The 72,089-nt window shown below is 39.6% G+C and overlaps 1 protein-coding gene and 2 long non-coding RNA genes across 6 annotated transcripts; 2 read left to right on the top strand and 1 right to left on the bottom strand.

Moving 5' to 3' along the window:
* Window positions 1–24,588: 24,588 nt before the first annotated feature.
* On the bottom strand, window positions 24,589–26,590 carry LOC131252947 (pentatricopeptide repeat-containing protein At1g05600-like). Its single transcript, XM_058253742.1, has one exon. It carries the CDS (start codon window positions 26,588–26,590, stop codon window positions 25,076–25,078), a length of 1,515 nt encoding a protein of 504 aa, XP_058109725.1. The 3' UTR covers window positions 24,589–25,075.
* Window positions 26,591–48,175: 21,585 nt separating this feature from the next.
* On the top strand, window positions 48,176–50,701 carry LOC131253876 (uncharacterized). Of its 4 annotated transcripts, XR_009175325.1 has the most exons (4): window positions 48,178–48,508; window positions 49,468–49,523; window positions 49,639–50,393; window positions 50,516–50,701. It is a non-coding gene; the product is annotated as an uncharacterized LOC131253876 (long non-coding RNA). The 4 variants fall into 4 exon arrangements; XR_009175324.1 differs by having other exon boundaries at window positions 48,176–48,275; window positions 49,468–50,393; XR_009175322.1 differs by having other exon boundaries at window positions 49,468–50,393.
* An 18,850-nt stretch (window positions 50,702–69,551) lies between these two features.
* On the top strand, window positions 69,552–70,452 carry LOC131252946 (uncharacterized). Its single transcript, XR_009174770.1, has 2 exons — window positions 69,552–69,634; window positions 70,156–70,452. It is a non-coding gene; the product is annotated as an uncharacterized LOC131252946 (long non-coding RNA).
* The last annotated feature ends 1,637 nt before the right edge of the window (window positions 70,453–72,089 follow it).

Genomic DNA, 72,089 nt, shown 5'->3' with positions numbered 1-72,089 from the left:
CAATGGTAGGAGTTCAATCCCCGCGGCTTCTTAGTAGTGTGGTCCACTTGACCCTTTGATCTACCTTCTTTTTTATACATCATGATGGCCCCACAACGCCCATGCAACGGGCACCTTCACTCATCCAGATAGCTAATTGAGTAAACTATGTAGGGCCCATTTTGATGTATGCGTCTTATTTAGGCTATTCAACCTCCTTACCAAAACATTTTAGGGCATAAGGCGGAACTAAACCATATCCGAAGCTCAAGTAGACCACATCAGACAAAACAGTGGAAATTGAATGCCTACCATTGAAACCTTATCAGGGTCTACATAAGTTTTAGATCTAGATAATACTTGTGTTTTACCTTCATTCATAAAGCTGGGAAGAATTCGACCCGATCCGAACCGAACCGAAGGCCTAGATCGGTGTGATTCGAGTAATACCACTTAGATTCGATCGTACATCGGATCGAGTTCTGATCGTGGTCAATCTAAACTGATCCAATCCAAAATCCAATACGATTCGGTTGGGTACTATATAAGTAATACTTTTTATTTTCATTTTTTTACTACCCGTCTCACCCTGATCCCTCCCTTCTCTTTCTCTACCCGAACCGCGCCGCACCCACCCATCTCTCCTCCTTTCTCTCCCTCTTTCTCTCCCTTCCTTCTTTCTCTCCTCCTTTCTCTTCTCCTTCTTTCTCTCCTTCTTTCTCTCCTCCTTTCTCTCCCTCTTTCTCTCCCTTCCTTCTTTCTCTCCTCCTTTCTCTTCTCCTTCTTTCTCTCCTTCTTTCTCTCCTCCTTTCTCTCCATCTCTCGCCCGAACTTGATTCAGCCCAGTCCAAATTGACCAGACAGAATTAACTCGATCCGACTTAGTTCGGTTTTTCTAACCGAATCGGATTCGGTTGGGGTCAGGCCAGCAAGGATTTGAATCGAATCGAGTCAACCCTGCTGGACTCGGTCCCGGATCAAATTGAGTTCACGTCATGCTCTTGAAAAAATCGGATCGAGTCGAGTTGGACCCAATGCAGTCCGACTCAACTTGATGCCCACCTCTACTAATTCATATCTATGTGACCTTATGAACAGGTTGGATGACAAATAAGCATTACTGTAATCTCTAGGGAGGTTTCAACCATGGATATATTTATCCCAACTGTTTCCTATGATGTGGTCCATTTTAGAGTTGGATAAACTTCAATTTTAGTCTTTTGCCATAAAATTATCTGGAAAAATAAATGGACAGCTAGGATAAGACACATACATCTACAGTGGACCCCACAAAGTTTACTCAGTACACTACTGAGTAGGCAATCCGTCCCGTTGAGCCTATTAAATTTTATGTGGGATCACCTAAGAAAAGTGCGACCGTAGATGTTGGGTGGGTCCCAACATGGATAGGCAACTGTCCATGTCATATTTTTTAGCGAGTGGTGATCTAGCGGGGCTGAATATACCGGAACATTTCCATGAATATAATTGCATTTTGAATTATCGCATCCTCGCCGCCTATCTGTACTTTCCATTAGGTCTGGTATGCTCTCGATGGCCAGCAGGAAAAAATTATACTGATGGGATGATCCAAACTATCCAGTTAACCGCTTGGAGATATTGATGGACAATATTGTGTTAGTCATGCATGATGATTTAAAACATAAAAGGGATAAACCCTTGAAGATATTTTTGGGATATTTTCGGGAGCGGATTGCTTGTGACCCGGGGACAGAGACATACCTGTGCCTCGGTCCGTGTGGGGGCCACAGATTTCTCACTGACCAGTCCACTGTCCATCTATTCTGAAAGACTACGACCGGACAGGAAAAGGAAAAAAAAACATGAAATCCAAAACTCAGGGAGAAATTTACCACTGTACGAACCATTTGCGGCCCATTTACCAGTTTACGACCACCTCATCTTACCCGACCAGAATAAGCCCCAGCTGTACGGACGACTTGCCAAAGGTCGAACATGTCCCTGCTTTTTCAGAAACATGATTTGTGAAAGTTACAGACAGACCTAAAGCTACAGCTTATACCCGTAGCTAAAGATTTCGAAATCCGTAGCTATTAGAACTGTCCGGGTGCACTCACCAAACTTGCGGCCGTTTACAACGTCTATAGCTACGGAGAATTTTTATTTTATTTTTACATGAAGAACTTTATTCTGCCTACAACTTTCTCTCATACATATTTATATAAATATGTATATATAAGCATATAATTTTTTTTTCTCTCCTTTTTTCATTTCTTTCTTTATTCATTTAACAAGAATATCTTCTAAACCAAAATTAGTTACTTGATGTACCCTATATGATTTTGGGGTAGGAGAAGCTACTTTAGCCAACCAACCTGGTTATTTTCCAAGATTCCATCAGGTCGATGGTCGAAAATCCATTTCATTCACTTCGTAATCAATTTTAATTAGTTCGCAGTCAATTTCATTCATTTTATTTACTTCACGATCAATGCCGTGCATTTCACGGTCAATTCCGTGCATTTCACGGTTAATTCCTTGCATTTCACGGTCAATTTCATGCATTTCACGATCAATTTTGACGATTCTCCTCACTTCACGGTCAATTCCATGCATTTCACGGTCAATTCCCTTTACTTCGCGGTCAATTCAATGCATTTCACGATCAATTCCCTTCATTTCACAGTCAATTCCATGCATTTAACGGTCAATTCCAGCGATTCTCCTTCATTTCACAGTTAATTCCCTTTACTTCACAGTCATTTTAATGCATTTCACGGTCAATTCCCTTCATTTTACGGTCAATTCCATGCATTTCACGGTCAATTCCCTTTACTTCATGGTCATTTCAATGCATTTCACGGTCAATTCCATTCATTTCACAGTCAATTCCATTCACTTCACGGTCAATTTTGTGCATTTCACGGTCAATTCCCTTCATTTCATGGTTAATTCCATGCATTTCACGATCAATTCCAGTGATTCCCCTTCACTTTACAGTCAATTCCATGCATTTCACGGTCAATTCCCATTACTTCACGGTCAATTCAATGCATTTCACGATCAATTTCCTTTACTTCACGGTCATTTGAATGCATTTCACGGTCAATTCCCTTCATTTTACGGTCAGTTCCATGCATTTCACGGTCAATTTCAGCGATTCCTCTTCACTTCATGGTCAATTCCCTTCATTTCACGGTCAATTCCAGGCATTTCACGCTCAATTCCTGCGTTTCCCCTTCACTTCATAGTCAATTCCATGCAATTCACGGTCAATTCCCTTTACTTCACGGTGACTTCAATGCATTTCACGGTCAATTCCCTTCACTTCACGGTCATTTACATGCATTTCACGGTCAATTCTGGTGATCCCCCTTCACGTCACGGTCAATTCAATGCATTTCAAACTCAATTCCCTTTACTGCACGGTCAATTCATTGAATTGACCGTGAAATGCATGGAATTGACCGTGAGGTGAAGGAAAATCTTCGGAATTGACCTTCACATGAAGGGCCTGTTTGGGCGGTGGGATTAGAAGGGATTAGGTGGGATGGGATTCATTTGATTCTGTGCCAATTCCACTCCATGTTTGGGAAGAGTGGAAAAGCTTGGAATTACATTAAATGGAATTGCATTGGGTCCTGTGCCAATTTCACTCGATGTTAGCAAGTTGTGTAGGTCCCACCATGATGTGTGTGCTATATCCACACCGTCCACCCATTTATCAAGATTATTTTAGAGCATGCGCCAAAAATCAAGTAAATTTAAAGCTCAAGTGGACCCCATCATAGAAAGCAACGGGGATTGAATACTTACCGTTGAAAACTTCTTTGGGGCCACATAAGTTTTGGATCTACCTCATTTTTATGCTCATGGCATAAAATGAGGTTACAAAACAAATGAACAGTTTAGACATAACACATGTGTGTTATTCTCAGTAATTTCAAATGATGGTGGGTATATCCAATTAATGCACCACCGTATTATCAACAAAGCATGGCATTAATCTTATCCCATGGCAACAGGGGACAATCCCTGCCATGGGTAATAATTATGTTTTTTAAATCCCATCCCACCTAATCCCTTCTAATCCCACCGCCCAAACAGGCCCGAAGGGAATTGACCGTGAAAGGCATTGAATTGACCGTGAAGTAAAGGGAATTGACCATGCAATGCATTGAATTTACCGTGAAGTGAAGGGGAATCGCCAGAATTGACTGTGAAACGCCTGGAAATGACCATGAAGTGAAGGAAATTGACCATTAAATGCATTGAATCGAGCGTGAAGTGAAGGGGAATTGCCGGAATTGACCATGAAATGCATGGAAATGACCGTGAAGTGAAGGGAATTGACCATGAAATGCATTGAATTGGCCATGAAGTAAAGGGAATTGACCGTGAAATGCATGGAATTGACCGTAAAGTGAAGGGGAATCACCGAAATTGACCGTGAAATGCATGGAGTAGACCGTGAAATGAAAGTAATTGACCGTGAAATGCATTGAATTGATCGTGAAGTGAAGGGAATTGACCGTGAAATGCATGGAATTGACCATGAACTGAAGGGGAATCACTGGAATTTACTGTGAAATGCATGGAATTGACCGTGAAATGAAGGGGAATCGCCGGAATTGACCATGAAATGCATGAATATGACCGTGAAGTGAAGGGAATTGACTGTGAAATGCATTGAATTGACAGTGAAGTAAAGGGAATTGGTCGTGAAATGCATTGAATTGACCATGAAGTGAAGGGGAATCGTCGGAAATGACCGTGAAATGCATGGAAATGACCGTGAAGTGAGGGGAATTGACCGTGAAATGCATTGAATTGACCGTGAAGTAAAGGGAATTGACCGTGAAATGCATGGAATTGACAGTGAAGTGAAGGGGAATCGCTGGAATTGGCTGTGAAATGCATGGAATTGACTGTGAAATGAAGGGAATTGACCGTGAAATGCATTGAATTGACTGTTTCGTGTGGTATGGCCCACGTGAGCTTTGGATCTTCCTGATTTTTAGATTCCTGATTTACTATGTCATCAGCAAAAATAGATAGACGGAGTGGATTTGTCACGACATCTCTCTGGCCCACGCAGCGCTTGCCATATGCACAAGAATATTTCTGTGCCGGCGTAACAGAAAATACGCTCCTCTCGGTATTTTCGTAAAGAGAAATTTACCACTGTACGACCCATTTACCGGCTTAAGCCCACCCATTTTTACCTGACCAGAATAAGCCCTAGCTGTATGGACGACTTGCCAAAGGTAAAAAATTCCCCTGCTTTTTTCCTTCGAGTGGATCGGCTGGTGCTTGAAGACGAGCCCTTACACTCCTCGAACTCCGAGTTGTACGAACAGTTCAAAAGAGATCAAAGTTACATGGCCCCACAGTTATATATTTATTATATCCACAACGTTCATCCATACTTCGAGATCATTTCGGAGCATTATCAAAAAAAAAAAAAATCATATCCAAAGATCAACTGGACCACACCACAAAGAGCAGTGGAAAATTGATTTTCACCGTTGAAACTTTTGTAGGGCCCACCATAACATTTATTTTCCATCCAATCTATTCATAAGGTCACAAAGATCTGGATGAAGAGGAAAAACAAATTTCATAATGATCCAAAACTTCTGTGACCCCTAAAAGGGTTTCAACGGTAGACATTCAAAGCAGAATGGTAATGACATATGCTACGGTCAGATCTATAGCTAAGGATCATAACCTTAGCCATAGATAACATAATCCCTAGCCATAAAGGACTATCCGGGGTGGGCTCACCGAACTAGGCCCCCCCCCCCAGTTGTTGGCCTGTCCGGCAAGGCCACGCCGATCTGACGGCTCCTATGGCTATGGATAATAACCGTAGCCATAAACGGACTACTACGGCAACAGTCTGTGCATTTTTTTTTTCTTTTTTCTTTTTACATGGACAACTTTATTCTACCTATAATTTTCTCTAACACATATTTATATAAATATGTATATATAAGCATATAAAAAAAAATTCTCTCTTTTTTTCATTTCTTTATTTATTCATCTAACAAGAATATCTTATAAACCAAAATTTGTTACTTGATGTACCCTATATGATTTTGGGGTATGAGAAGCTACTTTAGCGAACCAACCTGGTTATCTTCCAAGATTCCATCAGGTCGATGGTCGAAAATTCATTTCATTCACTTCGTGATCAATTTCATTCATTTCATTTACTTCGCAATCAATTCCATGCATTTCATGGTCAATCCCGGCGATTCCCCTTTACTTCACGGTTAATTCCATGCATTTCACGGTCAATTCACTCCACTTCACGGTCAATTCCGTGCATTTCATGGTCTATTCCCTTCATTTCACGGTCAATTCCATGCATTTCACGGTCAATTCCGGTGATTCCCCTTCACTTCACAGTCAATTCCCTTTACTTCATGGTCAAGTCAATGCATTTCACGGTCAATTCCCTTCATTTCACAGTCAATTACATGCATTTCACGGTAAATTCCGGCGATTCCCCTTCACTTCACGGTCAATTCCATGCATTTCACGGTCAATTCCCTTCACTTCACGGTCAATTCAATGCATTTCATGGTCAATTCCCTTCACTTCACGGTCATTTCAATGCATTTCACGATCAATTCTGGCAATTCCCCTTCACTTCACGGTCAATTCCATGCATTTCATGGTCAATTCCCTTTACTTCACGGTCAATTCAATGTATTTCACGGTCAATTCCCTTCATTTCACGGTCAATTCCATGCATTTCACGGTCAATTCCCTTCACTTCACGGTCATTTCCATGCATTTCACGGTCAATTCGCTTCACTTCACGGTCATTTCCATGCATTTCACGGTCAATTCCCTTCACTTCACGGTCATTTCCATGCATTTCATGGTCATTTCCGGCAATTTCGTTTCATTTCACGGTCATTTCCATGCATTTCACGGTCAATTCCCTTCACTTCATGGTCATTTCCATGCATTTCACGGTCAATTTGCTTCACTTCACGGTCATTTTCATGCATTTCACAGTCATTTCTCGCAATTCTGTTTCATTTCACGGTCATTTCCATGCATTTCACGGTCAATTCGCTTCACTTCATGGTCATTTCCATGCATTTCGTGGTCAATTTCCGCCAATTTCGTTTCATTTTATAGTCATTTCCATGCATTTCACGATCAATTCCCTTCACTTCACGGTCATTTCCATGCATTTCATGGTCAATTCGCTTCACTTCACGGTCATTTCCATGCATTTCACGGTCAATTCCGACGATTCGGTTTCAATTCACTGTCATTTCCATGCATTTCACGATCAATTCCCTTCACTTCATGGTCATTTCCATGCACGGTCAATTCGCTTCACTTCACGGTCATTTCGAAATATGGATGAACGTTGTGGATATAATAAATACATAACTGTGGGGCCATGTAACTTTGATCTCTTTTAAACCATTCGTACAACTCGAAGTTCGAGGAGCGTTAGCGCTTGTCTTCAAGCACCAGCCGATCCGCTTGAAGAAAAAAGCAAGGGCATTTTTGACCTTTGGCAAGTCGTCCGTACAGCTGGGGCTTATTCGACCTTTATAATTAGCAGCAACGGCGATTCGGTCTTAATATCCCTAAACCGTTGATTTTTTGGCTAAAGGAGCAACTGAATTGATTTGGTTTATTAATCAAGATCCGACCCATAGTCGTCTCGGCTTTAGGTATGTTTTTATTTGGTTATAGTTATCTTGATTAGTTAGTGATAGGTTGGCTAGATTTGGGCCCTATATGAATAAATCATGGGGCTAAAATCGATATTTAAGTAATCGTTCGGATTTGTCAATTTTTTATAGTTGATCAATCTTATTTGTATAGTTCTTTATCGGTACCAGCCGTGTATAGGCTCACTTCGAGCGTCAAGGGTCAGTAGGTGATGACATGGGCTAGTATATAAAAAAAAAAAATTTAAGGATTTTTAGAAATTTCAAAATAGCGAAAATTCGGGGTGTTATAATCTACCCCCCTTAAAAACAATTTCGTCCCCGAAATTGCCTAAGGGTAATAAGTAAATATTTTATTATTTCATTTGCTAAGTTTTATTGATTTCAAGTTTATATACGCGGTAGGGTGTATACTATCTATGCTAGACTGGCTCATTTTAGTCTACCCCCCTTGCTCTCATAAATCACGTAGAAGCCTTAGGGACTTCACCTAGGGCCATTTCTACTTCATTTATGCCCCATTTCTAGTCCTTTATACCCTTTTCACCCTCAAGTCATCATCTCATTCTCTTCCCAAGCTCTCAAAACTCAATCCCTAAGTCTCAAGTCCCCTTCCAACCTATCTCCTTCAAACAAATTTCACCTTCCACCACCTTATTATTCCAATCTAAGTACTTTCATATTAGACACAAATCGTAAAGCTTAAAGGATAAAGAACTATAATTAAACTAAAATTTACTATAAATAGTAAAAATGTAAATAAAATATATTTTTAACCATTAATATTATGGAATCTCACAAAATAACATAATTTTTTGGATAAAGTGTCTCCTCCTACCCCAAATTCATATATGGCATGTCAAATAACTCATTCCAGTTTGTAGGATACATCATTTTCCAACAAAGAGGGCAGGAAGTCCACCCAAAATCGCCCAGACGGCGATCCGCCGCCACCCCCTGGACAGTGGGCTGCAATCCACCTCCCAGGCCGCGATTAATCATGCCAGGGACCAGATGCATATGGTGGAATCGCGGGATCCGCGATCCATCGCCGCTGGAGGGCAGCAGGCGATGGCGATCCACCTTGGAATTGGCGATCCATCGCAGAAATTTTCTGTGTTTTTGAGTCAACTTAAAAAATTCATATCTCCTTCGTTACAACTCCGATTTAGGTGATTAAAAAGCCAAATTAAAGATATATAAGTATATTTTTATATAAAAATAAAAATAAAATAAAATAAAAATTATAATATAGTTTATTTTAGGATGTTTTGACAACTGTCTAAATTTTTTTAATGTCAGACAGCTTTTACTTCTAGAATTTTAATAATTTATTTACAACTCCAAATGATATAAAATTTTATGGGATGACTTTAAACTTAATGATGAAACATTATAAAATTTTTTAAAATAATTAAATAACTAAATATATAAGAAACATTACAAGAAATAGAGATATTTTGAAATCATACAAAAATTCATTGGTTTTAAATCTTTCATCTCCTTCTCCCTTACATCATTCCCACTCTTCCTTCCATCCTCTCTTCTTCTTTCACCCTCTTTTCATTTCGAAATCCTCGAATCCCCACATCCTACAAATTTCGAAATCCTCAAATCCTACTACAATTTTGAATCTTACTACAGTTTCAGCATTTTTTGCTAAGTTTATTTAGCCTGATGAGTGATACAATCAAGTATAATATTTATAAACATATAGCATTCCAGATAAGTACAGACCATCAGTCCGTTGCGTCCCACTATATCCATTATACATTATATAGATGCCTATATATGCTCAATACTACAATTAATTTATAAAATTACTGCTAATTTGTAATTGTAATCAGTACTCTTTTAATTAACAAAACTATATAGTAAAAGACATGTTGCCTTGATATTGCCTATCCATGAAAATGGAATTCCCATATTACAATCCAACTATTATATATGGCCGCCTCGCTGCAGGGACATATCTTCAATCTTCAATGTGTAAATTTAGATGAAATTCGATGGTCGAAATACCCCAATTCACTGTCCCAATCGTGCAGGGTCATTTGTTTAAAAAGCATAAGATTCTATTTCAAGGTTAGGGCGATTTGCACTTTATAAGTGTCATCCGCAATGTACCACAAGCCCAATGAGCCCCATGACCTCCCATTCAGTCAGATTTTTTTGCCCTTCATTGGGCGATGTACAGTTTGAAAAGACAGTTGCCAAGTACAATTTGCACAGACTGGCTCTACGATCAATTCCTTTCACTTCCGTGCCAATCATATTAGAATGTCATAATGCCAATCAAAGAAAAAAAGTATCTGGATGGATGAATTTACTTTCTAGTGTTTTGGCCTCTCACCGTATTGGAAGATTAATCTATTGGATCACTGAAAAGGTTGACCCATGTGTAGAAACTGAAAACACAAGCACACTGTAGAAATTGTCAAGCTGCGCATTGTGTGATGAAGAACTCTTGTGCCAAGCTTTGTAATAGGGGATTGCATGGAATGCACTTACTCATATGTTATGATTCATGCAAATATGATGAGATTGCATAGGAGTTAGTTAATAATCTATTGAAAAAAAAAAAGGTAATGAGAGCTCAAATTAAGTCTTGCAAACTCTATCTAACTCATGTATGAACAAATCGATCGAGGTTTGGCTATTAAATATGCTAAGGTTGCATGGAAGTTGGGATAATGTTAATGTAACTTATAAGTACATGAACACTAGTATAGTATTGTTTATGTACTAGGAAGGGAATTGACCGTGAAATGCATGGAAATGACTGTGAAGGGAAGTGAATTGACTGTGAAATGCATGGAAATGACCGTGAAGTGAAGGGAATTGACCGTGAAATGCATGGAATGGAATGGAATGGAATGGAATGAAATGGAATGGAATGGAATGGAATGGAATGGAATGGAATGGAATGGAACGAATGGTTGTGAAATGACCGTGAAATGGAATGGAATTGCCGGAAATGACCGTGAAATGCATGGAAATGACCGTGAAGTGAAGCGAATTGGCCGTGAAATGCATGGAAATGATCGTGAAGTGAAGGTAATTAACCGTGAAATGCATGGAAATGACCGTGAATTGAAACGGAATCGCCGAAATTGACCGTGAAATACATGGAAATGACTGTGAAGTGAAGGGAATTGACCGTGAAATGCATGGAAATGACCGTGAAATGAAACGGAATCGCCGGAAATGACCGTGAAGTGAAGCGAATTGACCGTGAAATGCATGGAAATAACCCTGAAGTGAAGGGAATTGACCATGAAATGCATAGAAATGACCATGAAATGAAACGGAATCGCCAGAATTGATCATGAAATGCATAGAAATGACCGTAAAGTAAAGCGAACGAATTGACCGTGAAATGAAGGGAATCGACCATGAAATGCATTGAATTGACCGTGAAGTGAAGGGAATTGATCGTGAAATGCATGGAATTAACAATGAAGTGAAGGGGAATCGCCGGAATTGACTGTGAAATGCATGGAATTGACCGTGAAATGCATTGAATTGACCGTGAAGTAAAGGGAATTGACCGTGAAATGCATGGAATTGACCGTGAAGTGAAGGGGAATTGTCGGAATTGGCCGTGAAATGCATGGAAATGATCGTGAAGTGAAGGGAATTGACCGTGAAATGCATCGAATTGGCCGTGAAGTGAAGGGAATTGACTGTGAAATGCATGGAATTGACCGTGAAGTGAAGGGGAATCGCCGAAATTGACCGTGAAATGCATGGAATTGACCGTGAAATGAAGGGAATTAACCGTGAAATGCATTGAATTGACCATGAAGTAAAGGGAATTGACCGTGAAATGCATAGAAGTGACCGTGAAGTGAAGGGGAATCGCCGTAATTGACCGTGAAATGCATGGAATTGACCGTGAAATGCACAGAATTGACTGTGAAGTGAAGGGAATTAACTGTGAAGGGAAGCGAATTGACCGTGAAATGCATGGAAATGACTGTGAAATGAAATGGAATCGCCGAAAATGACCGTGAAATGCATGGAAATGACCATGAAGGGAAGTAAATTGGCCATGAAATGCATGGAAATGACCGTGAAGTGAAAGGAATTGACCGTGAAATGCATGGAAATGACCGTGAATTGAAACGGAATCGCCAGAAATGACTGTGAAATGCATGGAAATGACCGTGAAGGGAAGAGAATTAACCATGAAATGCATGAAAATGACCGTGAAGTGAAGGGAATTAACCGTGAAATGCATGGAAATGACTGTGAAATGAAACAGAATCGCCAAAAATGACCACGAAATGCATGGAAATGTCCGTGAATTGAAACGGAATCGCCGGAATTAACCGTGAAATGCATGGAAATGACCGTGAAGGGAAGCGAATTGACCATGAAATGCATGGAAATGACCGTGAAGTGAAGGGAATTGACCGTGAAATGCATTGAATTGACCGTGAAGGGAATTGACTGTAAAATGCATGGAATTGACCATGAAGTGAAGGGGAATCGCCGGAATTGACCGTGAAATGCATGGAATTAACCGTGAAATGAAGGGAATTGACCATGAAATGCATTGAATTGACCGTGAAGTGAAGGGAATTGACCGTGAAATGCATGGTTAACAGTGAAGTGAAGGGGAATCATCGGAATTGACTGTGAAATGCATGGAATTGACCGTGAAGTGAAGGGATTGACCATGAAATGCATTGAATTGACCGTGAAGTGAAGGGAATTGACCGTGAAATGCATGAAATTGACCGTGAAGTGAAGGGGAATCGTCGGAATTGACTGTGAAATGCATGGAATTGACCGTGAAATGAAGGGAATTGACCGTGAAATGCATTGAATTGACCGTGAAGTAAAGGGAATTGACCGTGAAGTGAAGGGGAATCGCCGGAATTGACCGTGAAATGAAGGGAATTGACCATGAAATGCACGGAATTGACCGTGAAGTGATGGGAATTGACCGTGAAATGCATGGAATTGACCGTGAAGTGAAGGAGAATCATCGCGATTGACTGTGAAATGAATGGAATTGATCATGAAGTAAATGAAATGAATGAAATTGACCGTGAACTGATTGAAATTGACCACCAAGTGAATGAAATGGATTTTCGACCATTAACCTGATGGAATCTTGGAAAACAACTAGGTTGGTTGGCTAAAGTAGCTCCTTCTACCCTAAAATCATATAAGGTACATTAAGTAACTAATTTTGGTTTAGAAGATATCCTTGTTAGATGAATAAAGAAAGAAATGAAAAAAATAGAGAATTTTTTTTTTCTATGCTTATGTATACATATTTATATAAATATGTGTTAGAGAAAATTGTAGGTAGAATATAGTTCTCCATGTAAAAATAAAAAATTAAAAATGCATAGATTATGGCTGCGGCATTCCGTTTATGGCTACGGTTATAATCCGTAGCTATAGGGGCCGCAAACAGACTATCAATTTGGGGGGGGGGGGGAGGGGCTGGTTCAGCGAGCTCACCCCGAACAGTCCTCTATGACTACGGATTATGTTATCTATAGCCACGTAGCAATAAGCTTGCTTTAGCATATGCCTTTACCATTATGCTTTCAACGTCTATAGTTGAAACCCTTTTAGGAGTCATAAAAGTTTTGGATCATTATGAAATTTGTTTTTCCTTTTCATCTAGGTCTTTGTGACCTTATGAATAGATTGGATGGAAAATAAATGTCACGGTGGGCCCTACAAAAGTTTCAACGGTGAAAATCAATTTTCTGCTGCTCTTTATGGTGTGGTCCAGTTGATCTTTGGATATGATTTTTTTATATATATAATGCTTTGAAATGATCTCGAAACATAGATGAACTTTGTGGATATAATAAATACATAACGGTGGGGCCCTGTAACTTTGATCTCTTTTGAACTGTTCGTACAACCCGGAGTTCAAGGAGCGTCAGCGCTCGTCTTCGAGCACCAGCCAATCTGCTTGAAGGAAAAAAGCAGGCGCATTTTTTTTACTTTTGGCAGGTCGTCCGTACAGCTGGGGCTTGTTCTGGACGGGTAAAAAATGGGTGGGCTTAAGCGGGTAAATGGGCCGTAATGAGTCGAACAGTGGTAAATTTCTCCTCAAGGCACGTGTGCTCTTTTAAAAGTACGCGGATTTCCTAAAAAGCCTTTCGCTTGAAGTTCACAACCGGATCGATCTGCTTGGTTCATAACCTAAAATAAACTAAAAAATGGATAGATGGTGTGGACATAGGATGCATACATCAAGGTGGGGCCCCCAGCAAGGGCTACTTCCCACCTTGGATAAACTAAAAAAATGGATGGATGGCGTAGATACGGTCTGTTAATGGATAATCACCACTATTTCTTGTGATATAGTCCACCGAATAACTGGATTGATCTGCCTTATTTTTGGGGTCATGACTTAAAATAAACTGAAAAATGGATGGATGGTGTGGATATGGTCCATTAATGAACAATCACCACTGTTTCCTGTGATATGGTCCACCTAAGAACTGGATCAATATGCTTCATTTTTGGGGTCATGACCTAAAATAAACTGAAGAATAGATGGATGGTGTGGATATAGAATACATACGTCAAGGTGGTTCCCGCGGCAAAGGCCACTTCCCACCTTCGATAAACTGTAAAATGGATGGATGGCGTGGATATGGTCCGTTAATGGACAATCACCACTGTTTCCAGTGATATGGTCCACCTAAGAATGAGATCAATCTACTTCATTTTTGGGGTCATGGCCTAAAATAAATTAAAAAATGGATGGATGGCATGGATATAAAATACATACAACAAGGTGGGTCCCACGGCAAGGGCCACTTCCCACCTTGGATAAACTGAAAAATGGATATATGGTGTGGATATGGTCCGTTAATGGACAATCACCATATGGTCCACCTAAGAACTGGATTAATCTGCTTCATTTTTTGGGTCATGACCTAAAATAAACTGAAAAATCGATGGATGGAGCAGATATAGAATACATACATCAAGGTGGGTCTCGCAGCAAGGGCCACTTCCCACCTTGGATAAGATCAAACAAACAAAATTGCATTTACTTGCCATCCAATTAGATTGCATCAGTACAATATTGAGCAGATTGGGACATTAGCTCTTGGCTTGGTCAATGGGCTGGGGTTAAAAACGAAAATTTAAACAGGCCCAATCTCAACAGTTCGAAATTTGGCCTAATATAATGCCTGGTCCAGTCCATTGACAGTCCTTACAAACAAGCTCACTTGCCATTTGGAGTCAGTTTGACTAAGTGTGGTAATGGGATGGGTAACCCGTCAGACCCAGCAAGCCCGATCTGGTTTTGGGCTGGGTTTGGTCCTACTAACTTGGCCCATGGCCAGGGATTGGGTCTCACCTACATGTGACCGATCAATTTTCTCCTAGACATGGGCTCCAAGGCATTTTGGCCCGACCCAGCTTCACCAACCCAACTTTATATGTACATGTCATTCCCATCCTCCATCAGGCAACCTCTCTAGTTTGAATGTAGACCGTTAGTTTCATTCCTCTAAAACGTTAACCTGTGGCCCACTTGATCAAAGGTTTTAATTAGTTTTCGGATGGGCGTGAGCCCAACCAATAATTTGGGCTCGGGCCGGGCTTTGAAGCTTGGATCAGCCTCCAGGCTCGTGTCTTTAGCGTAGGGCCCGCCTTAGCCTAGCCGGTCCGGGCCCAAACCAGGCCTAACCCCGGGCCTTGTATTCCAGACAAAGCCCAGCTATAAGAGGGCATGGCCCGAAAGCCCGTGGACCAGCACTGTCCGCTGAAAAACCTAACGGGCTCGCTTTATGTTAGCGAGCTGTCTGTTCGGGTGGAGGAAAGATTACAGGGGCAATTTGTGGCACCCATGCCAAGGTCGCAACGCGTGTACATGATCTGAGCCATTCATCAGGTGGGTCCAACCGGGAAATTTTCTATGGCCCAACTCATCCGTTGGACCACAAGGGTGCATTGAGTGTAGGCTGCAGGTCAGTGTCTTTAATCTTCAATTTCTCACATACATATGTCACATGTGATGAGTGGGCCCGGATTTTTTGTGTCAGAACATGTATTAGTGGGCTCCACTTGATGAGTGGGTCAGATCTTGCACACGTGCACTGCAAATCTTCATCCTCTCTTCAATTTCTCATTGAAGCCTGTAAGGTGTCTCGCAGGTGTATTGGTCCTGCTAATCAACAAATGTACAGTGATGAGTGTCATATTCAGTGCTTTGTCAATGTAAACCATTGATCTGACTGAAAGATCCTGACCTTCTGACATTTTTTATTTTTTATTTTTTAATTGAGATACATTGATGTATTTCTTCTCTTAACCATACATTATGGACCATCATGTTGAAGGGTTGGAAGGTTAGGATCTTCCTTTGTTGAATATTTCTGTGGCATCCCTAACCGGTGTGGCCCACTATTGCATCCAACCAAAGGCCTAGATTCATCCAATGCACGAAAGAGTTGAGTTTGCATGAGGCCCACCGTGTAGATGACTGACCAAAAAGTATCAGCCTAGCCCACTCATCAGGTGGGCCAATTGTGTAAGGGGTCGTTTGGCACCATGGATTTGGGGGGATTTGAGGGGATTTCAAATCCCCTTGTTGTTTGGCACCATAAAGTAAATGGGGGTTTCAAATCCCCTCAAATAGGGTTTGAAATCCACAGTGAGAGCTTGGATTAAATCTTAAATCCTTTCCATAGTTTGCATGTGTAACACGTGTCACCGTACTATATTCTATTGGGCACATGGCCCACTAATGATATCCCAAAACAATTAGATTATCAATTGCATTACTATAATTACTTTAATATGATGATCAACACTGTCCAAACATTGTCCATGTAAGTCAATGGTTAAAATTATTGGTTAGTCACTCAGACATGATCTTATGCTTGTGGCCCATCTGAGACTTGGAATTTCATCATTTTCAAGTAAAGCATATATTTCAGTGGGCTTATTACAACTATTGTGTCAAACATTACATACGCCACTAATTAGAGATATTAAAGTTGATTTAGTAATTAAATTCAAACTCTTAAATATACCATGCATAGCTACTTTTGGATTAAAGTTAATGCACAATCCAGGGTGCCAAACACAACAGTAGGATTTCAAATACAGGAGGTTCATTAATCTCTTATAATTAGTTTATCTCAATAAATTTTACCATATGATTATTTTCCCACAAAGGTTTTACCCACGAAATTATGTGTCTTTGTGCATGCTTTGTTGCATTTATCTTTCACTTGTTTGATTGAAATTTGAAGTTTGCTCACGCAGTCCCCCAACACCCGGCGCACTACCAACCATCTTGTCTCTAGCTCAATTAAACCATTCACTAGTAATCTGGCATTTTTGTTAGATTTGCATTCTCTGATGTGATCTTTTGTAATTTGCTTTATCATATCCAGTTACCTTATCTTTCAACCATCAATATTGGAAAATTTATCTTAATCAAGTTGACACCAAACAACAATTTGTTGTGGAAAACTTGAATGTTGTCACTTATTAAGATTCAAGATTTGTTAAGCTGTGTTAATGGTACGTTCCCTATTGGAGGCACGGATTATAGGGACATTATTAAAAGAGTCTTTTAGCCTTGTTGTTGGACCAGATGTCTCTCGCAAATGTTTAGAGATGTTTAGAAGAAGTTTACATTGGTAGTTCTCAATTTAGGAGAGTTCCAACGGCAACTCAAACTCTACCAAAATAGAGTTTCTACTCTTGATTACATCCGTGATTCATTTACATGATAGTGGATCTAAATCTTAAGTGGAAGACACCACAGGAAACAATGGTGATTTTACATTGGTAATTCTCAATTTAGGGGAGTTCCAACAGCAACTCAAACTCTACCAAAATAGAGTTTCTACTCTTGATTACATCCATGATTTATTTATACAATACTAGATCTAAATCTTAAGTGGAACACACCACGGGAAACAATGGTGATTGAACGTGTACGCACACCATTAAAAGCTTCTTGGGGCCACAAAAGTTTTCGATGAATATGATATTTTTGTTTTCTCATCATCCAAGTCTGTGTGACCTGATTAACAGGTTGGATGGCAAATAAATATTACAGTGGGCCTTAAGAAGTTTTTAATGGCGGGTGTTCAATCACTATTGATTTCCTATGGTATAGTTCAGTTGAGATTTGGATCTGCCTCATTTTTGGGCTCATGCCCTAAAATGATCTAAAAAATTGATGAACGGTGTCGAAAACATACATCATGGTGGGTAGCTATAGAGCACTGTCCAGTGGCTACTAGCAGTGTCAATAGACAATTAGCGACGGCGTGGGAAGCAGATTGCATACACAGTGAACTCTATGGGGCCCACCGTGATTTATGTATTTTATCCACTCCCTCTATCCACTTTACTGGATAATTTTAGGTATTGAGCTCCAAAATGAAGCGTATCCAAAGCTCAAGTGGACCACACCATAGGAAACATTATGCAAAATATCTTCCTAGATGGAGAACTGAATGTCACGTATGAGCGTAGACTTAGATTACAACTAAGATTACTAAATACTTGATTAGCTTTGTGGATTACACTATGGAATCTTAGCTGTAATCCAAGTCTGCGCTCATACGTTACATTCAGTTAAATATGTAACCCATCATCAGAGGATGAACCCCACCATCTGAATATTGCCTGATCCTATTTACATACTGAGTGAGTGGTTGAATAGGTGACTAATCTCATTCAATTTCAGTCATATACTACGTATCCTACTTATCTCGGCGCTTGGGGTCATAATTGTTCAGTTTGAATTGAGTTGCAAATTCAATTCCAATACACTCACACTAATCACATGACCAAATTTGAAAAATAACCACGAAGTATACCAAAATTGTATACAGGGAAATGATACTACTAGGTTGAATTCATGAGAGCTTCTCATTAGGTCGAGTTTTGTGCACCCCATCATCATGTGGGATGGAAATCCACCCCATCATTTAGATGCATCCTTAGATGATGGGCCACGATCCTAAAAATCAAGCCAATCCATGACTGAGTGGGCCACACCACAGACAATATTTGAGAGTGGATGCCTGCCCATTGAAACATTCTTGATTTTATATAGGGCCCAATGAGATATGGTTTAGACATCCAACCCATCCATTGTGTATGCCCTACTTCGATGAAGGGTCATATCAAATTTCAAGCTATTCTAGAACTCAAGTGAACCCCACCAAGTGCTTGTAGATGGTTTAGGCATGATTTCTCATGGTTTCATATGGTGTAGACTACCTGAACTCTGGATACGGTTGATTTTTAGGGCATCCCATAACCTAGATGAGACCTACCAATTACAAGCCGTTGATGTCCATCACACATCACAGTAGGGCTCACAAAGCTCAACCTCATGGGAACCTCCCACAGGTCACCTCACATTACCATTCCTAGGGGAAAGGAGGGAGCTTCCCATGAGGTCGAGCTTTGTGGGCTTCACTATTATGTGTGTCGGACTTCTACACCATCAATTAGATGCACCATTCCATGGTGGGACATTGGCCTAACAATCAGGTCAAGCCATGACATAAGCTGGCCACACCACAAACAACAGTTGAGAGTGGTTATCCACCCATTAAAACCTTCATGATTGTTTATAGGACCAATGGAGATGTGGTTCAGATATATAGCCCATCCATTGTATGTATCCCACCTGGATGTGTGGTCACACCAAGTTTCAGCTATATCCAAAACTCAGGTGGGCCCCACCAAATGATTTTAGATATTTTAGCTGTATTTCACACGGTTTTAGATGATGAGAACCATCCAAGTTCCATATATGGCTGATTTTTGGAATATCCTATAATCTAAAGGGGACCCACCAAATGCACCGTGTGGATGCGCAACATACATCACAGTGGGGCCCACACAGCTCAACTTCATGGGAAGTCTCCACGAGGTCGACCTCATAGTACCACACTTCCCATGAGGTCGAGCTGTGTGGGGTCCACCATGATGTGTGTCGAACATCAACACCGTGCATTTGATGGGTCCCCTTTAAATTATGGATATAGAAAAAAAAATAAGCCGTATACCGAACGCAAGGGCCATACCATCTAAAATCATGTAAAGAGATGCCTAAAACATATAAAAGAACTTGGTGGAGCCCACCCCAAACTTGGATGCATCTTAAACTTGGTCTGACCCCTCATCCAAGTGGGACACACATAATGGATGGGCTGGATTTGTGAACCACATCTCGGTGGACCCAACAAATGATTATGAATTTTTAATGGGAAAGTAACCCCTATCTACTTTTGTATGTGGTGTGGCCCACAAAAGTCATGTATTGACTTGATTATTAAGCCCGAGGCTCACCATGGAATGGTCCATCTGACTGATGGGGTGGATGTTCGATACACATCATGGCCGGCCCACACAGCTCGAGCTAATGGGAAGTTCCCATGAGGTCAAGCGCATAGAAACATGTCCCATACACACACACATTCCTGCACCATGGAATATAAAGACGAGTCGTCGAGCTCCTTATTAAGCACGGTCCCAGATAAGAGAAATTTGAAGCGGTTGCCTCTTCCTCTCTGTTTTTTTTAGTGGAACTAATAAAACTTTTGTGTAACCTTTATTTAAAATCCATTTAAATTTACAAGGTCCTGTTCCCATTATGTCCAATCAAGTTTTAAAAATTATATGACATTTGTTAATGATTATACTCACTTTTCTTGTATTTATCCTTTCAAATGCAAATTTGAAATTTTTTTTTTTCCTTTATATGTATGAAATTCCATCAAATAGCTGAATGATGATTTGACAAACATCAAAAATTTCAATGTGATGGTGGTGATGAATTTGTAAATAAAAAATTTCCCTTGATCTCAGTGATTAGGAAATTGTCTATAATTAATGTGTCTAGAAATCCCTAAACAAAACCGCCTAGTAGAATGAAAAGTCAAAAACATTGTAATATTGTGAAATTAGGTCTCACAACGAAATTTCAAAGCAGGAACTTCTAAAAGGTATTGGATTATTCGCCTTCCATACATTGGTGTTTGTTATTAATAGAATTCCTTCAACATGCTTCAAAATGGATTTACCCTTCCATCTTCTTTTAGACTACTTGACTACTTATTACGAGGTTATTTTGTGCGTGCGTGTGTTTATTAAATGTAGTATTCAACATAAAGGCTCTAGGTGTCTAAATCTTTCTACAGGACAAGTTCATCATATATCCAGACGTTGTTTTTGATGAACTGACTCTTCCTTATACTAATCCTACTTCCTTACTTGATAGTGCTGATTATAGACAATTATGAGCTTGTTATTCAAGACCATGACTAGGTACATCCAGCTGACAACTAAGGACCATTCTGTCCAATTTCTCTGGTTGTTGATGGCTTCGTGACTCCTTTATTGTCGGTCCTCCGTTACACATTATCTCTATTTTAACAATCATTATATGATAACAAGATCACGCAATGGAACACGTAGTCCTCAAGTCCTATCATTGGTTGTCATATTAGTTGTTTATTTATAAAACGGCAGATATCGCCATTGAACCCAAATGTATTACGACAGCTCTTGGCTGTCCAAGTTGGCTCTTCATGCTGCTACTACATGAGAGCTTGTTCCCCACTCCCCATAAATAAATGTCATAGGCTGTCATAGCTAAAGGGTATAATCAAGTTGTTAGTACTGATTTTTCAGAAACTTTTGGGCATGTCATAAAAACTGCAAGCATTCACATCATGCTCACTACCAACATTGTTGTTTTTATTTTATTTTAAGCGCACCCTCACACCCCCACGCACACCACAATGGGTACTCGAACCCATGACCTTAGTGTTGAAACTCTTGTGAGTCTACCACTAAGTCATGAATAAAGACCCTCACATTATGCTCACTACCACCATTGCTAACCATTGGTTGATTAAGCAACTTGACTAGAAAATACATTCTTAGATGGCTTTCTTGGTGGACTAATTTATATGGAGCAACCTTTTGGCATGTCCATCCCTCATATTCCTAATATGTATGCCATCTAAATCACGCTATTTATGGCTTCAAATTAGGCTCCTCGGGCATGGTTTGATCATTTCAGTTCCTACCAGCTGTCATTTTGCATTCTCACTAATTCATCTTTATTTGTTTATCACTCTCCTTGAAGCGAAATTCTTTTGTTAATATATGTATATATTATTGTAACCGGTAATAATTCTCTATTTTTGGCATGGTTTATTTCTTAACTAAGACTTTGGTCATATTCATTATGTCCTCGGTATCGAGGGGACTTTATTTTCTCCATAGGCATTTTTCTTTCACGAGCGAAATATGTTAAAGATTTACTTGAATATGTTCAGATGATTAAATGTAAATCAATGTCTACACCTATGGCAGGTAAATACAAAGATCAAAGTCCTTCATGTCTTAATTCTGCTCTATCCAAGAATTGTTGGTGCACTTCAATACATCATTAATTATGACTTGGTCTTATCTTTCTTATATGTGAATTCAATATATCAGTTTACGCATGCTCCGATTATTGGTCACTTTCAGTAAGTAAAAAGGATACCTTAATATTTGAATGGTACTCAACACTTTGGTTTGCAAATTCTGTCTACTAGCTCTCATGACTTGTGTACATCTTTCAATGCTGACTCGCTACTTGCAAATCTACTACTGGTTTTTGCACTTTTCTTGGAACAAATTTTATTCCTGGAGTGCTAAGAAATAATCAACAATAGCTCGTTTAAGCGTTGAGGCTTAATAATATCATTCCATGGCTTTTACTGTAGTAGAATTAACGTTGTTCTCTTTTATTTCGCATGATGTTGCTATTCATCTTCCCGACTATATGTCAATCCTGTTTTGTGACAATGTCAATGCCCCTTAAATGATTGTCAATCTTGTCTCTTATCCTTGGACTAAATATATTAAGTTGATTATCATTTTGTAATTTTGTTCGTGAGAAGGTTGCTCTGGACTTGCTTGTGATCCATTTTGTTTCGTCTCGTAATCAAGTTGTAGATATTTTCATTAAGTCTTTGTCTAATGATCTCTTATGATATGAATGCTACAAACTCGGTCTCCAACCTCTACCCAATTTGAGGTAGAGTAATAGAGAAGAATCATCCTAATAATAGGATTTTCTTTTGAATTCTAACGATTCCATAGTTGTACAAATCTTCATCACCTCTTGTGTCCATTACTTTTCTTATGATACTTAATTCTATAAATACCAGTCCACACTTATTGTGATGTTGTGAGGGAAAGCCTATTTTTATATTTAATCTAATGTTCTTTAGGATGTAGGTTGTGTGCATTGTACCACACCTATTCAATGCAGCCCTGTACAACAGCTTAGTCCTGTTGTGGCTCATTGTGGTGTTCATGTGTGAAATCTGCACCATCCATCACTTAAGCTAAAATATCATGCGTAGAGTGAAAATTAATTGCATCCAAACTCACGTGGGTCCCACACAAACCGATTATTAGAGTCCTCTCCCTATTGTTCCCTATTTTGTAGCCTACATGAGTTGTTGATCTATCAGATTTTGACCCTATTGACTAACAGAAAGGGGCTTACTTGGATGGAGTCGTTGTCACACACAAATTAGTATTGTTGTGCATAAAAAAGATATAAACCAACATTATTATATATTTATAAAATCAGACTGCTCAAGCAATCCTGCCAATTGAATTGATGGTTAAAAGTAAAAAAGAAAAAAGAAAAAAAGAGTGAGTGATTTAAATTCTGAAGGTAAAAATTAGTTACTATCAACTTGTCGATGTAATTTAGGTTACGCACCTGGTCAATGATTTCAACGGTCTAGATTGCCACATATCCATACCCCCATGTGTACCATTGAAAATTCTTAATAGTGGTCAATTATCACGAGTGGAGTTTTGCCAGATTCTTAAGATCATTACATATCTCCATGCGTTCAAATCATCAAAAAGCAAACTGTCGTACCTACAGGTTTTCTAATCCTATAGGCAACCACATGCATGAGATATAAGCTTTTCATGAGGTTGAAAATAATTCATACATATACTGTCTCAAAAATAAGGTTGATACGATCATCAAGTGGGCCACAATGTACAATGTAAATGGACAGTTGAAACAAATATTGTTTCCAACCGTCCACTTGCTTTGTATGCTATGGCCCACCTAAGGTGTGGAATATTGGATTTTTAGGTCACAAGATCTCACCCTTTTAGCCCATTTGATGTAAGGTCAGAACGTGTAGACTGTTTTCATATTGGCACATGTGCTTGCATGGAAAGGAGAGCAATCACATGTGTCGCCTTCTCTTATCTTTTAATATTGTACAAGGGATAAAAGTGCATTTCCAAGGTACTCTTGTCATTTCACATTTAAAAGTCCTTTGATTTCTAGTTAAAAAGTAATTTACTAATAATTTAACGAATAATGGGATAAGGCAGGGTTGTCAGCAGGTTGGGGATAAGGCAGGGTTGTCAGCAGGTGGGGCTGGATTGGTTCATACATTATCCATGCCCGGCTAACCTGGTTTGGGTCTTTCCAAGTTCCAGTCTGGTTCTTGAAGACTCAGACCCAGATTTAATCAGGTCCGAGTACCTATCAAGTCTTTCAATTTAGGATTCTAGTTGGTTTGGGTCAAATAAAAATCTACGTGGTCACGTGCATGTGCCACTTTGACTCATAAGGAACATATATATATATATATATATATATATATATATAAATATATATATAAATATATATATATATATATACATCCACCAAAGTTTTGGATCGAAGTAAAATTTGGGCGAGGGGGTTTCATGAGGTTATACACCTGTTATTCCTGATATACGGGTCTCTTTTTTTTTTTCAAAATTCAGGCAAAAATTCCTGATATACACCTGTTACAATATATTTCATCATATTCACATTCACATCCATCCAAACACAAACCACATCCATACATACACAAACAATCTTATCCACATCACATTCATCCACGCACAAATACATATAAGTTTAACATTCGTATATAAAATAAATCATAAATAAAATACAAAAAATCACAAAGATGAAGGCGGAGGTGGTGGGGCATCAGATGAAGGCAGAGGTGGTAGGGCATCGGTGGGTAAGCATGCAGTGATAGCCTGAAACATCTCTATCCGTCGCGCATGCTCCACCCGCATCTCCTCGATCCTCCTCTCCTCGATCCTATTCAAACATCAATTGCCGAAGCAAATCCACACAATCTGCATCGCAGCAAGATGCAGTCGCTAGAGAGTTAAACAGTTCTGACAACTTTCCATGAATGTGGCCCACTGTCTCTAACAAACTAACTTCGAGGCCACTGATCGGACAATTAGAATCACCCAATTGCTGCAATTTCCAAGCAATCTCCCATCCAAATTGCAGCAATTTGAAAGAGATGAAGATCATTTATACACCCAAAGCCTCAGTCCTCTTCAAGTATCATCTGGGGAAGTAACTCCACACAATCAGCATCGCAACAAAATGCAGCCACCAGAGAGTTCCACACAAACACCTCAGGCGTCTTTCCTTGGCTGACCATCTCCTCTAGCCACAGCACAGCCTCATATCTCCTACCCATCATGCATAGCCCACTGATTAGCCTATTGAAAATAGCCTTACAAGGCCAACACCTTTTATCCACCATCCTCTCCATTATACGTCCCGCCTCAATGAACCGTCCTTCACAGCACAACCCATTGACCAAAATCTCATACGTCGTCTGATCCGCCACACATCCCACCTGCCTACCCATCCTCTCCAAATACCCAACAGCCTGCATTGACATCCCTGCCTTACAAAGGCCTCCCATCACTGCATTATACGTCCTCACTGTGGGCACGCAATTCTTCTCCATCATCTCCTCTTCCACCACCTTTGTTGCATCTCCTGCCCTCCCATCTCGACACAATGCCGCTATCTTTGCTTCGTACATCAAAACTGATGGCCTAAACCCTCTCTCACACATCTCATCGAACAGGCGATCTGCATCCTCAATCTTCCCCTCGGAGTAAAGATCAACAATTACAGCACTATAGCTAGCCAAACTCGGAACTCCGCCTGTAACCAAAGCATCATTTATCAGACCCTTAACTGCATCCAAACTCCCATGGCCCGCAAAATTAGCCCCAAGATCTGGCACCCGGCACCAACGCTTGGGAGCCTTCAATCCCTTCCTCAAAACCTTCCCGAGTATCCTCTCAGCCTCTTCGAACTCCCCACAATCGCAGAGAGCTTCAAGAAGAATCCTATAAACAACAACATCAGCGCCACACCCCTTCTGCGAGATCCTCCAGAACATAGAGTAAAGTAGGTGGACCGCATCGTCTAATCTCCCATCATCACATAATCCCTTCATCAGAATCCGATACGTGTCCCGATCGGGGCAGCAGCACTGCTCTGTCATTTCCACAAACACCCGAAGCGCAAGTTCGGAACGGTTCATCCTACAAAGAGCAGCAACCAACAGATTAAAAGACTGAATCCCCATCTTGACCTCCCATCTATTGGAATTCTCCAAATAGAGACTATATGCATTTTCAAGATCCCCTTCTGAAAGCATTATCTGCAGAAGCGTATTGAAGGAACGAGTCCAATTCACGCAATTGAACTGTGGGATACTGGCGAAGAGCTCGATGGCATCGTCAACGCGGCCTGCTTTGGCGAAGGCTCTGATTGCATCGGCAAAGGTTGAGTCCTTGCACTGGCAGGAATCGGATTTCATCTGGTAGAGGACGTGCTTCATGTGGGTGAGATGGTTGGAGCTGGCGAGGATGGAGATGATGGTGGCGTAGACAGGGCCGTTGTGATGGTAGGTGGTGGGGAACCTGGTTTTGGCCTCGTTGAAGATGTAGAGGGCAGTGATGGGGTTCTTCTGGAGGCGGATGAGGTGGGCCACGTGGATGGGGTTGAGATGCCTCGGCCATCGGATGCTGCTCATGGAAGATGACTGATGATGATGATGATGTGTTGTAGTTGAGAGAAAGAGGAAGGTCTTTACATAGGACCGTCAAAGGGTACCCGATGTTACCAATATCAACGAATCAGATCCAATTTTCAAAACCGTTTAGAAATCGGCTTTCAAGTGTACTATTTAGGTTATAGGTTTAGGTTTATGTTTATGTTAGGTTATAGGTTATAGGTTTAGCTTATAGGTTTCGATTTAGGTTATAGGTTTGGGTTATAGGTTTAGGTTATAGGTTTAGGTTTAGGTTAATGTTATAGGTTTAGGTTATAGGTATAGGTTAAGGTTATAGGTTAAGGTTTAGGTGTAGGTTATAGGTTTTGGGATTTGAGAATAGGTTTAGGTTTAGGTTTAGGTTATAGTTATAGGTTTAGGTTTAGGTTTTAGGTTTTAGGTTAAGGTTATAGGTTTAGGTTTAGGTTTAAGTTAAGGTTATAGGTTTAGGTTTAGGTTTAGGTTATAGGTTTTGGGATTTGAGAATAGGTTTAGGTTTAGGTTAATGTTGTAGGTTATAGGTTTAGGTTTAGGTTTTAGGTTTAGGTTTTAGGTTATAGGTTTAGGTTATAGGTTTTAGGTAAAGGTTAAGGTTTAGGTTTAGGTTAAGATTATAGGTTAAGATTATAGGTTATAAGTTTGGGTTTAGGTTTAGGTTATAGGTTTTGGGATTTGAGAACAGGTTTAGTTTTAGGTTTAGGTTATAGGTATAGGTTTAGGTTAATGTTGTAGGTTATAGGTTTAGGTTTAGGTTAATGTTATAGGTTATAGGTTTAGGTTTATGTTAGGTTATAGGTTATAGGTTATAGGTTTGGGTTTAGGTTTTGATTAAGGTTATAGGTTTAGGTTTAGGTTAATGTTATAGGTTATAGGTTATAGGTTTAGGTTATAGGTTAAGGTTTAGGTTTAGGTTATAGGTTTTGGGATTTGAGAATAGGTTTAGGTTTAGGTTTAGGAGGTTTAGGTTTAGGTTAAGGTTATAGGTTTAGGTTTAGGTTAAGGTTATAGGTTTTGGGATTTGAGAATAGGTTTAGGTTTAGGTTATAGGTATAGGTTTAGGTTAATGTTGTAGGTTATAGGTTTAGGTTATAGGTTTAGGTTTTAGGTTTTAGGTTTAGGTTTTAGGTTTTAGGTTAAGGTTAATGTTGTAGGTTATAGGTTTAGGTTTAGGTTTAGGTTGAGGTTATAGGTTTGGGTTTAGGTTATAGGTTTGGGTTTAGGTTTAGGTTATAGGTTTTGGGATTTGAGAATAGGTTTAGGTTATAGGTATAGGTTTAGGTTAATGTTGTAGGTTATAGGTTTAGGTTTTAAGTTTAGGTTATAGGTTATAGGTTTTGGGATTTGAGAATAGGTTTAGGTTATAGGTATAGGTTTAGGTTAATGTTGTAGGTTATAGGTTTAGGTTTAGGTTTTAGGTTTAGGTTATAGGTTTTGGGATTTGAGAATAGGTTTAGGTTTAGGTTTAGGTTATAGGTATAGGTCTAGGTTAATGTTGTAGGTTATAGGTTAAGGTCATAGGTTTAGGTTATAGGTTTAGGTTTAGGTTATAAGTTGGTTATAGGTTATAGGTTATAGGTTAAGGTTATAGGTTATAGGTTAAGGTTATAGGTTTAAGTTAAGTGAATTAAGTTTAGGTTATAGGTTTAGGTTTAGGTTATAGGTTTAGGTTTAGGAATTCGGGTTTGGGTTCGGGATCGGAATCGGATTTAGGTTTGGGTTTTCAAGTTTAGATTTAGGTTTAGGTTAGAGAGTTGAGATTAGGATTAGGTGTGGGTGTAGGTTTAGGTTTAGGTTTAGGGATTTGAGAATACGTTTAGGTTTTAGGTTTAGGTTTAAGTTTAGGTTATAGGTTATAGGTTAAGGTTTAGGTTATCAGTTTAAGTTATAGGTTATAGGTTAAGGTTTAGGTTATAGGTTATAGGTTATAGGTTATAGGTTATAGGTTTTGGTGTAGGTTTAAGTTAAGGAATTCGGGTTCGGGTTCGGGATTGGGTTTAGGTTTGGGTTTTCAAGTTTAGGTATAGGTTTAGGTTAGAGAGTTGAGATTAGGTTTAAGTGTAGATTTAGGTTTAAGGATTTGATAATACGTTAAGGTTATAGGTTTAGGTTAAGGTTATAGGTTTAGGTTTAGGTTTAGGTTATAGGTTATAGGTTTAGGTTATAGGTTTGGGTTTAGGTTTAGGTTTAGGTTATAGGTTTTGGGATTTGAGAATAGGTTTAAATTTGGGTTTAGGTTCGGGATTGGGTTTAGGTTTGGGTTTTCAAGTTTAGGTATAGGTTTAGGTTAGAGAGTTGAGATTAGGTTTAAGTGTAGATTTAGGTTTAAGGATTTGATAATACGTTAAGGTTATAGGTTTAGGTTAAGGTTATAGGTTTAGGTTTAGGTTTAGGTTATAGGTTATAGGTTTAGGTTATAGGTTTGGGTTTAGGTTTAGGTTTAGGTTATAGGTTTTGGGATTTGAGAATAGGTTTAAATTTGGGTTTAGGTTATAGGAATAGGTTTAGGTTAATGTTGTAGGTTATAGGTTTAGGTTTAGGTTTTAGGTTATAGGTTTAGGGATTTGAGAATAGGTTTAGGCTTAGGTTTAGGTTATAGGTATAGGTTTAGGTTAATGTTGTAGGTTATAGGTTTAGGTTTAGGTTAAGGTTTAGGTTATAGGTTATAGGTTTATGTTATAGGTTATAGGTTATAGGTTAAGGTTATAGGTTTAGGTTTAGGTGTAGGTTTAAGTTAAGTGAATTAAGTTTAGGTTATAGGTTTAGGTTTAGGTTTAGGAATTCAGGTTCGGGTTTAGGTTCGGGTTTTCAAGTTTAGGTTTAGGTTTAGGTTAGGGAGTTCAGATTAGGATTAGGTGTAGGTTTAAGTTAAGTGAATTAAGTTTAGGTTATAGGTTTAGGTTTAGGAATTCGGGTTCGGGTTCGGGATCGGGTTTAGGAATTCGGGTTCGGGTTCGGGATCGGGTTTAGGTTTGGGTTTGGGTTTTCAAGTTTAGATATAGGTTTAGGTTAGGGAGTTGAGATTAGGATTATGTGTAGGTTTAGGTTTACGGATATGAGAATACGTTTAGGTTTTAGGTTATAGGTTATAGCTTAAGGTTTAGGTTTGGGTTTAGGTTTGATGTGGTACACTTGAGTTTTGGATCTGCATCATTTTTTGCAATACGCCCTAAAATGATATGACGAAATAGATGGACGGCATGAATATAGTAGAAATACATCGAAGCTTTTTATATGTCATCTAATCCATTCTTAATATGCATCCAACCTGGATAAACATATCCCCGGATCATCATGTCATTCCATTTAGAGAGATCATTTTAGGGCATGAGCTAAAGAATGAGGTAGATCCAAAGCTCAAGTGGACCTCGAAACTAATTGGGGCCACAAAAGTTTTCGATCAAGCTGATATTTGTGTTATCCCTCCTTCTGGTCTAGGGTTATACTAGGGTCTGCTCCATCAATTTCAAGCTAATACATAAACACGGGCCTGTCCAAATGGTCAGGCCACTTCAATGTTATCTATAGGAAATGGACAGCTTCATCATGGTCATAAGAGTGGTTCCTACCTTCCAGGGACCCCCACTCAACATCCGGATAGCTCCAACCCACATACGGGTCTGTTCCATCAATTCTGAGCTAATACATAGACGCGGGCCTGTCCTAATGGTCAGGCCACTCCAATGTTGTTCATAGGAAATGAAAAGCTTCATTATAGTCATAACGGCGGTTCCCACCTTCCAAGGACCCCTGCTCAATATCCGGATAGCTCCAACGCACATCCGGGTCTGCTCCATCAATTCTGAGCTAATACATAAACACGGGCCTTTCCAAATGGCCAGGCCACTCCAATGCTATCCATAAGAAATAGACAGCTTCATCATGGTCATCACAGCGGTTCCCACCTTCCAGGGACCCCCGCTTAACATCCGGATAGCTCCGACGCACATTCGGGTCTGCTCCATCAATTCTGAGCTAATACAATTAATTCCTAAATTAGTTACTCATCCAAGGTTGGATAGATTGTAATACTTTCATATTCTCATTTAAATGTCCACGCCGAAAATCCGACAACATCTCCCCATGCCTCTCCAGATAAGTTGATCTTACGTTACATTCCGATGCCAAATATCTAAAGCAATGTAAAGATATTTGGTATTGGATACGAAACGGAAGAAACATATCCAGAGAGAAACGAGGAGAGGGACCACGGATCAGGCATGAACATTTAAATAGATTATATGAAAGCATACCATCTATCTAACCTTGAACTGTCCAAAATGGGACACTTTGAGCGATTTCTATGCTACCAAAAACACACCATATCTATGTATGGCCCCATAGAAATCCTCAAACGGGTAACTAATTATCTAACTTACAAATCTATAAATTACAAGTCACAACTATAAACTAACTAATCACAATAATAATTTAAGACAAAAAAAAAATGTAATATACAAGCTCATTAAGGTTTGCAAGGACAATTTTAGGCAACAGAAGGCAATGGAACAATATACACATTTTAGGTCCGGATCTTTTTTGTGAAGACCTGGACCTAGATCCAATTGGTTTCGTGGACTTATTGAATCATTGGATCTAGGCTTTTAAGTTGGGTTTGAGATAGATAAGATTATTTACACGGTCGGGCTCACCTGATGGATGGATTAGATTACACAAACATGTGCCACTTTGACACATGCATGCCATGTAAATGGTCTCATTTACATGCATATGGCTTAGGAAACCTGACAAAGTTGCCAGAATAATCAATATAAAGTTAATACACATCATGCTATTATTAACACTAATTGAACTGGACCAAATTTTTATTGGGTCTGAGTTAATGGACATGATTCAGACCTGCTACACTCAAATTTTAACGGGTCCAATTAAGGGCCCCAGTTAAAGGAAGGTAAAAGGCACCCTACCCCATCCCTATATACGTTGGACTCTATGAATTTTTGATTTATTTGGGATTCACTATAGATTATCATTTGAAAATAATTAAATAAATAAAACTATATATATAGTAAACGCAGTAACATATAGTAAACAAAAAAAAAAAATGTAAATAAAAATAGTAAATGAATTGCTTGGATTAATAGGCACTTGAGGGCCGGAGATGTGAGTGGAGGGGGAAGAATTTCCTGGCTCTAAGAAAAGAGATGATCAGGACTTTTATATCTACAATATGTAGCAAAGAGAGATTAACAAAACAAACTGGCTCAGCTTGTTGAGTCAGCCATTTTATCTGAGCCTCACTGACTGGGATGAGTGAGGCAAGGTCACCCAACTAACCCCCTATTTTTTTGTGCTAAGATCATAGATATCCAAAAAAAAAACTGACAGAGAATGGAATTATTATTATTATTATTATTAAAAAGGCATTATATGATACTCAATTCAGTCAATGGGGTAATATCCTAGATGGGCCCACCTTTCAGTATTCTAAGCCTTATCATGGCACAACCAACCACAAATTCGAAACCATCAGGCAATCAAATCCACCCAACGAAAATGGACAATCACAACCAACGGTTCAAATTCAACACTCCCATGATAGGTTATAACTTCTTGTTTCAGACCTATTAGATGTCTTCGAGTGTGAGAGTACTCTGAGTCAATTAGGACATGTCTTAAAACTATATGTGCTAAGAAAAGAGGCACAGATGCTTCGGCATTCCACAGTAGACGACAAGAAACAAGCCATCACCATGGTGACATGGATTTAAAAAAAAAAAAAACCATGTCACTATGTACATGCATACAAGGTACCCACGCTAAAAACCCTCAAAACTACATTACTGTGAATTGATATGATCCAAACGTGCCCTAATAGGATAGGATTCTAAAAATAAGGCAAATCCAAAACTTAGGTGAGCCAACACAAACGAAAACAAGGGGTGTTACAACATGGTTTCGGTGGTGACAGCTGTGGTACACCGAAACTGATTTTGAATCCTTGATTTGGGGCTGTTTGGATGCACCACCCTCAACAATGTGAAGTAATGCGCCCTAAAATCCCCAAATCCCTAAATGAGGGTCCACATCGAATCAGGAATCCACAAATTGCTAAATCCCCAAATCCCTAAATCGGTATTGAGATTGAGAGAGAGAGAGAGAGAGAGAGAGAGAGATACCTCGCCGAGCTTCAGAGACAGAGAGAGGGCGTGCGTGGGTAGGGCGTGCGGCAACGGTAGGGTGGAGAGATCAGAGAGAGAGAGAGAGAGAAGAGAGGGTGCGAGAGAGAGAGAGAGAGAAGAGAGGGTGCGAGACAGAAAGAGAGCAGAGGGCGCGAGAGAGAATGGCGTGAATTAGGGCGTCCAGAGAATGGACGCCCTAATACACTGACGTCACCAAGTTCTGTGGGCCCCACTATGATGTATTTGTTATATCCACACCGTCCATCCATTTTGAGACATCATTTTCAATCATGAGCCAAAGAATGAGACAGATTAAAATCTGTAGTAGACCCTACCACAGAAAACAACAGGGAGAGTGATTCCCACCGTTGAAACTATACTAAGGCACATCGTAATGTTTATTTGAAATCCAACCGGTTCAAAAGATTTTTTTTAAAAAAACATGAAATAAGGGAATACACAAATATCATCTTGATCAAAAACCTTCGTGGCCTTTAGAAATTTTCAATGGTGGGCGTCACTGTCCCACTGTTTTCTGTGCTGGGGTCCACTGGAGCTGTGAATTTAACTCATTCTTTGGATATTGACATAAAATGATCTCTCCAAATGGATGGAAGGTGTGGATATAAAACATACATCATGATGGAATGAGAGGTATATAAATATCAGGTGCACTACACCACATGAAAACAATAGTGATTGGATATCCATCATTAAAATCCTCCTAAGGCCCACTGTATTGTTTATTTGACATCTAATATGTTGATTAGGTCATGCAAGGCAGATGAAGGTAAAAAACAAAAATCAGCTTGATCCAAAACTTTTATGGCCCCAAAATGTTTTTCAATGGTTGACGCTCATTCAACACTATTTCCTAGATTGTGGTCCACTTAAGATTTGGATATATCTCATTTTTGGTCTCATATGTAACATGATTTCTAAAAATAGATGGACGGCATGGATGAAACGAATACATCATGGTGGGGCCCATGGAGCACCGATCACGAGCCATTGGCTGGTGTCAAGGGGAGTAGCCAATCCGACCACCAGCCAGATGAAGGAGAAAAACACAAACATCAGCTTAACTATTGTTTTTAAGAAGAAAAATTGTCTGGCCAGGTAGTTAGAAATTGCATAGTTTGCATGCTAGTAATTCAACTGTTAAGATTATGGTAACAAGAATAAAAAATTACACTTATTAGGTTTTCTGAAAATTAGATGGATAAACATTTGTTCGTAATTACACTTATTAAGTTATCTGAAAATTGGATGGATGAACATTTGTTTGTAATTACACTTATTAGGTTTTCTAAAAATCAGATGGATGAACATTTGTTTGTTGGGCGGTCAAAAAAATGAACATAATCCAGCTTCATATGTGTGACATGGATTGAAAAGAAAATTGTTAAAATAGCATCATATGTCAGACATACCCGGATGAAGGAAAATAAAAAACTAATAATAATAATTAAAAAAACAAATATCAGCTTCATCCAAAATGTGGTGTGGTCCAACAGAAATTTGGATGTGCTTCATGAGCTGACAAAACGGATGAATGGTGTGGATATACAATACTTACTTCAAGGTAGGCCCAACGGTTAGGGTTGCACCTAAATTGAGAGGTATATAAAGATCATTTTATGACCTGATCCCAAAAATGAGAGGTATATAAATCTCAGGTGCACCACACCACATGAAAACAATAGTGATTGGATATCCATCATTAAAATCCTCCTAAGGCCATTGTACTATTTATTTGACATCCAATATGTTGATTAGGTCATGCAGGGCCAGATGAAGAGAAAAAACAAAAATTAACTTGATCCAAAACTTTTATGGCCCCAGAATGTTTTTTAATGGTTGACGCTCATTCAACACTGTTTCCTGGAATGTGGTCCACTTACGATTTGGATATTTCTCATTTTTGGTCTCATACCATAAAATGATCTGTAAAAATAGATGGACGCATGGATGAAACGAATACATCATGGTGGGGCCCACAGCACCGACCACCAGCCATTGGCTGGTGTCGGGGGGAGTGGCCAATCTGTTTCTGTATTCGTAGGGCGTCTCTTAGACGCCCTACTTTCACTCACGTACACCTCACAATTTTAGTGGACCCCACTATGATGTATTTGTTATATCCACATCGTCCATCCATTTTGAGATATCATTTTAAGTCATGAGCTAAAGAATGAGGCAGATATAAATTTGTAGTGGACCCCACCACAGAAAACAGCGGGGAGAGTGATTCCCACCGTTGAAACTATCTTAGGGCCCATCGTAATGTTTATTTGAAATCCAACCTGTTGATAAGTTAAAAAATACATGAAATAAGGGAAAACACAAATATCATCTTGATATAAAACTTTTGTGGCCTTTAGAAGTTTTTGATGGTGGGCGTCACTGTCCCTGTTTTCTGTGCTGGGGTCCACTTGAGCTTAGGATTTAACTCATTCTTTGGATATTGCCCTAAAATGATCTCTCCATATGAATGGAAGGTGTGGATATAAAACATACATCATGGTAGAATGAAGAGGTATATAAATATTAGGTGGACCACACCACACGAAAACAATAGTGATTGGATATCCATCATTAAAATCCTCGGCCCACTGTATTGTTTATTTGACATCCAATCTGTTTATTAGGTTATACAGGCCTAGATGAAGGGGAAAAACAAAAATCATCTCGATCCAAAACCCCAAAATGTTTTAAATGGTTGACGCTCATTCAACACTGTTTCCTGTAATGTGGTCCATTTCATATTGGGATGTGCCTCATTTTTGGTCTTATGCTGTAAGATGATTTTTAAAAATAGATAGACGACATGGATTAAACACATACATCATGGTAGGGCCCATAGAGCACCAACCACCAACCATTGGATGGTGTTTGGGGGAGTAGCCAATCCGTTCCCCTCATTTGTGGTGTGGTCCATTTAATCTTTGGATATGATTCAATTTTTGGATAATTCTCTAAAATTATCTCAAAAAATGGATGAACGGTGTGGGTTGATCCCAAATTTTCGATAAATTCAAAACTCATGTGTACCATGCCACGCGAAACAGTGTGGAATAATGATTTCCACTGTTGATACCTTCCTTGGGCCCACAATAATGTTTATTTGACATCCAACATGTTCATAATATCAAAAAGATATAAATGAAGAGAAAACATAAACATTAGCTTGATCCAAAACTTCTATGAATGTTATTTTTAATGGTGGACGTTCAGTCCCCACTTTATAGTCCACTTAAGCTTTGGACCCGCCCCATTTTTTGGTTAATATCTTAAAATGATCCGATAAAAGCGTTGAACGGTATGGAGAAAGTCAATCCATGACTTAGGTGGGCCAAGAGCTTAAAAATAAAGTCAATCCATGACTTGGGTGGGCTACACCACATAATATAATGGAGAGGGGTTTCCTTAAAACATTTATGATCATATATTGGGCCTACCTAAATGTGATTCACATATCCAACCCACTCATTAATGTGTGTTTGGATGAGGGGTTAGACCAATTTTCAGCCGCATCCAAAACTCATGTGGGCCCCACCAAGTGCTTTTATATTTTTTAGGATGTCTTCACATAGTTTTAGATGGTATGGCCCACTTGAGTTTTGTATACAGATGATTTTTGAGATATCTTATAACCTAAAGGGGACACATCAAATCCACAGTATTGATGTTCGACACACATTATGATGGGGTCCACAAAACTTACTAACATCAATTCTTAGGTTCTCACGAGATCAGTAAGTTGGGTCACAATTTTGACCAGAATATTTGGCCCATTTTACATGTCTGGTCCATTCACTCTATTTTACTGATCAATACCCTCAATTTGACTAGTTACTCTCCTCAATCAGGCTACATATGAGAAAGATATTGGGCATATAGGATTGATCAACAATTTCAGTGAAATTTGATTTAAATATCTGAAGTTATTTACTCTTCAATCTGAACCGATTAGATTGTCCAAAAACGATTAAAGGTTCAATTAGTGGATGAGCCTAATAATTTAGGAATTTTATTTTTCATAGATAAATTTCAATTTCCATTTAAAAATAACATTCTTTTTTCAAAATGTATATTTTTTTCTCTTTTAACAAAATATTATTTTTATTATAAAATATTTCAAAAAAATTAAAATACAAAATCTAAAATTGTTTCTCAAAAATTTCAAAATGCCGATTTTTTTCTTCAAAAGCATCATTTTGTTCTCAAAATTTTTCTCAAACATTGTTAAAATTTTTAAACTTCTCAATATTCTTTTTCATGTGATATTACAAATCATTTAAATATTACTTTTTAATTTTATATATATATATATATATATATATATATATATATATATATATATATATATATAATTCCACTCATATGATATAAAAACTAAATATATATATATACAAACATACTACCTTTACCAACGGTTTTTGTTCATCGGTAAAAAAACATTAGCAACGGTTTTCATCCGTTGGGAAAAAGTTCGTCGGGAATATTTATTTTTCACGACGGAAATATTCGTCGATAAAAGTGTTTTTACCGACAGAAACTATTTCATCGGCAAAAGTGTCTAGTTTTTGGTTTTTGGTTGTGGAGGGAATTTTTGGTCGGGGTGGGAACCTTTTCCCGATGCTTTTAGTTCGTCGATAAAAATACCTTTACCGGCATTGTAGCAGATTTTTGCCGACGATTTACATCCGTCGGGAAAAATACCTTTACTGACGAAATTTATTTTCGTCAGTTATAACATTGTATCAGATTTGTGCCAACGATTTACGTCCATCGGGAAAAACACCTTTACTGACGAAATTAAATTTTATTATTGTAGCAGATTTTTGCCGACGATTTACGTCCGTCGGAAAAAACACCATTACCGACGAAATTTATTTTCGTAAGTAATAACATCGTATCAGATTTGTGCCGATGATTTACGTCCATCAGAGAAAACACCATTACCGATGAAATTCATTTTCGTCGGTAATAACGTTGTATCAGATTTGTTCCGACGATGTACGTCCGTCGGGAAAAACACCATTACCGGCAATTCATTTTCGTCGCTAATAAAATTGTATCAGATTTTTGCCAACGATTTATGTCCATTGGGAAAAAGGCTTTTACCGATGAAAAACAATTTGGTTAGTAAAAACATTAATACCGACGGTTTTGGTTCGTCGGTAAAACTCTTTCCGCGAAAGTTTTCAATATGGCGCGAAAATTTTCTCGCTTGCAAATTATAACATTATTCCCGACGAAATGTTTTGTCGGTAAAAACATTATTACCGATGGTTTTGGTTCGTCAGTAAAACTCTTTCCGCGAAAGTTTTCAATATAGCGCGAAAATTTTCTTGCTAACAAATTATAACATTATTCCCGACAAAATGTTGTCGGTAAAAACATTATTACCGACGGTTTTTAGTCATTGGGAAAACATTTACTGACGAAAAAACTTTCGTTAGTAAAAGTTGTTTCACTGACGAAAGTTTTTTCATCGGTAAAAACATTATTCCCAATGGTTTTGGTTTGTCGGTAAAACTTGTGAAAAGTGTATAACGTAAAAATTATAACATTATTTCCAATGAATGTTTCGTGGGTAAAAACATTATTACCGACGGTTTTCAGCCGTCGGGAAAACATTAACAACAAAAAAAGAGAACTTCGGTAAAACAGTGTTTTATCGACGAAAAAATTTTCGTCGGCAAAAATTTCTTCGGTAAAAGCCCTATTTCTTGTAGTGAGATCAGCAAGCGGACGGACGGTTTGGATATAACTCATACATCATGATGGGACCCACGTAACTTAGTGATGTCAACACTAGCCACATCGGTGGTGTGTGTGGTACACCAGCCAATCCGCTTCCTTCGCAAACACGACGAAATTGGATTGTGTACTGAGTTACTAATACGCTTTTATCGTTCTAAGAAGACTCTTTTGGGACCACCGTAAATGTATTTGGTTTATCCACGCCATCCATCTGTTTTTCTTCTCATTTCAAGGGTTGAGCCTAAAATTGAAGCATATTCAAAGCTGAAGTGGACCATACCACAGGAAACAATGGAAATAATGATTTCCACCGTTGAAACTTTTCTAGGGCCCACAATAATGGTTTTTTGGTCATCCAACCTGTTCATAAGATCACACAGATATGGATGAAGAGAAAAATACAAATATTAGCTTGATACATAACTTCTATGGCCCCCAAGTATTTTTCAATGGTATTCATTTAATTCACATTGTTTCCTGTGATGTGGTCCACTTGAGGTTTGGATATACTTTATTTTTGGTCTCAAGCTCTAAAATTATCTATTAAAATAGATGTACGGAGTGGATAGAATACATAGATCATGATGGGTCCCACTATAGGTAACAACAATGATGGTGGAGCGATTGGTGTGATCCAATGATTTTTATTCCAACGCGAATAAATGTTGCGTGCGGTCATGCTTCATGTGATGTGGTCCACTTGAGTGTCCGATGTGCCTCATTTTTGGGTTCACGCACTAAATTATTCTGTCCAAAAATATGGACGGGGTGGGTAAAACATACAGATCATAGTGGGCCCCAAAGAGGCACCACTAGAACCGTTTGTCTCTAGCTGGGTCCTGGTGAAATCAAATTGTGTACTGAGTTACAGAGTAGATTTTTATCATGTTGAGCAAAACTATGTTGAGCCCACCATGAATGTGTGTGGTTTATCCGTGCCGTTCATCCGTTTTTCCGGCTCATTTTATGGGTTGAACCCAAAGCTGAAGTATATCCAAAGCTCAGGTGGAGCACACCATAGGAAACAGTGTAAATTGAATGTCTGCCTTTGAAAAATTCTTCCAGCCAGAGATGTTTTGGCTCAAGCTGATATTTGTGTTCATCCATGTCTGTATAATCTTATTTAGTAAATTGGATGAACGGAGTGGATAAAATAGGTAAATTATAGTGGGCCCCACGGAGTTTACTTAGTACGGTAAGCGTACTTAGTTACTCACTACGTAATGAGCTTCCGTCCTGATGGGGTCGTACTCATGCATCTAGGGGACACGGATTGCCTTCTGAGGTAGCATCACCAGATGGCTACTACAGGGTACTCTATGGGCCCCACCATGATGTACGTGTTTAATCCTTGCCGTCCATTCATTTTGAACGTTTATTTTAGGGCATGACCTAAAAAGGAGGTATATCCAAATCTCAAATGGACCACACCACAAGAAACAATGGTGATGCAGGGATGAACGTGATGAGAATAACGACTCCGAATCCACAGAACTTCTCTGGACTCCTCACAGAGACTTCTCGAATCCACGAGGAAAGAAAGCAGAAAATAGAAATAAATTCTAATAAATTCAAAATTGATTAATTGATGAATAAAAATAAGTTCACAACCCTTTAAATAGGGGTACCAAGCAATGGGAAAGAAATCAGAATCAAACTACAACTCAAACTCCTAGAATCCGCGACTTACTATAAATAGTAAACTTACTATTTGTAGACGGTTGTGATGTCTACTAGTGCACAAGGTTTTCGGCCAAAAATAGTAAGTGTCCTATTTAGCTTCACCAAACCGTTCTCCTAATTATTCTAAGCTCTTTTCACGTTGGGCGCAACTCCTAAAGCCCGACGGATGAAGAGTTACAATCAAACTAAAACTTACTATTTATAGTAAAAACGAAATTAAAATAGGAAAATGATCGTCAATCCAGGGGTTTTTCGCAATTCTGGGCTGCGCAACCCAGCATAGCAGGGTTGGTTGGCTAAAGTAGCTCGTTCTACCCCAAAATCATATATTTTACGTCAGGTAACTCATTCCGGATTGCAAGATACGCCCGATCTAAGGTCCGACGGTCTGGATCACTCTTGTCGTCGACCGGGCCTTTTCTGATCCATCTTGGCCATGAAACTGTCCGTGACCCGCTCTACATCAAATGGTGATTCAACACTCACTATTAAAAACTTCTTGAGGGCCACAAGTTTTGGATGAAATTGATATTTTTGTTTTCTCATCATCCAAGTCTTTGTGACCTAACAAACAGATTGGATGGCAAGTAAACCCTACAGTGGACCCTAGGAAGTTTTTAACAATGGCTGTTTAATTAGTACTGTTTTCTTGTGGTGTGGTCCATTTGAGATTTGGATCTACTTTTTTTTTTTTTTTTTGCTACTGTTCTAAAATGATCTAAAAAATTAGATGAATGGCATGGATAAAACACATACATCATGATCGGCCCATAAAGCACTGTCCAATAGTTACCTAACTGCATACATCATGCCATTCCCGTGAGTGTGAGGAGTCTCGACACAAGTCATAATTTTCGAGACTCTTATTCTCAATGTCGTTGAATCGCAGCCGTCGGTGTAATCTAACAGCTCACATGAATGCTCACATGAAAGCTCTGTGCCGCCTTGTGCGCAGTAGACCGAGACTCTCTCTCTCTCCCTCTATATATATATATATATATATCACTATTAAAATTAATTGAACCTGACTGGATTTTAACCAGGTTCTAGTTGATGGACCCAACTCAAATCGGAATGTGCCTGAGTTTAACTACATCCCAAAGCTGAGCTTGGAAATCAACCCAATTGCTTGATGAATCCAAACGATTAGAGTCGGACCTATTAAAATCAAGTCAGGTCCCTTGGGTACTTGGATTCGGTAGTGATCCCTAGGTACTGAAAAAGTTTTGTGGGCCCCATCATGATGTATGTGTTTTATCCATGCCGTTCATTCATGTTGTGAGCTCATTTTAGCATATGAGCCCAAAATATGAGGGAAATCAAAAGCTCAAGTGCACCACACCATAGGATTAGTGGGGATAGTGATGTTCACTATTGAAACTTTCCTAGGGCCCACAAGATGTTTATTTGCCATCAAATCACATAAACCTGGATGAATGTGGCTCATAAGAAAATTTCAATGGTAGGCATTTAATCCCCACTGTTTCCTATAGTGTGATCCACTTGAGCCTTGGATCTATCAATTTTCGGATGATGCTCTAAAATGTGCTGGCAAAATTGTTATCTTCACTCGATCTACTACTTGAGTTATGAATTTGTGTGTGAAATTAAGTAATTTTAAAAGACTCATTTGTTTGAAATAAACTAAGTGGAGTAGGAAAAAAAAAGCAGCAGCAAAAGTAGCAAAAGTAAGTCTCTAAGTTGGCATTGGCTGGACATGCATTGGAGTTTTTTGTTTAGGGTAGGACTATATCTATGACTGATATCTATGACTGACTCGACTCGCTAGATGCCCAGTTTTATTTAGATGTTCCAACTAGCCTTTTTCAAATATGAAGGGCTAAAAAACTCATTGGATTCCAAACAAGAGAATCGTGGATATTTGGAAACCGGTTAAAGCATCTCCCACCATCAACATACTAGTGATGGAAACTTTGTATGAAATCCAAGTCGTCCATCAAGAAATGAGTCCCACACTACACCAAAATCGCCGAACTGGTACGATTGAAATTTTGGTTCAGAAACGGCTTTAAGCCGTTCCTGATTTGAAATGGTAGCGCACCATACTAGAGTCATTGTGTTATACGTTGTTCTTTCCATGGTTTTGTTGGTGTGTCCCAATTGAGTGTTGGATCTTCGTATTTCTTCCTATTATGTTTTATTGTTTTATTTTGAAACAGATGGACGGAATGGATTCGATTAAAAACCTCTAAGTGGACCCCACAAGTCCCAAGAGGCACATTGCTCAATTTGCCGCAGACTACCTATGGGTTTTAACCCTTTTCTTGCGCCAAAAGCCCTAAAATCCCTCTATTCGTCTCCGTCTCAATCTCCCTCTCCCTCTCTCAATCTCCCTCTCGTTCGATCTTCCGATCTCAACCCTCTCTCTCGATCTCCCCCTCCCTCGATCTCCCTCTCTTTCGATCTCCCTCTCCCGATCTGAACCCTCTCTCAATTTCCCTCTCCCTCAATCCCCCTCTCTTTTGATCTCCCTCTCCCGATCTGAACCCTCTCTCTCGATCTCCCTCTCCCGATCTCAACCCTCTCTTTCGATCTCCCTCTCCCAATCTCAACCTTTCAATCAGATTCAGTAGTCCGTTTTGCTAAACATATTTGCAATAAAATCTTAGGCTGTATTTGAAATTACTACATCAGCATTGAGTGGAATGGACATTGGTCCATTGGCCATTGTCTTATTTCTTCTATTTGAAGAAATGAGACCACTTTCAATCAAGACCTGGTTTGATTGGTGCTCTCCATCATGCTCAATGAAGAATGGGGTTTCTAGACTTTCCAAACGAAGCACCCCTTTCAATTGAAAGTGGCCGCAAATGCCTTTTGCACCCTCTAGCAAACTGTTTATTAATTATCATTGCATTTGTTTTCCCAAAACCATAAGTATGCCATGAGATCATTTTAGTTACTAAGCTCTATTTGTGTGTTGGTTTTGTAGGAAAGATTGGTACACCCTGATAAAAATCCTGGAGATCCCAAGGCTGCTCATAATTTTCAGGTATTATATTTACTTTAATTTACTTGTGCATCGCTAGCAAGAATCTTAGTGTATCCAAGGAATGTGAATTTTTATTGTGGGTTCTCAAATAGTCTTGTTGCAGGAAATAATCAGTGTTTGTAATACGCCATCAGTTAGATTAGATTCCCAGTCTCATGTAGATGATCAAGATGCCATTTAGGGGTGAAATTGGAGAGCAGGCCAGCTGAGCCAGCATGGGCCCATGTCCTGTTTGCTGTGAGCTGCGCTGGGACTGTGGAAAACGGCTGTTAGTTTGGATGCCTGATAGCTATCAGGCGAGGCCTGCTTTTAGATATGTGTAAGTCCTGACATGACAACCTCGTCTGGTCCAACTTGTTTAACACCATTGGAATGGATACTTGGCAAGTGGGTTTGGTGGGGACCTAGATGCTTATCTGTTATTTTCATTCATGTGGCTACAATAATTGTCTGATCTAATTTTTTGGCCTCTAGTGTCTAGATCAGAATTCTAGCTTCTAGATTAAACATTCCATTTACTCATGCTAGGAGAGGGTCCATTGATGTTGCTATAGCTGTGGTGCTCAAAGGTTCTAGCCATTCAACCTTGACATAATGGTTAAGAAGTTCTTTAAAAAAAAATAAAAAAATCTGCTCTGTATTTGATTTTCCAGATCTGCTATTACCATCTGCTTGTTTTGCTTCGATCCATCTCATTTCATTTAGAAAAAATAGATTTTTTCCATTATTTTAATAGATTCATGTGAATTTCACTTCCGTTGATTTTCACCATACAACCTTTCTACTATTGATGCATTTTCTGATTTGGCGTTTTGTTTTGTTTTTTTGTTTTTTTTTTTTAAATAGTTTTTAGCTCATTGTTTTGTTTTCGAAGCTAATATTCTTACTCATGGTTGTCTGTTGGACCGACTTAAATCCCTAATTATATGCATCTTGATGGTTTTTTTCCTCTATTAATGCATTTAGTACTTGGTTTTTTAGCTCATGGTCTGTTCTCAATGGTAATTTCATGTTCTTAGTCATATTTTGGACTGCTATAAATCCCTAATTCTATGCAATTTGATGGGTTTTTTTTGTTTTTTTTTTCTTTTTAATTATATTGATGTACTGTATGATTTGGGTTTTTCGTTTTATGTTCTTTACCCGATGAGTTTGTTTTGAAGTGAATTTCATGTTCATGGTTGTTCGTCAAATCACTGAAGTTCCCTAGTTTTATGCCTCCTAATGATTTATTTATTTATTATTATTTTCTTTTATTTTTGAATTGATGCATTTGTGATGTTTTTTAGCTTGCCGATTGGTTTCTAGTGCTGACTTCATGTTCAAAGTTGTCAATTGAGCTACTAGACTCTCCTATTTCATGCATTTAGATGATGTTTTCTTGATGCATTTTATGCTTATGTTTATTTATTTATTTAATCTATTTTTATGTTCTTAGCTCATGGGTTTGTTTTCGAAGCTAATTTCATGTTCATCATGGTGTGTTGAATCGCTAAGAGCCCCAATTCTTTATGATGTTTTTGTCCTTCTCTTGTGTAATATATTTGTACTTTGGGTTTCTATTTTGATGTTTTTTAGCTCATGGGCTTTCTTATTCTTTTTTATTTTTATTTTATCTTATTCTTTTTTTATGGAGCTTTTTTCCTGATGAATGGATTGGAAATGTATTTTAAATTATACAAACAGAAACTTGCAGTTCCTCAGCCTCAATCTGAGTCACATACACAAATTCAGTCTGCCCAACAAATTTCTCAAACCTAGCAGGTTGAGACTCAGCTCAGGCAGCAACAACTGATACAACTCCAGCAACAGTCTTTTTCTTCATCGGTCAGTAACTTATTACACATTCTTGTATATGTCACAACATGAGCTAATGCAACTGATGGATGGAAGTCGTAGCATTCCACTTGGCTCTTGCTGCATTAGGGCCCAGCTGGAATCATCACAGGTGTTCCAAGCAAGCCTATGACCTATGAAACATAAAAAGGGCCTTTTGGGCTGAAGCATTATTGGGTGCAGAAATAATGCCTGGGTTCCACTCATTGGCTGTGAGGTGAGTAGCTGAAAGTAGGACAGGATTGGGCCAAACAGTGCCAGCTGAACCATGGTATACATATGGTGCATGAGCCAATGCTATTTTATTCATTTTCTTTCTCAACCGTCTATTTCTTGGCCACTATTGAAAAGATAGGCTGCGTATAACAATTGATACATAAGCGCTTAGAAACATTACATGTGACGAAAATCAACACAAACTAAACCGACTAAATTATCGACTTCAATGTAAAAAACTTATAATTTGAAAATCAGGTTGGTTGAACAACCTTAACTCTGATTTTGTGTGCCCTTTATTTTCTTCCTTCAATGAAATAAGATAATTGTACATTTCATTTTTATCCGTGCAATAAATGTGTAATGGTATATATGAGATTGCTTTCATTTGAATGAATGAATTATTTCCTAATCAGATTCTAACATTTAATCAGACTCCTAAAGCCTCCAAGTTTTCTTATTTCCTAAATCATTATCTCGTTCCTTTTCTTATATATTTCGATATTTATTCTTTAAATGTTTATACTTATGATTCTTTATTAACTGATGTTGTTAATTAGTATTTAAGCTACCTAGTGATTTAGCAATGCATCCCTCCATTTAGGAATTTATATTGAACAAGTATAGTCATTTGAATGAAAATGCTTGTTCTTTGTGGATTCCTAAATTGTCCCATTTTGGACAGTTCGGTACCATAATATGTACTTAGGTTGTCCTCATTTTCAGTTTACATGTAGTTGAAATTTCATTAGTGTCTCCCTATATTTTCTTCAGATATGTGGTTCTTTATTAATTGGTTTCCTCTATCCATGTTTAATGGATTACATGTGGCAACTAATTAATATTGAATTTTACATATATCTAGAGAATATGGGGAGGTGCTGCCGAAATTTCGGCTTGCATGTAAACTGTATGAGGATAGTACATGGTATGTTACCGAATGAGATAGAGACAATTAGCACCTCTAGATAGAGACAATTATGATCCGTGGCTAATTTATTTGTTTCAGGTATCATTTTTTATATATAAAGTCATTTGACTGAAGTATGCCTCTCTAATCAAATGAATCATATATCTGTTTTGTTTTGATATAGGTTGAATTGAAAGATGGTGCTTGTTTTGTTTCAGGAATATAATCATATTTGTTAGAAGTCCACTTCTCTTGTTGTAGATAAGAACCTGTTGAATCAGGTATAATTGTGTGCTTACCTATATGATTTAATTTATATTTTTATTGCTTCATGTAAACATATTTGGGTTTTGATTTTTAAGCTTTTTTTCCCATTTAGGTCCTTGATAAGATCATGGGTTTCTTGAATTGCAGATTTATTAAATGAGGACTTTATTCTCTTTTTTTTTTTTTCTTTTTTTTTTTTTTGTTGTTGTTGTTGTTGTTGTTAGAATGACAGTTTAAGATGATTGTGTACAAAACTCGCTTGAGTTCTCCTTGAAAACTGCTTTGTGGTCTAATGCTGAGAAAGGTCCTTGAAATGGTAATTTGAACTTAATTACTTCAGTATGTTACAGAACTTCTGATAAATGAGAGCTGAAATAATGATTCCTGTCACTCCCATTTCAATTCTATCATGAGAACATCTGTAAGCATCTTTGGTCTAATTCACATTTTTCCATTAAGAAAAATGATTTTGACAAGTTGAATTGTGCTGAACTTTCTTTGATTAGAAAAATTGGCTAGAGTCCCAAAGCATGATATAGACTTTGATTATTTCATTCTTCTTTGTTAGACTTTGCAGTTGGCATCAGAATGTGATCCTTATTTTCTAGTTTGAGCATCATCTTTCTTTTGCCTGCAATTTTCCTAATAAATAATATCAACATAAAACCTCCATATTTTGCAGGTCATATAAGGATTTTCATGGAAGTTCGATCGTACTTCGGTTGGTCCCAGCAGTTGCAATCATGGCTTTTGCTGTGTGGGGTCTTGGGCCACTCATGCGTTATGGCCAAAACCTGTTCTTCCATGTACAATTTTATGTGCACTCCTTTTTATGTCTCTCTATCATTTTCCTGCTGCTTACCTTTGCATAGTTAACCTTAGCATATAAGCATTTAACATGCTATTTCCAATGATTGCTTGTAGCACAATGATAGTAATTGGAAAAAGAGCAGCACATGTTATGTTTTGACCTCTTACCTGCAACCTTGGCTACTGTGGACTGGAGCAACACTCATTTGCAGGTATTATTGATTTTTAACATTACCTTGTTGCTTTGTTATCATTCCCACTCTACAACATGGGGTTGGTCATGGCACCTGTTAACTACTGGTATGGGGCTTTCATGCATGGTGCTAGATCCAGTAACTCTACCATCAGAGGCAAGCCAAGCTGTTAAGCAATGACTTATGAATTTTGTAAGATCATTATCAACTGTGATGGCCTTTGCATATTGTCTACCAAGGTGAGTGTGTTTGCTGTCACTTTCCTTAAGATACAGTTTGATGAGGTTGCTGGTCCAGTGATAATCTAGTTTTTTACTGAACAGTGACAATCTAGTTTTTTCTTGACATTGATTTCAAATCATATCTATCATTGTTGTTGGCTTGCAAAGTTCTTTTAGTCAAATTCTATTCTGATATATGAAGTGGTTGTTTATTTCCATGGACGTGAAAAGATCAGTAGCAGCAGTTGGAGAGTGATGATGATGAGCAATTTTGATGTATGCGTCTTAGAAAGAATGAATAATAGGTCTTGCTCACCAACATGTGTATAGATTTTTATTTTTATTTTTTGAATATGGTTTATTATCATGCAAGATTCTCTATATCTGGGCCATATTTGATGATCCAAACCGTTCATTTAGTGGACTACAGCACGGATGGAGAAAGTTACCACGGCCCTTAGATTTTATTTCTTTGCAATGCCTTTGAAGTCTCTTAGAAAACTCTATTCATCTCATACTTTTTGTACAGGGCTTGAACGAGATTAATCCTGATACCGCTGTAATTGAGGAAAGCAACACAATGGCTCTTGCCATAGTACCACCTGGTAGGTTGCATAGTGAAATTTTTCAGTAAATTGATTTAGGGATTGTTTGGGTGGGAGCAGAAAACAAAAACATCATTAAGAGGGATACTGTTTTCCGGCTTTTTCCAATCCAAATTACATGCCAGGAGTTGTGAGTAGAGAAGAAAGGTTCATTTGGTTTGGGAATCTCAGTAACAAACCATGATGTAGCTCTGTTTCCAAGTCACAATGTGGCCGTCCATGTTGATGTTCAGGTGGTGCTTTTACAATGACTTTTACTGGCGGTCACAAAACTGCATATCTTTAATTTCAGGTTTCATTTTTTAATATGTGCCAGTTCCATAAAATAGTGTTTGATCATTGCACACAATTTCAAATTTTTCTCAGTAACATGTTCTTTCAGATACTATACACTCTTGAGTGGAGAATCTTGTAATTCCCCTGTTTCAATTAGCATATCCTAGTATCTACTCACTGCAATTTGAAGATCGGGTCCTGATTTTTATTTCTCATTCTCTCTTTTCTCGCACAGATGCTTCTGGGATCCAATGTCACAATAGTTGTTCAGGACCCATCCTTTCCCATAGTGTCATAACACCCATAACTTTCTTGGGTAGTTCATAAAACAAACATATTACAGCTGAAATCTGTGTCCGACACTTGAATGACATTACATGATCTATTTGTATGCTTATTTTCAAATCATCAATGAGCCCCAAAGGCTACTTGCTGGATAAACCAACATCTCTACCTCTATACACATTTGTTTCATCTTTTATAATCAGTCCTTATCATTACATGCATGTTCTTCATTCTCATGCTCTTTGTTGGCGCATGATTTGGTGTATCTTTGACATAATTCCTTCATTGGCCAAATTTGCTTTAGTTTCACCACCACTATCAGATATGAAATGATACTGAATTCACTTTAGTTTCACCACCACTATCAAATATCAAATATCAACAGACATTCAAGACAGTTGCTCTATATGGATCGTGTGCACCTTGGGTAAATAACTTGGCATTTCACAGCGATTGATTGATTCTAAATTGTTTGGAATCTTATAGGATTTGTGATATTTGGGATATTTTGATAAACATGATGCATAGGTGTAGTATATGCCTTTTGTTAATGTTTGGAGCAATCAATAGTTGTGAAGCTAGTTCCATTACATTAACTAGAATTCTTTGCTTGCTTTATTCCTATTTTCAGGAAATGGTGAAGGGTCACTACACCAAAATCGCACATCTATTGGATTTGATGAATTGGTAAACAGTACACAGACTGCTGAAATTCCAATTTTGTTGATTTTTCCTTTTTTCCAAAGGGTGGACTTCGTCTAACATTTCAGAATGCACTATGCCCATTTGCTTTTATATGCAGAAATGAGGTTGATCAAAGACTATAACTTCTGGAGTTGCTTATCTTTTAAGGCTGAGAGGAATCGGTACTTATGTGTCTGGTTCGATCTTCCCTCAAAGTGAGATTGTAGAAATTGATGTGCGCACACATCTGCAAATTGAAAAAATAACATGTTACAGCTACATCGGGATGCCTAGTGATTGGGCAGCATGATGGGTCAATTTGCTGCTTCCAACTTGGCTTACTTGACCAGAGTGCACTAGGTATTCTTTTAATAATGGGAAGATTATATATGCATGAATGTGTTCACTTTTCTTCTTCTTTATTCTGTGTTTATACAACATTATATGAAGGCACAAATGTTACTTGTCTCTTGCACAACACAGCAAAAGAAACTTTTATTGAGGAAACAATGAGTCAATGACCCATATTTTGCTAGTGATGAACAATAGTTTCCTAGGGTCAATGTCTTTCAACAGTAGCTGTTAAATAGCATTTGGATATGTGTCATTCAAGAAATTGACTTTTGTTGGCTGGCTTTTATTATTATCTTTTGAATCATAAGCTAATATCTATCAGTTGTGTGGCCCACTGTCTAATCTTCAGCAAATGAATTAGCTGTGATCATTTGTTAGATCTAGATATTCATTGGAGTTTCAGCTTCCCTCCTTTAACATGATTGAAGGCGGTCTTTAGAAAATGTGATAGGTGGGGTTGTGGACAATGCTTGAGTATGTGAAGCTGGCTTGAAAGCAGTTCAATCCGGACTTGCATAGGTACAGTGATTCAACTGTCTTGAACTACTTTATCTGAACTCTACTGCTGCTTCTGCCAACAAGATTATGCATATCTTTTGTCCTTTCCTGTGGAACTGTTCCTAGTGATCATTGTTGTGCAGGCTGAAGAGGATGAGAGTTATATCTTTATATCATCAATGCTCAGCTTATTGGCTTAGTATGGTATACGGCCACATGCAATAAATGCTTCTGCTATTGCTAATAGTGCAAAGGTATATCTGTATGATAAGTTTTTGTGTTAATCCAATCTTTTGAATCCTTTATCAGCTTGATTTTGTAAATTCAATTTGGCCTTTACAGAATTTTATGGTGGCATGTTTCTTTTAAATCAATGCAGATCTGTGACATGCAATATGCCATCATTTAGGATTAGAATAAGAAAGGGCATGAAGACCCATTATAGTTGTTATGCAACCTAAACAATGTGGAAACAAATTTTCCTCACATAATGAAAGTATTTTATTCAAGCCCACCATTCATCTTTTCAACTCATTTTCAAGCTTGAATCCGAAAATGAGACAGATCCAAATCTAAGGTGGGCCACACCATAGTAAATTACGTAATTGCTGTGAAATATATAGAGAGAGGGCAGAAGGTTAGACAGACCTTTTGGATTTCAAAAATCGATGTTTCTTTGCTTTTCCCATCTAGGTTTTGTTTCTTGATGGTTGTGGCATTCATAATTCAAATTAAACCAAGTAAATTTTGGAAACCCAGGGGTGAAGGGAGATTTAGAAACATGCTCAAATCCAGGTTTTAAATCATTTTCAAAATTTCGTTCATAAAATATGACCGTTGGCACTAGAACAGTTTAAAACCGTTCATAAAATTTCATTTCTGAAATTTGAAATGGTACCCAAAACGGTTCTGAACCATTCCTATTTTTCTGTGACGCCTCATTCAAGAATGGTGTTAAACTATTCCTGAAGCAGTTAGGAACGGTTTCAAACCGTTCCTAAATGACGATTTTAGTGTAGTGCCAAATTGCAGATGCCCATAGCATAAAAATATGAGCAGTCCCTATATAAGTTAGGATACAGCTTTTGAAATAAATATGTGGTCAAGCTAACTGGGCCAAGTGTTACCAAACGTCCAATGTAACTAATATGGTGGCTAGAGGTGGGCACAAGACTTGATCTAGCTAACTCGACTCGTCCGACTCGGTCCGATCCGACTCAACCCGAACCGAATGGGTGAGTTGGTCCGAATCAAGTATGCTTTGCCCGATCCGAATTCAAACCGAGTCGAGTTCGAGTTAGTAACTCAATCCAACTCGACCCGAAACTCGATCCGATTAGACTCGACTTGATCCGAAACCCGACTCGACCTGAAACTCGATCCGGTTAGACTCGACTTGATCCGAAACCCGACTCGACTCGACTCTCTAACCCTACCCCGACCCGATCCCAACCTCTCTCTCTCCCTCTCTCCCTCATCCTTCTCCTCTTCCAAGCTCAGCAACTACCCACCACCATCGCCCTCCTCTCTACTCCCTCCCTCATCCTCCTCCTCTTCCTCTTCCAAGCCCGACAACTACCTCCTCTTCATCTTCTAAGCCCGGCAACTACCCACCACCATCACCCTCCTCCTCCTCCTCTTTTCTTTCCTCTCCACTCCCTCCCTCCCTCATCCTCCTCCTCTTCCTCTTCCAAGCCCGACAACTACCTCCTCTTCATCTTCTAAGCCCGGCAACTACCCACCACCATCACCCTCCTCCTCCTCCTCTTTTCTTTCCTCTCCACTCCCTCCCTCCCTCATCTCTCAATCCGACTCGGCGCCAACTCGACCCGACTCGGTACTTCTGACCGGATCAGACTCGGTTTGGATCAGTCCAAGCCAGATCGAGTTCAGATGAGACCTATTTCAAAACCATATCGAGTCAAGTCAGCCCTAACTAGGTCCGACTCGACTCGACTCGATGCATTGGTGGCCCACCTCATGAGTAGAACACCCTGATCTTCATGAACAACATAGGTGTTGGGCTCATGTGTCATGCTGGCATGTAAATTGCTACCTTATAGTCGTATACAATATACACACGTGCTTGCCCAGGAAACATCCACCACGTGCCGGACTTTTTTTTTTTGGAAAACACTAGGGTATTTCACACGGTTGGTACGTTACTTTTACTAATGTGGGGAAAACGACTTAACTTTCATGAAATCCACGCCGTCAATCACATATTCCACACCTTTTTAGGCCTTCAACCCAAAAATGAGTATTATTAAACAGTCAGGTGGGCCACTTCACTAATTTTACACCTGAAACCTATAAAATCAGGTCGTGCAGCCCATTTGAGTTTTAGAATAATGTAATTTATGATTAATTATTTCATCCTATGAATCACGTTAGATGAATGCATTGGATGGCATAAAAACACCCTGGTGGGTCCTACAAAAAACTCATAAACTCATGGTGGGCTTTCCTTCCCAACTGATTCATGTGGTGTGGCCTAACTGAGTTTTGCATGATCATGATTTTTGGGTCCAATTTTTAAAATGAGGCACAGTACCTGATGGACGGGTGGATCTCATGAAAGTTCCACCCACGTGGCTCTCAGTTTATATCAGTAACCCCTATGTACCTAGCATTTGTCACCATTGGCATTCCCATCACCCATCTGGACCGTCCATTAGATCCAGGCAACTGTTCTTCTAATACTATAAAAACAATACAGCAATCGATTGGGTATAAACATTTGTGACCGGACCTAACATCTACAAAAGATCTTGTCCATCCATTCTCGCATTCCACTTACCACATGGTTTCGATCATCCTATCAGTATGATTTTTTCAAGGAGGGCTACAGTGAGTGGACTGGAACTAGTGGACAGTCCAGATAGTTGATGTGAATGCCAATGACTCCAAAGGCTATATGATGGGGAAGCTTCCAGCCTGCAAGATCAGGACGTGGTTTGGCTAGTGACCCCAACATCAGCCGGATAGCTGATGTCAAAACTCTGTGGCCCCACCATGATCGATGTGCTTTATCCATGCCGTCCATCAAATTTTCTAGTTCATTTTAGGTTGTGAGCCAAAAAATGAGGCAGATACAAATCTCAGGTGGACCACACTACAGGAAAACAGTGTTGATTGAACGTCCACCATTAAAAACTTTCCAGGTCCCACCGTGATGTTTATTTGCCACTCAATCTGTTGATAAGGTCACACAAGCCTGGATGAAGGGAAAACACCAATATCAGCTTGATCCATAACTTCTGTGGCCTCCCAAGAAGTTTTCAACGGTGAGAATTCAATTCCCACTGTTTCCTGGGGTATGGTCCACCTGAGATTTCGATCCGCTCCTGCCGTAAAATGAGTTGGAAAATGGATGGACGGCGTGGATAAAACACACATCATGTTTGGCCCACAGAACTTTGACATCAGTGGCTGCTGTTGGGGTCACTAGCTGCCGGAGTTCCTGCCAAAGCCTTTCGCTGTAAGTTCCTGCACTGGGGACCTAGGTGGATCTTGATGTTTTTGAGAAATCTACCACGTCCATACGTTTTTTGAGATCATTTTACGATATATGGCCAAAAATGAGCCGGGTCCAATACTCAAGTGGGCCGCAAAAGTGAGGATTTAACGTCCACAGTTGAAATATTTGTGGGCCACAAAGTTTTGAATTAGGCTAATATTTTTATTTTCAATTTATCTAAGTAGTAATGATGTTATCAACGGTATGGATGGCATGAAAACATCACTTTCGACCCCATGGAGATTTCAACGGTAGGAATTTCCCTACCTACCTTTTCCTTTAGTACGAACAACTTGAGTATTGGATCCGGTTCGTTTTTGGTCATATGTCCTCAAATGATCTCAAAAAACGGATGGACGTGGTGGATGTCTCATAAACATTACGGTGGGCCCCACCTAGGCTCCCAAAGCTTCCTGCGGGGTTACTGTGGGCCCACCTTGATGTATGTATTATGTATCCACGCCGTCTATCCGTTTTTCCAGATCATTTCAGGGTATTGTGCTAAAAATGAAGTAGATCTAATTATCAAGTGGACCATATCATAAGAAACATCGGTGATTGAGCATCCTACCATTAAAAGCTTCTTATGGGGCCCGTGATGTTTCGGTGGTGTTTATTTACCATCCAAATTTGTTGATAAGGTCACATAAGCTTGGATGAAGGATAAAAAAAATAAAATCCGGCTTTATCCAAAACTTTTGTGGCTCATTAATGGTGGATCACGTGGGCCACCCTGTACAAAGAGAATGGGCAGTTAAAAAGACAACCAACGGAAAGCCTTTAATGTACACAGCAACCTTGCTTGATGAATGAATGTACCCGACTTTGGGTCAACTCATCTTTATGGTGGGGCTAGAACTGTGCACGAACCGAGTCAGCTTGGTTAACTTGCTTGACTCCATTTGGAAAAGCTTGACCTGGCTTGAGCTGATTTTTTTTAGCTCAAAAAAATTTCTGAGTCCAGCTCTTGGCTCCCAACATAACTTGGTTTGATTCAATTTAACTTGATTTGGGTTCACTTAATATAAATATTTTGTAAATATTTATATATTTAAATAAATTATAAATTATAATATATATTAAATATTAAAAATCTTAAAACCTAAATTCAAACTCAACTTTTAGGCTTGAACTCGAACTCGGCTTGAAAGATCAAGCTCAAGCTCAGCTTGAGCTGGCTGAGCAGTGTCGAGCTGGCCAATTATGCTCTAGGACTGAGTGAAGCCAAGTTCAAACTGGGTAGCCTGCTGGCTGAGCTAAGTTGGGCCAAGCTTGACTCGGTTAGGCTTGTGCACAACTATAGTGGGGGCCACCTTATGCACCTATCGGATTTCGTACATGCAGCTATGTTGGCACATGTACCTGTGTAGCTTGCAATCCTACAAATGGTACTTATGAGTTATTTTTTGGAAGTAATTTGGCTTTTGACCCCAACACCAACGAGCTAGCTAGTGTCAATGTTACGTGGGCCCCACCATGATATATGTGTTTTATCCACACCATATATCCATTTTGCCATCAAGGTAGATCCCAAGGGCCCTGAAGTTTTGGATCAAGTTGATATTTGTATTTCCTATTGTTATTGGTAAAATGGAGCTAAATAAATGTATGAGACAGATGAGCCGAGCAACCGAACTTGATGATTATGGATTGCTTGAGGGCCAAAAAATCACCCCAAACTTTGGTGTCGGCTACTTTCTACCTCGGCTTTAGTTGCCACTTTAGCCATCGAGTACCGACCTTAGTTTCAAGGGACGACCTCGACCATAGACCTCGATCTCAGAGGTTGGCCTCGGATATCGACTACCAGCTCAGAATAGAAATATCCTTACAATATTGTAACATCCCATCCAACTAGTACAGTGTCCTGGGGTGTCTACGTAGGACTTTCCATAGGATCGTTCATTTAAACCATTCACGGTGGGGTACCACAAGCAAATCAACCTAGGATTAGCCCATTAGAATAAACCAGACGGGTCATGACAGGACCCGGTGCGGGCCGTCAAGCCAGATGGCTCGTTTGCACTTAGCAAGAGCCCGTACGAGCTGCACCGCGACGCAGGAAGGTCAGAAAATTCTAAAAATGTAGGGAACCATAAATCTCACCGGGCTTGTAGACCATCGCGAACCACGGACCCAGTAGACACCCAGAAGTGGGATCTGACACTGACTAAAATGTCAGGATCAGAATCTGGCACTTGCAAATGAAATCGAGACACCAGGCTATCCAACCGTCAGATCTCTTCTACATTTATGGTGGAGGTGTAATGAATTTTCCTACACCCGTCCACAAACTCTGGGACCCGATCGGAGAACAGTGACCGTTGATCACAAATCAGACCCGTACGATCAAACCTCAGATCCGATCGTCTCTAAATTTTGTATGGCCCTTCTTCGGGCCATGGAGCAACTATCCTATGAATTTTATAGCCAGAGGGCCACCAGACCCACTCTAATCACCAGAATAAACCCCACATGACCATTTAAAGATCGGAACCGTTGACTCAAACCCTATAATCGTTCATCCGTTTGTTTCCAAATTTTATATGGTCCCCCATTGGGCCATAGGGCACCTACGCACCAAATTTGGTGGCCAAAGGAGTGTTAGGGCCGCCCCTAAACAAATGGGGAGCCCTAGAGAGCCATTGTAGGCATTTAATGAAACTTAAGGCCAAAGGGCCCAAGTTTAGGAAACAAAACCCTAGCTCTCTCATAACTTCCTATTTTACTACAACCACTAAGGAGTAAAGAGAGAGAGAGCAAATGAGGAAAGGAGGGAGAAGAGAGTGTGAAGGAGAGCTAGGAGGACCCTAAATCAAGGTGGGCCCCAACGAAATCAACTCCACAACTCCCTACATTTTCTCCAACAAGTACCCATCATCCTCGACTGCCCTTTTCACTCCGTTGATCATCTAGGTAAGACCCATCCCCCATTTTCGTTGAAACCCATGTGAATGAGAAGGGATTTTCTTGGGTTCTAACGTATAAATGTTGTATTAGGGATTTCGGCCGATCAACCCCTGTAATCCACCCTCCTAGGTCGATTCCACGCCTTCTACAAATCCTAAGGTACGAACTATTGTTCTTAGGTGGCCTAACACCAATTTTAGTACGAGCTTAATGATTTTGATTGGTTGGATGTTGTATTTGAAATTCTAGAGAAAATCTTAGGAATTATATGTTCGTTGGATTTGTATGGATGTGCATGCTTAGCTCTCAATTGGAATAGATTTGCCTCTCACATGATATTATGTATGGATGATAGTTTGCTCATGTTTGTTGATTCTTTTCCCTCACATGTGGTGCTTCATTGTGTGTATGATTTACTACCCTCGTGCTCACGATGTCATAAGATGGAGGAAGTGCTTAACTTCCTCACAAACCCACACACTCACACGCATCTTGTTCATTGATAATGTCTGCTTGCTTGGTAGAAGTATTCGTGTTGTATGGTTGAGATGCATGAGAACATGTTGTTGATAGGTTAGATGGTAACCCGGATAGTTGGCAGGTTATGGACCACCCTCACACTCTTGGGTTGGTCAGGAATATGAGGAGAGACGGTAGTCCCATCGGTAGGACTATGCTAGGGCTAGGTCCATGGGTTTGGGCGGGTGTGTTCGGGTGGCCGTAGTTCGACTACATGGGTCATTTGTGCCCGATGTCACTCGTCTCACGCTCGCCTGTCGTGCGGTCTAGCCTACTGTCTGACCAACCTTGTTTGTTAACCCTGATTGCTCACATATGTATGAAACCTGATCCACCCCACAACTATTGTAGCCCATCAAAAACTCACTTGAAACTGGTCCACAGCCTCGTGAGCCGGGCATAGTGGAATGAGACACTGTGTCCGAGCTGTCGGCCTATGCTGGGGTACCGCGCCTCCCCGTAGTGACCGGGAGCGATCCCTTTCTCTCGGCACTCCTCATGTGCTTGAAGTCGGGGATGAGGAACCCGATGGGATCATGGACCGTGGGGTCTCGACCTCACGCATTGGGGGGTCTAGGCCTTGCAACCAATTTAGGGCATTGATACGTCTGGTGTATCAGAATCCCCAACCTGCTGGATGGATGGACTTAATTAATAACTCGGCTAACACGATCGTATTGCATCGCATTAGTTAGGGTAGCGACTCGGCAGTCAAGGTCGCTCTGAGGGAGTGTTGTCATATGCGATCGTTAGATGGAGTCGCTCGAGGGAGCATTGTGGCGAGGGCATGCATCATATCATCCTGCATGCATGCACATTAATAAGATTAGTTAGCTGTTTATGATTGACTGTTTTTCATTAAAGTCATATTATAATTGATGCCTGTAATAACTTAAGATTAATGGCACCCACTGAGTTGATCACTCACTCTCACTCTGGGACTGTGTTTTAAAACACCAACCAGATCCGTTCATATATGCAGGTGACTCAGGGCTAGAGGAGTCTGGCGATGCGAGCTTCGACGAGGAGGATGAGCTATCATATTTCCAGTTGATGGACGGCTCTCCATCGGCTTGATGGGCAGGATCGGGATTGCTGAGTAGTGGGCTCAGCCTTATTATTTTTGGGACCTAATATTCTTTTATTGTTTTGGTTGGGCAACGCCTTGTGCGACCTATTTATATTTTTGGACCTGTATATATGATATGTTTCTTTCATTTCAGGAGACTTGTGTGGTTATTATCATGTTCTAGGAAATTTCAGGCTGCGCAATTAAACCGGATTGAATGCACATTAATAAAAATCGGTTAAAAGTGACTCTCGAGAACTCGGGAGTTGAGCGTATGCGTGACCCCCGATTTTCAGGACGTTACAAATATATAAAGATAAGATTATCCTTCGAGATATTCACCAAGGATCATGCCAATCAAGATAAAGTTGGAGATTTCAAGAATCCAATTCCAATATGGGCACCTCCAATATATCAGCAAACTTGGATACGAGATTGCCTAAAATGCCTATTGTGAGTCTATACACCTAAAAAGCCTCTTGAAATACACCTCCGCCATGTAACAAGATACGACAAATATTCCAATGCTACTATGCTTATTGTGAGTGTATATGCCTAACTTAGGCATTAGAGGGTTCCTGGTCTTAACCGATGCCCCCAATGTATTTTATTATTCTCCATTAAATTGCAAATACTCCAGTTATCAGGAAGTGAGGCAAGATCAACCAAATTTCGGTATCAACATCCATTATACAAATTTATTTATTTTTTACACAAATACTACACACACGCATCACAATGAGTGCCAGAACCCATAATCTTTGTGTTGAAACCCTTATGAGTCTACCACTAAGCCCTGAATAGACTTTATGAACATGTTATGTAGGCCTTAAGAAGTTTTCAGCGGTAAGCATTCAATCTCCACTATTTCTGGTGGGCCTTAAGAAGTTTTCAGCAATAAGCATTCAATCTCTGCTGTTTCTAGTGGGCCTTGAGAAGTTTTCAAGGGCAAGCATTTAATATTCACTATTTCCTTTGGTGTGGTTTATTTGAGCTTTGGATATCCTCATTTTTGGACTCATTCTCTAAATGAACTGAAATATGGACTGCGGGTATAAAACACATATATCATCAATTAGAGGGCTTACAGAGTTTTGAAAACCAGCTAACTGGCTGTCTTGGGGTCACCATCCAAACCGCTTACATTATTTTTCATGCTGATAGTACGGGAAGAGAAAAGTTTCAATTACATGCAAGTCACGTGAGCAAGCTCCTTTTGGTCTGGTACGGATAAAAGGGTGGCATCAAAGGTGAAAGAAGGATTATATGATACTCTGGCCGCGTATTAGGATTGATATGCAGGCACTCTGAAAGGCACAGGTGGAATGTATTAACTTAAATTAAACAAATTAAACAAATGGGCTAAACTGTAAAACCCTACCAATAGATAATCCTTACCTCTTATTATTATTATTATTATTATTATTTGGAGTAAGGAGTTATTTGATAGCTTGTATTATGCACCGGTAATTATCATAGAACCTATAGAAAATTGGGAAGCCCATTGCATACAAGTAAACTCTATGGGGCCACTATAATTTATGTATTTTATCTGCTCCATTCATCAGTTTTACAAGAAAAATTTAGAGCCTGAGCTCAAAACTTTTCGAGCTCTATAAAAGCTTTGGATTAAGTTGATATTTTTGTTTTCCCTTCAACCACATCAGTATAATCTCACGAAGAAGAAGGATGACAAATAAATATCATTATCGGCCCTAGAAAGGTTTCAACAGTAGAAATCACTATTCCTAATGCTTTTATTATTATTATTATTATTATTAATTTAGCTTGTTAGTACACACCCTGTTAGTACGCACTCCACTATTAGTCACCCCCACTAGAGAATTGATACTAAAACCTCAATGCTGAAACGAGGGTATCTTCACTCAATCTACCGCTTGAGCTATGGGTCAAGGTGTTACTATTCCCACTGTCTCTATTAGTGTAGTTAACTTGAGCTCTAGATATGTTTTAATTTTAAACTCAACTCTTAAAATGAGCTGGAAAAATGGATGGATGGCATGAATAAACCGCATACATTCACAGTGGGCCCGACAAGGTTTAATCAGTACAGTAAATACCCTTTGAGTTACTTAGTATGCAATCCAATTTCAAAAAAAGGAATTACTTATTGTGTTTGGCAGCCACTAATCAAAATTTATTAGAATCTGATAATTCAACAATTAGAATCTCCATATTGTGTTAAGCAACTTATAATTTAAAAAGAGAGTGAAAGAAATGATTATGACGAGCAAAACGGTGGTAATTGAAACCTACATAGAATAAAATCATATGATTTTGTTATGATTTCAAAAAGTGTTGGTGTACATATCAACTATAATCTTCCCAAACAAGCGATTTCACACCGCTTTGAGCTCCCCAATAATTACTAAGATCATTGAATTTTTTAATTTTATTTTTACCATTGAATGGATGCCTAACAATCTATCAATTAGATAACTAAATAAAAATAATTTTTGATTCATGATACATCTAAGCTGGTGCCCATAGTTTGGACGGTTTATTTTGAATTATTTGTATGCAACGTGTGAAATTTCTAATAATTTCCAGCTGCCGGTGTATCATCCATCATACTCTACCGAGTATGAAAGCATTTCTCAATTTCAAAAGAGTGCCATTTTTGTTTTGTTGGTGAACCACAACCACCAGTCTAGGCTCCGATGCACCCAAAGCTCTAATATCCATGCGCTCAATGGTTGCTATCCTACAAGAATCCTACCCTGCTCCAGCCACACGTGCCAACATTGCATGTGTGCGAGATAGGGTTGTTAGCAATGAGGTCACTTCATATCTATTTGTGGCTCAAAAACACGTCAACCGAATCATTAGGTGGGCCACATGTATTCTTTAAATTTGTACCATTGGTCCATCTCATCCCACCGTTGTTTCTTTTGTCCACCTATCGCCTAGTACCTGAAGCTGGATCATCTTATTTTCATCCTATAGAAAACATAGGGTGGGGCCCACCTGATGAACGGCTCAGATATCTCACACACGAGCTACCTTGGTAGCTGGGGCAAGCGTGGGGGTTCTCTGCCTTACTTTGAGTAGTACCTTGGCATTTCTAGTCCTACAAATTCAGACAACGAATATCTACCATCGGTCTCCACCTTTATTTATCTTGTCCCATTAGCTCAAGGTCCCATGCAATATCATGATCGCCAAGGTGGACTTTAGCACGTGTGGGCCCCACCCATGTCAATGTACGAGAGACAGACAGACAGACAAATTTTCGGACTCGAATTCGGTAGTGACCCCTCCAGTATCGAGGTCCGTACTGGCAAAGCTTTGTGGGGGCGATCATGATGTATGTATTTTATCTACGCCGTCTATCCATTTTTCCAGATCATTTTAGGACATGAGCCCAAAAATGAAGCAGATTCAAAAATTAAGTGGACCGCACCATAGGAAGTAGTGGAGATTGAATGCCTACTGTAAAAAACCTCTTGTAGGCTACAAAAGTTTTGGATCAAGATGACATTTGTGTTTTCTCTTCACCCAGATTTATTTAACTTTATGAATAGGTTAGATGGCAAATAAACATCACGGTGGGCCTTAAGAAGGTTTTAACGGTGATCCTTACCATCCCCGCTGCTTTTGTGAGGTGGTCCACTTTAGCTTTGGATCTGTCTCATTTTTCGCCTCATGTACTAAAATGAGCTGAAAAAATGGATGAACGGCCGGTATAAAACATATACATCATGGTGGGTCCACGGCTTTTCCAGTACTGACTAGCACTGAGCTTGGTAGTGGAGGGATGAGTACCGAATCCGAGTCCACAAATTTCATGGTGGCGGAACGTAATCACAGTATCAGATATTAATATTAGTGGAGGCCCTATCTAATATTCCCTAGACCACTGAAGTGAATTCCCAATCATCCAGTTGGACCATGTGACGAGTGATCGGAACCGCTCAAGTGTTATGTCCCATCAAGAATATGCCGTGGGCAAAATATAAGATTTTACAACAGACCCTATCCGTACGATCTAGTCAACGGTTTACATTCAAGAGAGCTTTTCCACGTAAAAAGAGAACCGTCCGTGACCTAGCCCTTGTGGATAGGATGGGAATCCACCGAGGTCGGTGGATCCCTCAATGTGGGGCCACCGTGATGTATGCGCCTTACATCCAGGCTGTCCATCTGTTTTGACAGCTCATATTAGGGCATGATTCAAAAAATGAAGCAGATCCAAACCTCAGGTGTACCACACCACAGTAAATTCTCGTAGACCACAAAAGTTTCATTCAGGTCTTTATGACCTTATCAACAGTTTGGATGGAAAATAAACATTCCACTGGCCCTCGAGAAGTTTTTAATAGTGGGTATTCAATCGCCACTGTTTCCTGTTGTGTGGTCCACCTAAGATTTGGATCTTCTTCCTTTATAGGATCATGCCCTAAAATAAGCCGTCAAAACGGATGGACGGCGTGGATTAAGGCATATACATCAACGGCGACTTCCACAGTCAGGGATCCATCGAAGCCGCGCCCACGGCCCAGCAAATACCGCGATTTTCCTGGATTCGAAGTGAAGCACGCGGCACCGATGCGGGTACGTGTGCTTCTGAAAAAGCTGTGTGGTAGTGACATGTGCACGAGTCGAACCGAGTTGGCACAGCTCGACTCGGCTCGGCCACTAGCTGACACCCGTTCAAACTCAGTCGGGCTCGGTCCTCGAGTGTATATGCCTAACTTAGGCATTAGAGGGTTCCCGGCCTTAACCGATGCCCCCAGTGTATTATATTGTTCTCCATTAAATTACAAGTACTCTGGTTACCAGAAAGTGAGGTAAGATTGACCAAATTTCAGTATCAACACTTATTATACAATTTTATTTATTTTTTACGCAAATACTACACACACGCATCACAATGAGCACCAGAACCCATAATCTTAGTGTTGAAACCCTTATGAGTCTACCACTAAGCCATGAATAGACTTTATGAACATGTTATGTAGGCCTTAAGAAGTTTTCAGCGCTACGCATTCAATCTCCACTATTTCTGGTGGGCCTTAAGAAGTTTTCAGCGATAAGCATTCAATCTCCACTGTTTCTAGTGGGCCTTGAGAAGTTTTCAAGGGCAAGCATTTAATATTCACTATTTCCTTTGGTGTGGTTTATTTGAGCTCTGAGTATCTTCATTTTTGGACTCATTCTCTAAATGAAGGGGAATATGGAATGTGGGTATAAAACACATATATCGTCAATTAGAGGGCTTACAGAGCTTTGAAAACCAGCTAACTGGCTGGTCTGGGGTCACCATCCAAACCGCTTACATTATTTTTCATGCTGATAGTACGGGAAGAGAAAAGTTTCAATTACATGCAAGTCACGTGAGCAAGCTCCTTTTGGTCTGGTACGGATAAAAGGGTGGCATCAAAGTTGAAAGAAGGGTTATATGCTACTCTGGCCGCGTATTAGGATTGATACGCAGGCACTCTGAAAGGCACACGTGGAATATATTAACTTAAATTAAACAAATTAAACAAATGGGCTAAATTGTAAAACCCTGCCTATAGATAATCCTTACCTCTTATTATTATTATTATTATTATTTGGAGTAAGGAGTTATTTGATAGCTTGTATTATGCACCGGTAATTATAATAGAACCTATAGAAAATTGGGAAGCGGATTGCATACAAGTAAAGACTGTGGGGCCACCATAATTTTATCCGCTCCATCCATCAGTTTTACAAGAAAAGTTTAGAGCCTGAGCTCAAAACTTTTTGAGGTCCATAAAAGGTTTGGATCAAGCTGGTATTTTTGTTTTCCCCTCAACCACATCTGTATAATCTCACCAAGAAGAAGGATGACAAATAAATATCATTAATATTGGCCCTAGGAAGGTTTCAACAGTGGAAATCACTATTCCTAATGTTATTATTATTATTATTATTATTAATTAGCTTGTTAGTACACACCCTGTTAGTACCCACTCTACTATTAGTCACCCCCACTAAAGACTTGATACTAAAACCTCGATGCTGAGACGAGGGTATCTTCACTCAATCTACCACTTGAGCTATGGGTCAAGGTGTTACTAATCCCACTGTCTCTATTAGTGTGGTTAACTTGAGCTCTGGATGTGTTTTAATTTTAAACTCAACTCTTAAAATGAGCTGGAGATATGGATGGATGGCATGAATAGACCGCATACATTCACGGTGGGCCTGACAAGGTTTAATCAGTACAGTAAATACCCTCTGAGTTACTTAGTATGCAATCCAATTTCAAAAATTGGAATTACTTGTTGTGTTTGGCAGCCACTAATCAAAATTTATTAGAATCTGATAATTCAACAATTAGAATCTCCATAGTGTGTTAAGCAACTTATAATTTAAAAAAAGAGCGAAAGAAATGATTATGACGAGCAAAACGGTGGTAATTGAAATCTACGTGGAATAAAATCATATGATTTTGTTATGATTTCAAAAAGTTTCGGCACACATCAACTATAATCTTCCCAAACAAGCCATTTCACACTGTTTTGAGCTCCCCATTAATTACTAAGATCATTGGATTTTTTAATTTTATTTTTACCATTGAATGGATGCCTAACAATCTAACAATTAGATAACTAAATAAAAATAATTTTTGATTCATGATACATCTAAGCTGGTGCCCATAGTTTGGACGGTTTATTTTGAATTATTTGTATGCAACGTGTGAAATTTCTAATAATTTCCAGCTGCCGGTGTATCATCCATCATACTCTACCGAGTATGAAAGCATTTCTCAATTTCAAAAGAGTACCATTTTTGTTTTGTTGGTGAACCACAACCACCAGTCTAGGCTCCGATGCACCCAAAACTCTAATATCCATGCGCTCAATGGTTGCTATCCTACAAGAATCCTACCCTGCTCCAGCCACACGTGCCAACATTGCATGTGTGCGAGATAGGGTTGTTAGCAATGAGGTCACTTCATATCTATTTGTGGCTCAAAAACACGTCAGCCGAATCATTAGGTGGGCCACATGTGTTCTCTAAATTTCTACCATTGGTCCATCTCATCCCACCGTTGTTTTTTTTGTCCACCTATCGCTTAGGACCTGACGCTGGATCAGCTTATTTTCATCCTAAAGCAAACATAGGGTGGGGCCCACCTGATGAACGGCTCAGATATCTCACACACGAGCCACCTTGGTAGCTGGGGCAAGCGTGGGGGTTCTCTGCCTTACTTTGAGTAGTACCTTGGCATTTCTAGTCCTACAAATTCAGACAACGAATATCTACCATCGGTCTCCACCTTTATTTATCTTGTCCCATTAGCTCAAGGTCCCATGCAATATCATGATCGCCAAGGTGGACTTTAGCACATGTGGGCCCCACCCATGTCAATGTACGAGAGACAGACAGACAGACAAATTTTCGGACTCGAATTCGGTAGTGACCCCTCCAGTATCGAGGTCCGTACTGGCAAAGCTTTGTGGGGGCGATCATGATGTATGTATTTTTATCTACGCCGTCTATCCATTTTTCCAGATCATTTTAGGACATGAGCCCAAAAATGAGGCAGATTCAAACATTAAGTGGACCGCACCATAGGAAGTAGTGGAGATTGAATGCCTACGGTCAAAAACCTCTTGTAGGCCACAAAAGTTTTGGATCAAGATGACATTTGTGTTTTCTCTTCACCCAGATTTATTTAACTTTATGAATAGGTTAGATGGCAAATAGACATCGCAGTGGGCCTTAAGAAGGTTTTAACGGTGATCCTTACCATCCCCGCTGCTTTTGTGAGGTGGTCCACTTTAGCTTTGGATCTGTCTCATTTTTCGCCTCATGTACTAAAATGAGCTGAAAAAATGGATGAACGGCCTGGATAAAACATATACATCATGGTGGGTCCACAGCTTTTCCAGTACCGACTAGTACTGAGCTCGGTAGTGGAGGGATCAGTACCGAAACCGAGTCCACAAATTTCATGGTGGCAGAACGTAATCACAGTATCAGATATTAATATTAGTGGAGGCCCTATCTAATATTCCCTAGACCACTGAAGTGAATTCCCAATCATCCAGTTGGACCATGTGACGAGTGATCGGAACCGCTCAAGTGTTATGTCCCATCAAGAATATGCCGTGGGCAAAATATAAGATTTTATAACAGACCCTATCCGTACGATCTAGTCAACGGTTTACATTCAAGAGAGCTTTTCCACGTAAAAAGAGAACCGTCCGTGACCTAGCCCTTGTGGATAGGATGGGAATCCACCGAGGTCGGTGGATCCCTGAATGTGGGGCCACCGTGATGTATGCGCCTTACATCCAGGCCGTCCATCTGTTTTGACAGCTCATATTAGGGCATGATCCAAAAAATGAAGCAGATCCAAACCTCAGGTGGACCACACCACAGGAAATTCTCGTAGACCACAAAAGTTTCATTTAGGTCTTTATGACCTTATCAACAGTTTGGATGGAAAATAAACATTCCACTGGCCCTCGAGAAGTTTTTAATAGTGGGTATTCAATCGCCACTGTTTCCTGTTGTGTGGTCCACCTAAGATTTGGATCTTCTTCGTTTATAGGATCATGCCCTAAAATAAGCCGTCAAAACGGATGGACGGCGTGGATTAAGGCATATACATCAACGGCGACTTCCACAGTCAGGGATCCATCGAAGCCGCGCCCACGGCCCAGCAAATACCGCGATTTTCCTGGATTCGAAGTGAAGCACGCGGCACCGATGCGGGTACGTGTGCTTCTGAAAAAGCTGTGTGGTAGTGACATGTGCACGAGTCGAACCGAGTTGGCACAGCTCGACTCGGCTCGGCCACTAGCTGACACCCGTTCAAACTCAGTCGGGCTCGGTCCTCGAGCCTGACTGGCCAGCTCAGCTCGGTTCAATCAGCGGGCTAGTTCGAGCCAAGATCGAGCCTATGCGGCGCTTTCTCAAACACGTGGAGTGCACCTTCAATTTCTCACAGAATGTAAATCAGCACCATCGATTTGTAGGTATGTCATCAAACACTCAATAGACAACATAAAAATTGAGATACAAAGGTATTTGTTTTATATGCATATCTTCCTTGCCACCCACCGACACTTTGTTGAGTCATTTCATCAAATACTTGCCGAGCAACATCAATATCAGAATAATGAAGTCGCCGAACTGGTTCAATTTGAGTTGGGGTTCGATCCGAGTTCAATTGAGCTCGGGCGAGCTCAAACTCAACTCAAAAAATTTTCAAGCTAAAAAAAATCAGCTCGACTCGGCTCGAACTCAGTTTTGAACCGAGTCTAGTTACATTTTTTTAAAGTCGGAGGGAGCTAACCGAGCTAATGCGGTTCAAGTACACCCCTATGTGTGGGTATGTGTTTATCCACGCGGTCCATCCCTTTTAAATCTCCTCGTATGGCATGAGCTCAGAAAGTGAGGCACATCCAAATCTCTAGTGGACCACACAATAGGAAACAATGGTGATCGAATGCTCCCCATTAAAAACCTCTTGGGGGCTACAAAAGTTTTGGATCAAGCTGATATTTGTGATTTCCCTTCATCCAAGTCCGTGTGATCTAATCAACAGGTTGGATGGCAAATAAACATTACAGTGGGCCCTACAGTTTTTAATGTTGGCCCTTTCAATCACCACTGTTTCCTATGGTGTGGTCCACCTGACAATTGGATCTGCCTTGTTTTGGGCTCATGCTCTAAAATGATCCCAAAAAATGGATGGACGGTGTAGATAAAACACACACAACAGGGTGGGGGCCACACAGCTTTTCCAGTATCACAAAAGTACCCACGTCAGTTCTGTGTGCTACACAACACTCCGAGTCCCATTTTCCTTCAGTAGGCGGATTGCTCCACCACGTTCCTGCCCTTGCAGTCGCAGATCATATCAGTGGTCCTTGATACGGCATGCCAACCGCTACATTCGTGGGCCAACACGGTACACGTAACGTGGCCACATCAACAAGATCCATGATAAAGCAAAAGCCGTATGTCGTGCCGGAGGGCCACGGATGGTGGGGCCCACATATGCCTCACCCACGGGCCTTTTTTTTGGAACAATGGCTTGTGGACTCACGAGGGAATGCATGCAAGAGGCAAGACCTGATGACCTCAATATGTTATCAATGATGGCTAGGAAGAAGTCAATCTACAATGAGGACAGACCCCACCCTCCTAATCTAATCAAACCCAATTTCAAAACATTGGATTCTTCAGCTTACCATACCAAACATTCCATCTTTTATTTGTTTATTTATTATTATTATTATTTTGAACTTTGATTGTTTTGCTAACTGCAAACGTGCATTTCGTGGCCCATCAACACCGAGCCATCCATTTGTGGTCTACATTGTAGATACCCATGGTCCAATAATCAGGCCAGTCAACTCACCAGGGGGCGAAAGGGTCATCTAAAAAACAAGCTTTCTGAAGCCGTTCATTTGCTTCTTACACCGCGCCCCATTAGATGAGTGGTTCAGATGGAATTTTAAGTGCGCATGGAATTTAACCTGATGGGCAGATCAGACCACATGTACCATATTGGCACGTATGCTGGCTGGCATGTAGATGGGGCCCGGTGTGATTGATTAGCAAAGATGTCCCAAGACATTGACTCTTTAACTTTTTCATGCTTGAAAAAGCCCTCCGGCTACATCAACCATGCATAAGCTCGTGCCTGTTGGGATGGAGAGGAAGCAGACCGTAACTTATCTTCTTTTGGCATGCCTGCTCCTTGCAGCTTCTGCTCAATGCCATGGCTTCATTACTGTCATGGTCCAAGCCATTGATTCAGGCAAGCCACTGTCCTTGTACTGCACAGCTCTTTTATTTTCAGCTGCAATAGCTTTTGCATTCGATTTTCATTTCCACGCCTCTGCATCAAGGTGGTCCGAGTCACCATTCATCCAGTCAGATTGTGAGTGGGCCATTTACAAATAAGCTCATACCAATCATACTATCTCCAACCCTTGGGTGCATAGAAACAAGAGGTCTCAATTATTCGTAGCGACTGATTTCACACAAGGGTCATTTCCTGTCAGTAGACAGTCAGTGGTGGAGCCCACAGGATGAATGGTCCAGACCTCATCCACGTTAGCAGCTACCCATCTTACGTTGCTACGGAATGAATTAAAACTGGTATATTATCCTCTATATTCTGTCATAACTCAAATATATTCTGCAGTGCCTAACAAAGTCGATGCTGAGCTTGGAACCAAACAACCTGAATCTCAACCCTCCGTCAAATATGCATTGGCTCCTGCAGTGAGTACAATGAATATTGTTTTGATTCTTTTAGGCTGCGTTTGGGTGTCTTCAAAAGTCATTGGAACCAATTTCCACCACAGTTTCAAACCAAGAAACTGGGCTCCGAATGGCAGTTACACTGCTTTCAAGTTTCACTTGAGAATGAAAAAGCAAAAAAAGAAAAAAGAAAAGAAAAGAAAAGAAAGAAAGAAAGACACCCTACAACATAAAGATTACTTCTAAAATTTGTAGGTGAGCTTTATCAAGGGTATGTTCACAATCCAATCCACTTGCATCCAAACATGGCAGAAGGATAGTCCTTTTACTATCTCCTGTTCAACAGAGAATGTACTTTCTGCACCTATCTTTTCTAAACATGGCATCGTCTCAATGTGGGTTGGGGTCGGAACATTTCATCAGATAAATGCTGCTTGAGAATAGTTACAAACCCAGCCTAAAGACTCCGTTCCATTTCAAATTCTCTTTCTTGTTTTGGGTTAATGTGTGACTAACGGCTAAATTCTTCTCGTTTTGTTTAGGAGGAAGGGCGACAACAGGTGGAAGGGATGAAGAAACAAAAGATTCCATCTGGGCCCAACCCAATTGGAAATCTGCACCCACCAGATCGGCCGTAGATAAAAGATAAGATCAACAGCTTTTGTCATGCGTAGCAAGTAGGAGTTTGGGCGGTGATGTTCGTTTTGTAGTCTGAATGTGGATGAAATATTTCTAGGTAAGTTTGATAAGTTGATGGATGTGGTGTGCTGGTTGTATAAGCATAAGATTTAATTATTCTTGGGTAGGAATGCATCTAAAGCTTCTTGGTAGCTGAGTAATGGTATTTTGTATAGGTTTGCATTGGATGTTTACTTGCATCTAATGAATTGAATTGTAAATATTCAATTCAGTAAAGAGGAAAAAAGTGGGGCTAGCCACAATCTATTCATAATGAGGGATTCGCCGCCAATTACAATTACTATCATTTCAAGTCCAACTTGAAATGCATAGAATTGCAATTAGGGGTTTGCTTCTCATTATGACTAGTGCCAACCCACTTTGGTCATTTCTTCTACAACAAATCAAATGAATTGCAGTTGAATTCAATTGAGCATCCAAACATGGAGACATTGGAAAGACCAAACTTACTTTTAGATAGACGTTTTCCTTTCCTATGTGTCAGTCAGTCAATTTTTTGAATCCTGTATCTGATAAGCATGTACAATCATGCACCTCCGACACTTCACACGTGACGTGCGTTAACAGGAGACAACATGCAATATTCTAAGCAGGTGAAAAGAGAAGTATGAGGAAAACATTTTACCCACAACATCTTGAATTTGTTCAGAATGAATGATTATAGACCTTTACTGTCAGCTGCCTGCGACACCTACCGTACGCAACATGGAGATGGATGCCCATGCAGTGTACCCTTATAGGGTTTTAAATTGACTTTTATTGAAGGGATTTAAAAATAAATAAATGGCATAAATAGGGTGGCAGATTTGCAGTCTGGGCTAGCTATTATATAGTAGACCCTATATATTTCTCAGAAGGTTTAACTTTATTTCGTGAAGTTCAGGTTTTATTGTAGATGGTAAAAGTATTGAAGTTTTGGTGTGATAATAAGGAACTGCTAATGCCCCCCACTTCCATGGGACACCAGGTTAATGATATGGTGTGATTCATGGTAGACTGAGTGAAAGATACCTCGTTTCAACACTGAGGTCTTGGCATCGATTCCCCAGCGGGGCTGGCTAACAGTGAAGTGTGAACTGACAGTGGGTGTACTAACAAGCTAACCAAAAATAAATAAATAAAATACGGTGTGATTCCTATATAAAAAAGTTGGGTGGAAGATCCTCATGCTTTGAATGCTAGTAATTTTGTCACAACTGTCCGTTTCTACAAGCCACAGATTGGATGGTTCACATCATTTGATCAGAGTGCTTCTTTATAATCATTAGTAACCCATGGAGGATCTCTGAATAGATGCTTCAAAGCTGATGCTTCAAGCTATCGTTTCTTTATTTCATCTAAACTTCTGATTTTCATGCTAGTGATCTGATGGTTAGGATCATCCTCTCAGTGGGATTCTAGCGACTTTACTTGCCAATAGTGGTATGGAATGAATGGGCAGTCAAGATTGATGATCGATTGTCTACCATATCAATTAAAAAGTGCAGGGGCATTGTTAACATCCCCATGAAGTTGGAGACATTGGCAGCACGCTTGAGATTAGATTAATTCACCCTTTAGACTAGATTAATTAGGGGACCTGCTCATCTACAAATACAATACAAAAGTAAATGACTAGAATGGCCATTGCCTGATTTCTTTCATAGATCAAAGGTTTTCGGATTCTAATGAACTGGGGAAATCTTGCATGCATTGAGATGTGGGTCCTACCCTATGCATCGCATCCTCCTTATTATGCATAGCGTGGCATCCCATGTAATAAAGGCACTTCATAATC

This window comes from Magnolia sinica, chromosome 8 (assembly GCF_029962835.1).
Source record: "Magnolia sinica isolate HGM2019 chromosome 8, MsV1, whole genome shotgun sequence".
Classification (NCBI taxonomy): Eukaryota; Viridiplantae; Streptophyta; class Magnoliopsida; order Magnoliales; family Magnoliaceae; genus Magnolia; species Magnolia sinica.
This window is presented reverse-complemented; position numbering and strand designations above follow the sequence as displayed.

Bases quoted from the DNA above. Each gene is read 5' to 3' on its own strand.
- LOC131252947 (XM_058253742.1), bottom strand. From the start codon at position 26,590: ATGAGCAGCATCCGATGGCCGAGGCATCTCAACCCCATCCACGTGGCC.